Source organism: Haemaphysalis longicornis, unplaced genomic scaffold, assembly GCF_048455015.1.
Source record: "Haemaphysalis longicornis isolate Haplotype H1 unplaced genomic scaffold, Haemaphysalis longicornis Haplotype H1 scaffold_10, whole genome shotgun sequence".
Classification (NCBI taxonomy): Eukaryota; Metazoa; Arthropoda; class Arachnida; order Ixodida; family Ixodidae; genus Haemaphysalis; species Haemaphysalis longicornis.
This window is the reverse complement of record NW_027526204.1, coordinates 55,666,359-55,733,358: the sequence shown is the minus strand read 5'-3', so window position 1 is coordinate 55,733,358 and position 67,000 is coordinate 55,666,359. Positions and strand designations below refer to the sequence as shown.

Here is a 67,000-nt window from a genome sequence, read left to right as displayed (position 1 = left end):
TCGTCGTGCGCGTGCCGTGGTTGTTTATGCACCGGCGCGACACTCCGATTCATCGTCGTTTTTCGCATCTCTAGATGCATTCATGTTGGAGCCCCACACCACCTTTTTAGTGGGGGACTTTAACTGTGTTCTTGATCCCCAGCGAGATGTGTGCGGTCCTGGACAGGGTAAACCTTATGTCGGGGCGCGGCCCCTAAAGGATCTTGTAAGCCAGTTCCAACTCCGTGACGCGTGGGTGCAGCTGCATGGGGAAAGGTTTGCCGCCACGTGGTAAAGGGGACGATCGGGCACCCGGTTGGATAAGTTCTACTTCCCACCGGAGCTCAGCCATTATCTTGAGCGCTGTGAAGTTCTCTGTCTTCCTGCGGGCACTCCGCGTATCTCCGATCACAAGCCAGTCTTAGCAACTCTAAACCTCGGCGACTGTATGCCACGTCACCAGATGTGGTAGATGGACGAGAGTTTGCTGACAGATGAGGTCAGTGTAGCCGCGTTAAGGGATGCGCTTCGTCCACCGAGCCGCGACTCGATGAACCCACTACCGTGGGATGAGTTAAAGGCCGGCTGGCGCTAGGTGTTGGTCCGGGAGGGGAGAATGTGTAAAGGCCACATCACGGCCGCGCTCAACGATACATTGTGGAGGCTTCCGATCGTCAAAAGGGGTGGCGCTTTAACCTTCACCATGCGTGACTGCACCAATGTATTGAGGGCGTGATATGAACATCTGTTACGGCAGTCCTCTCGTGCTGCTAGTCGTGCCCAGTTTTTAGGCCGGCCGGTTTCAGACCCGTCCGCGTTACGGTACGTCAAATCAGGCTCGCTTGACGGGCCAGGATTGGCTAAAGTGCCAGAGGTAATGTTGCCGGACGGCTCAAAAAGCGCTAATAGTGAAGACATTTGTGAGGTGTTCACGGCACATTTGTCTCGCCTCCTCACCTCGGAGAATACGTTTCGGGATGAATTCTTTGAGAAACGCCTAGCGACTTTTTGTGGAGTGCTGCCGCAGGTACCCCATGACATGGCGAGCACGCTTTGTGCGCCGGGTTTGTCAGCGGAGCTGCATGATTGTGTCAGACGCCTAAACCACGCATCAGCGGCGGTTCCTGACGGCATCCCTGCAAGGTTATACAACACTTTTTTTTTCGTTGTTGGGGGCGCGCTTCTCGCCATGGTGAACGGCTTTCTTCTTCATGGACAGCGGCCGGAATCTTTTCGCGAGGCTCGTATCGTACTGATAGCGAATCCGGGAGGGAGCCCTTTGGAACCAGGTGCCTATTGTCCAATCACGCTTCTCAACACTGATTATAAGATTGTCGCGTCCATTTTAGCCCACCGAATGAGCCATGTACTCCCGTGCATCTTAAGCTGCGCGCAAACGTGCAGCTGGCCGGGCCGGTCAATTTTTCCTTCCTTAGCCCTGACCCGCGACCTGTTTGACTTCGCATCGTGAACTGGCATTTCCGGTTGTTTCATATCGGTCGATCAGGCGAAAGCTTTGGACAGAGTGGAGCACCGGTACATTCTCGGTGTCTTAGGTCTCCACGGTTTCCCGTCAGAGTATATATCTTGCCTTCGGCCCCGCACGGGGCACCTTCAGCAATCTCGGTGACGGTACTGGCGATACCGTGGACCCCGAGCCCCCAAACATAAGCTGGATCCAACCGTGGCGATGTGTTTATAGGAGGAGGGTTAGAAACCACGAACGGTGGCCGTCGGAGCCCAGGTCAAGCTCCGGCGGATGGGCTCCCTGTCTGTTCACCAGGCAGGGAGCTCCGGGACCTCTTTGGCTACCAGGGTAAGGTCAAAGAAGAAAGTACCCCCGTCTCCCTGCTTTTATAATATGCTATATGGCATTTTCAAACCCCCCCCCCCCCAAACGTGATCGGTCCCAGAAAAGGGGCCGCACCGAAGTATGTTTTCCTTCATTGCCATCTTTGACATTTCCTGAACCAGATCATTACTCTCGATTTTTTGTCATGGAGTCCCCCAATCCAACCCACCCTCTTGCATCTCAGTCAGTCTTCTTGATCGCAAAATATCTTGAAGCCATAATAGGAAAATCATATAAGTGCAAAAAACAAAGGTCTGGTGAACTACTAATCGAGGTAAATGACAAGCAGCAGTCCACGAAGCTTCTAGCTCAGACTAGACTGGCTGATCTAGACATCAGGGTCACACCCCATCGGAGCCTGAACAGCTCGCAAGGTGTGATATCCGAGACGGATCTCTTGAACGAAACGGATGCGGATCTCCTTGCCGGCTTGAAGGATCAGGGCGTCACTGCCGTGAGACGCATCACCATCCGCAGAGACGACAAGGAGATTCCCACCAAACACATTATCTTAACTTTCGACCGGGCAATTCTTCCACAATACATAAATGCAGGTTTTATCCGTTGCTCCATCCGTCCGTACATCCCGAACCCGCGGCGCTGTTTTAAGTGCCAGCGGTTCGGGCATGGTACGAACTCTTGCCGTGGCCGAACGACGTGTGCAAAGTGCGCGGCGCACGATCATCCGAGCGAGAACTGCTCAGCCGAAACTCTCACTTGTGTAAACTGCGGGGGGCCGCATGCGGCATACTCCCGCAAGTGCGAAAAATTTCAACTAGAAAAGAAAATCATCAACATCAAAGTCACTGAAAACATCACCTTCCCAGAGGCGCGAAAGAGGTTCGCCTCTTTCCACCTGGGGAGGTACGCCAACGCGGCTCGCCGGGGGGCGGAGCGGCGTCTCGTTTCCACAGGGACCCAGTTCAGCGAGTCTGACCTGGTCCCTCGCCCGCCCCCCCCTGGGTTGCCTCTAGCAGCCCAACCCGCCGCCACGCCGCTTGCTGAGGCAGCAGCGGTTGTGGTGGCAAGCTCTTCCGTCGGGACCGGTGCCGCTCCCGCCTCTGTCTCCCCGCCCTCCAGTGCGTTGGAGGGTACAGAGGTGATGGACACCACGGGCCCCGCACCGGTTCCCACCGCCACCGCACCGCCTGTGCCACCTCTGGCGCCCCGGACGCCCTCGGCGGTGGCGGCTCAAACGAAGGGCTCCCGAGGGGGGGCCAAGTCCAGGGGGCCCGGTCCGTCGGGCACCCCTCGGACATCCGACGACGAGATGGATGTCGGGCCGTTCCTGCCTGCAACGCAGCGCAAGGAACGCGTCCCGACGCCAAAGCCTCCCGACAAGCCAAAAAAGGCGAGAGTCACAGCCCCGAAAGGCGACACATAAACAAACACACACACTCCAGTAGCTCTCACACTAAATAATGGGAAGAGAAAACATAATTCAATGGAACTGTAGAGGCCTTCTTAAAAATCTTGACGATGTATACGAAATACTGCATGCTAATCAGCCAAGTGTGATGTGTCTTCAGGAGACGCATTTGAATTCCAAGCACACAAATTTCTTAAATAGGTACATGGTCTTCAGAAAGGACAGGGATGGCTGCACACACTCTTCAGGCGGTGTAGCCATAATAGCCCGGAAATCCCTAGCATGCCACCCTGTCGCTCTCAACACCGTCCTTGAGGCTGTAGCAATACGCACAATAATTTTTAATAGGTTGATAACGGTATGCTCCATATACATTCCTCCTGATGTCACACTTTTGAGCTCTGACTTCGAGGCGCTGGTCGACCAGCTGCCCGAACCGTACATCCTAACAGGCGACCTTAATGCACACAACTCTCTTTGGGGCTCCTCCAGAACGAATGCCCGAGGTCGCCTGACAGAGAAATTTCTTACATCTTCAGGAGCATCCCTTTTCAACCAAAAACAGCCTACATACCATAACTTAGGACATAATACGTACTCACATCTCGACTTGGCTATTGGTTCTGCAATTCTCTTTCCATGTCTTGAGTGGGGCGTGGGCACGGACCCATATGGTAGTGACCACTTCCCCACATCCCTAACATACATAGGTAAAGGCCCATGCAGTCCATCTTCCCATAACAGGTTTAATGAATCAAAAGCAAACTCGAGTACATTCACAGAAACATCTAAACTACACCACACAACCATAAAACACCTACACGTTGAGGAAGCAGCCCAACTCGTCACGGCGCACATAGTCGACGCCGCCGAAAAGTCCATGCCCCAGGCCTCCAGTGCGTCCCGCAACCCAAGGAGGCCCTGGTGGAACGAGGACTGCAGGCGGGCGCGAGAGGCCCAGAACAAGGCGTGGGGTGTCCTTCGCCGGTACCCCACGTCAGATAACCTCATTTCGTTTAAACGGGCAAAGGCTCTTGGGAAGCGAGTGCGTCGTGAGGCGAAAAGGGAGAGTTGGCGCACCTTCCTCACTTCCATCAACTCATACACCGACACACACAAAGTCTGGACACGAATACGAAAACTAAAAGGACAACAGACACACAGCCTGCCCCTTGTTAGTACAACAGGGGACACACTGGAAGACCAGGCTAACACACTTGCACAACACTTCGAACACGTGTCCAGTTCAGCACACTACACAAAAACGTTCATGAAACACAAGACATCTGTAGAAAAGAAGTCCCTGCGTGATAACAACAAGTCGCACACTTCTTACAATTCTCCTTTTTCAATTCATGAGCTGAAGGTTGCTCTGAACGCATGTAAGCCTTCAGCTCCAGGTGCAGACAAAATCACATACACCATGATACAGCACCTACACCCAGACACTCTTGAAACACTCCTACATCTATACAACAACATATGGCTTTCGGGGCACATTCCTCGCTCTTGGAGAGAGGCCATAGTAGTGGCTTTCCTGAAGGAAGGAAAGGACCCTTCCTCTCCCGCTAGCTATCGGCCCATCGCCCTCACAAGCTGCCTGTGCAAGCTCCTCGAGAAGATGATAAACAGGAGACTCACGTACTTTCTTGAGTACAATGGTCTTCTCGAGAGCTGCCAGGCAGGCTTCAGGGTGGGGCGGTCCACCAACGACCAACTCGTCGCGCTCGAGTCCTATATAAAGGACGCCTTCATTCACAAGCAGTTTTGCACAACGGTATTTTTTGACCTTGAGAAGGCCTATGACACCGCTTGGCGTTATGGGATCCTCTGTGACCTAAAGTCTTTCGGTGTTTCTGGCCATATGCTCAACACCCTTGCTAGTTATTTGTCCGAAAGAACGTTTCGCGTGAGAGTAGGTAGCACACTCTCAAGAGTTCGTGTGCAAGAAAACGGCGTTCCGCAAGGTGGAGTGCTAAGCTGCACTCTGTTCATAGTTAAGATGAACTCCCTTGGGAAGGCACTGCCACCTACAATTTCTTATTCAATGTATGTAGACCACATCCAGGTATCTTTTAAATCATGTAATATGTCCATCTGTGAGCGTCAAGTCCAGCTCGGTGTCAAAAAACTTGCCAGCTGGGCAGACAAGAACGGTTTTAAACTTAACCCAGAAAAAAGCACCTGTGTTGTCGTCTCCAGGAGGCGTGGGATCCATCCGGACCCAGACATTATCCTTAATGGCGTATCGATTCCTGTGAGGAAGGAACACAAGTTTTTAGGTGTGGTGTTGGATGAAAGGCTTACGTTCATCCCTCACATTAAGCAATTGAAACAAAAATGTCTAAAGGCTCTCAACATTCTTAAAATCTTGTCCCACCAGTCGTATGGAACGGATAAGCAACTCCTGTTACGTATTTTCAGAAGCCTAGTGGGGTCTAGATTGGACTATGGGAGTGTTGTGTATGGGTCAGCCACTAAAACAGCACTTAAAATGCTCGACCCAGTGCTTCACTTGGGGCTTCGCCTCTCTTGTGGCGCATTCCGTACGAGCCCTGTACAGAGTCTTTACGCAGAGTGCGACAAATGGTGCTTATCACACCAGCGAACCTATGTTGACTTGTTATATGCCTCTAAAATTTCATCAATGGACAACCATCCTTTTAAACCGGTTTTTAATGATACATCCACATCAAAGCTCTTTTTAAATCGCCCATTCATTCCTGTTCCCTTCTCGCTCAGAGTAAGGGACGAGGTCACTATTCATGAGGTCTCCTTTGTAGACACATTCAAGTCATCTATCACCGATCTTGTAGCACCATGGCATCTTCGTCCTGTTGCATGTGACTTGTCTTTCTTAAAATACAATAAGAACAGGACACCAAAAAGTGGGATTTTGCAGCATTTCATGTATATACAGGATAAATACAAGGCTGCAGAGTTTTTCAGCGAAGCATCTAAAACGTTCACTGCGGTGTCTTGTGCTGCGCATGGGCCCAATTTTGAAGCATGTAGAACAATGAATGTTAATACAAGTATTTTTACGGCAGAAGGATATGGCATATTTCTGGTTGTAAGTCACATAGTTGAACATCGAATTCCTACATCCGTCATTTATACAGATTCGTTGAGCGTCGTCCGTGCATTATCATCCGGAAAGTCATCAAAAAACCATGTCATTAATCTTGTCTTCAAAACAATTATGGTAGCTTATTCCTCAAACCTTGGGGTGACTGTGTGTTGGGTGCCAGGCCATTCTGGCATTGGCGGTAATGAAGTGGCGGATGAAATGGCCGCCAATGCTGCACTCCGAAACACAGTAGACATGGCAACACTACCGTACACAGACCTCAAGCCACACATTAGACAACAACTCCGTAAAACTTGGCAAGCAGACTGGAGCGAACAGACAGACAACAAACTACACGTAATAAAACCACACTTGGGACAATACACAACTGACTCACACAACAGGCACATTGAAGTTACCTTAGCTAGATTACGGATAGGCCATACACATGTGACGCACTCGCACCTGCTCACGGGATCTCCAAGACCCCTGTGTAGCAGGTGTGGGGAGGGCCTATCCGTAGTCCACATACTCATACAATGCAAGGCACTTGACACAACACGACACAAACACTTCAGACAACTGTACAGACAACATATTCCCCTACACCCATCCCTGTTTCTAGGTGACGATGCCATGGTTTCTGTGAAACGCGTTTTTAAATATTTGTCAGACGTCAAGTTTTTAAACCTCATTTCCTATCACGCATCATGAAATCTGGCCCTATACACCAGCCATCACCATCATCTTTATTGATCTTACTATGTCCAGTTTACACGTTTTATACCAACGTTTTGTGGTAATCACTTCTTTTCATTAAATAACTTCTCTGGCGCTCTTTGCCCTCGTCGGCCTTGCGCCATTAAACAAAAAACCATCATCATATCTTGCCTTCGGCTAGCTTACTCGAACGTGACCGCCCGGTTGCTTGTAATGGCTTCCTCAGTGAGCGCTTCACAGTTACGCGCGGGATCAGACAGGGTTGTCCCTGGTCCCCCTCGCTCTTTGCCCTATGTCTGGACCCTCTCTGCGTCGCGTGGCAGCGTGTCCTTCCATCCGCGGCTTCCCGCTGCCCGGTCAAGTTCAGAGTAAGGTCTCTGCATATACGGACGATATGTCCCTTTTTCTCCGGGATGAGGACAGCTACGAAGCGTTTATACGGCTTTTTTGGACTATGGTGAGCTGTCTTGATCCCGGCTGAATAAGGGGAAAAGCAGAGCGCTATGATCGAGTGACCTACGAGTGACCTACGAGTGACCTTGCTGGCGTCGTATTCGTCAATGGCACGTGGTCGGAATGACATATTGAATGCGTTAGATGAACGAATCAGTCTTCGGGTGCTCTTCAAATTGAACGGACGGCATTAGTAATCGTATTATGTGAGCAGGACAAACGTTTAGAGCTGATGGAAGTGATATTACAGTTTGTGGAAGTGGCATATCTTTCCAATTTCACGTCTAGTTTCCAGGTGGGGGTGGCAGAGGGACGCTTTTATGCCGGTGACGATGATATTCTAATCATATTTAGAAGTGATAAAGCGGTGATGAGAACCGGAGAATACGAGCGTTGCGAAATCTGCGTTAATATAGCTGTTAAATTGAAATGAAATTAAATAAAATCTATGTACTGAACAGTGTTCAACGGACACTTTAGAGAAAAATTACACTTTCTGAATGACACCATTGGTTCACGTTTCAAAATTATTTTTGTAGCCACTCTTCGAAGTCAACTGCTTTCCTTATTGAGCAAACCGTGACTTTTTCTTTCAGAACTGTTAGAGGCAGGAGCACCGGCCTTCTAGGAGATAGAAAACACTCGTAACATTTTATTTTTAAGATAGACTATATGTTGCTTTCTGGTTAATTTGTTTCGGTAGTTTGGTTCGAAAAAAAGTAGCGTAAGGCTTTGTCGGCGTCTTTACTTCTTTCTGCCAAATAACAAATAAGTTAGAAGGGGGCAGATCATATAGTCATCGTGAATTGCTTTGTAATTCACTGGACGCAGAAGGTCCGGTCATTCATGGCGTTGTCAAGTATTTGGTACTAGGATTTTTGTTACGTTAGAGGTGCTAAAGCTTGAATATTTCGGTGAAAGCTCTAGATGAAATACATGGTCTCGGATCGATTCTCTTCCCAGCATCACAGCTCGCATCAGAACAATATTTCATTATTGGCCGTTTTATTATTTTGGCAATAGTACCCACTATCTGTATCGCTACTGTTTGTTTGCGGCTGAAACAATTTTTGGATAGGTCCGTGTTCCTGAGAAAGTTTCTAACTTCCCGTTGCGATGACTTTTATTGCGATGAATGCAATAGTGCATTAATCGAGCTCAAAACAAGGCACTCAATGCCCCTCTAAAAGTGAGCTTTATAGTCACCACTAGAGCTACTGAAATTCAAAAATAATCCTTGGAGTTGCTTTACTTAAAAAAAGGGGAACGTTTTTAGGCAGCGTACTCTTCTAATCCCCTCCGTTCGCATGATGAACAATGTTAGCCACGCAATAAATGAGAACAGTCTGACTTCAAAGGAAAAAACGTTTATGTTCGCAGTAATGGTGAATGCGATTGTTTCTGTTTTATCAACGCTGCTATGATTTCGTTCACTTTTTTGGTTGTAGGAATCTCACGACGTTCCGACAAAATATTCCGCGTAAGTGCTGAACCACCGTGTATGAAATCTTAACTCTGTCTACAGCTGAAGGCTTGCAGACTCTCCGATAAGCCCTTAGCTGATGAAGGATGAACTCTTAATTATAGAAGTTCTTGACCTATTTATGCAGCCTAGAGACTTCTTTTCAGTTGATATTTGTGCTGTATACGTTTTCCCGTAATGTCAAGAACTAGAAATGTCCTGTTCGAAGGGCTGTGCAAGCGCGTAGCCTGGTCTTCAAAGTGGGCTAAGAATGGGCAGGCTATAAGTCTGTGGAACTTCCAGTCTTCTTAGTCGTTTCTGCAAATTGTGTGTGTCTCTGTTGGGATCTTAACTCCTCAAGAAGCGTGCAAAACCTTTCTCTTTCTATTCACGATGAACACGCTCTCTGGGAGCTTTTGTCCTTTTCAAAGCGATGAGGTTATCTTATGTTAAGTATCGGCGAAAGATTCTCCGAGTAATGTTCGGGCCTTGCCGTATTCGCATACAGTTCTCATCCCAGCAGGGCCGCCGTGGGAAGCGCGTTGTAGTGGAGGCCTGGAAAATAAATTATTTTTCGTCGAGGATGTGCTCTGTGACGAGTCGGAAGCATCTTCCACGCATAGGTGCGGCACTAAAACACGTGTCCGGGGCGGTAGAAGGTTTCCCTCCTTCGCCAGCATTTTCTGCCGCGCGGATCAGATGCACGGCTGTTTCTTTGGTGAATAGCCATGTTCGTCATGATGTTTGGAAATATTTGAAGTAGAGACCTAGGAGATCTGTGCGGGAATTTCATAGTGCATTGTGTGCATTAAGACTACAACAATGTGTGGTTCGGGAAACTGTTTTATCAAAGTCCAACTTTACAGCAAAGTACGTGATACTCAGCCTGTTACAGATTACTCTACCGGAGCAACCGGTTTAAGTGCGATGTTTCAATGGATGGTGTGACACGTTACTGATTTTTTGGCAGCCATGGCCTAACCACCCGAATTTTATCGGCGTCAATTCCCCACAAATAATAATAATTTATCTATTTGCATGGAGACACTCGCAGGGAAACGTAAAAGAGAATATTTAGAGCCTTTGATGTACTACTCAGCATGGTCTTTGTTGTTAAGCATACCCTGACGTGGGTTTTCTTTCTACTCACTAAATTCACAAAATGTTATGCTGCCGACTCCCAATCACGTTTTACTGTTATAGGAAGGTAAAGTGACTCAACCGCAAATTCAGCTTGAAAGCAGCAGAAGTGGCCCGAATATGTCTGATTGAATTATTACTGCGTCAAAACGTCTAAGAAGGGGTCGGCAACTTTTCGCAGTGCACGTCCGCGTCGCATAAAGCCGGCACGGCGGGCGCCAGACGGCAGTGAGCGTGGGAATAGAAAGGGGGGGGGGGCGGCTTTGGAGGCGAAGAGAAAATTTTTAGAAAGTTAAAAATAACGTACAAAACTAGAAAAGAAATTATAATCATGTTTATTTTCAGCATGCACGTCACACCTTTTGACCCTGTCCGAGGCCAAAACTGCACTGTGGCCTTCAGATAGGAACTGACAATTGCAGGGGTGTTCTGACATCGTGCCGCGGCCGCACAATAATTCCCTGCGAGCCGTAGGTTGCCGAACTCTGGTCTCAAATAAAGAATAAATTGCGCCGGCCAAACCTTTGCCCTCGGAGCAATAAAATGAACACATGCGTTGATCGTACAAATCGTTTGTTAGTATATTTTTCTGATCTATATTTTTCTGATCTAAGTTGTACTACCCCCCCCCCACTGTAATGCCTCAGGCGCTGTGGGTACTGTGTAAATAAATAAATAGATAATAAACATTGTGACACACCAAATGAAATCGTGCCAGCATGAAATTCCTTTGTGGAGCACAGCGCACTTCTGAAATGAACCCCTGATAAACTGTGGCTGGCCAAAAACAAGTGCAAAAGTCACAAATCACCGCAACTGCTATGCAGAGATTTCATAGTATATATGTATTCACATTTACCAAGCAGCAGCACAAAAATTGCGCTTACAATACAAATAAAAATGCATTTATATATCCAAGTGGTGCGAAGTTTCTGAATGGATTTTAGAAGTATTTTCACCACACAAGATAACCATGAAACTACCAAGTCACATTTCTCGTACGTAGCTCCGCTGTTGGTAAAACATGCAAGTATAATTTGAGCTGTTTCATATTCTTCTGGACCAATTCCATCTCTCGAACGTATTTTCGTAGTGTTCTCTGATTTCATGTTTCCAAATTACCTTTTCGAGGTTAACCTGTTACTATTTACTGTTACCTGTTACCTGTTACTAAAAACAGTACGACGGACGATTTGGGAAAAAGTTGCTCGCAGGCAACTTGACGAGCCCGAAAGCCCGGTAGACACACAGGGCAGCAAGATAGCGGGGCAAGAAAAAAAAAGAAAAAAAGTCAGAAAAGAAAAAGAGAAGAGAAGAAAAAATAATAATTCAAACAGGAAATCACCAGTACAATGTAATCAAAACAAATTTACATCTTTGTCACCACAGAAATAAAATACAAACAAGAATAACCAGTATATTATAGTTTAAAAATTTAAAACCTTTGTCACCCCATAGCAACAGGAAAAACGTGGGAGAAATAAGATTTCGAAAAAATACCTAGGAAGAAACACAATCACAGACGAAGTATACATCACTGCTGAAGGTAAAATACCAGTAGGTTTGATTGGGATCCAGGATTTACGTTTTGATCAATATGATAATTTAACAAGGTTGGTAATGTGTGGCGTAGCATTTGTACTCCATAGTTAGTTCTTGATTGGTGTATTTGCCAGAAATCAGGAGGGCGTGTGTTGTAGCAAATATTATGACGCCCCAGAGAAGCTATATTACAGATATAGTTTAGATTATTCTTTTGTTTCCTATTGTACAGTAATGCCAAACGATAAAAAAATAAGTGTACAAGTTTTATAACCTGAGCTCACTGAAAAGCTGTACTGTAGGAAAATCGTACGGCTTATTGCAAATTATTCGAATTGCTTTTTTCTGCAGTAGGAAGAGAAATTTTAAGTTTGTTGCTGATGTTTTACCCCACACAAGGTTGCAGTAACTTAGTTAACTAAAAATAAGGCATTGTAAATCAGTAATTTGATTTTGCGAGGGAGGCACCTAAGGCGAAAAAGTGTACCTACGATTTGGGAAAGTTTGCCAGCAAGACACAGTACGTGATGGCTCCAGGTCATCTGTTCATCAAACCAAACGGCTAATGTTTTCATTGAACTCACGATTTCAATTTTTGAGAAGGCCAAAGTTACATCTGCTTCCATTGCGATGTTTTGTTTATTGCATGAAATAGTACTGCTTTAGTTTTGCCTGTGTTTATTTTACGGCCATTTTCAACACACCATTCATGGATGCTTTTTAACACCGAGTTAGCATTTTGTATTAGGGTCCTAATTTTGTTAGATTTAAAGAGCAGAGTATTATCATCAGCATAAATTTCAGTAATATCAATCAGCAAAATCAGCATATTGTCATAATCTACATTTACTATGTCATTGATGTATATGTTATAAAGAAGAGGGCCTAATATACTTCCTTGAGGAACGCCCATTCTCACCGATTTAATTTTGTAGGGGGTGTCTAACTGTACATACTGGGTTCTATTTGCTAAATATGAAGTGATAAGTTTTAAGGCAACACCGCGAACACCATAACAAGATAACTTTTTAAGCAGCAGTGAATGACTAATAGAATCAAATGCCTTGATAAGGTCTAGGAAAATACCAAGCGTTAATAAGCGTTCATCTAGGTTTTTAAGATAGATTCTTTTAAATCAAGGAGGCAGACTGATTTGACAGGTGCTTACGGAAAGCAAACTGGTTATGTGTGATTATATTTTTACTTTCAAAGAAATCTGAGAGGCGAGAAAAAATAATTTTTTCAAGACCTTTGGAGAATACCGGTAAGATAGATATCGATCCGTAGTTCGACAACTTTGTTCTGTCGCCCTTTTTGAACACTGCCAGTACTTTTGCTTTTTGCATTTTGAGTGGTAAAACACCTGTGGAGAGAGAAAGGTTATATATATGCGTTAATATAGGTGCAATTATGTCAAACACATATTTACTGGGCTTAATTTGCAGGTTATCAGCATCACAGGCTGAGCTGTTGCTTAATTGAAAAAAGAGAGCTGTCAATTCTTTAACATCTGTCGGACGTAAAAATATGGTTTCAGGGCATTCGGCAGTGATATAGCGACAGGCATCCATGCTAGTAACAGAATCGTTGTTTTCGGTAAAGTGATCATTAAACGTGTCAGGTAGTAACTGACCAGAAATTTCGAAGCCATTTTTGTTGATAAATGTGATCGGTTGGCTATTTGGCGTTCGATTTAGTAAGGAATTTACTTTTTCTCACAGATGCTTGCTATCATTTGCACAGAAGGCGAAGTAGTCCTCGTTATACCGACTTTTGCCATGACGTAGTTCGTTGTTTAACTGGTTACGAAAACGCTTGAGTATAGTAAAATCTGCCTTGTCTCGTGTTTTGAAAAATTTTTTATAGAGTGCTTGTTTATGTTTTATCTTTAAATACAGTTGCTGTGTAATCTATGGTCTTCTAATTTTTGAAGAGGAGTTTCGGATAGGACGTGGCGGAAAATGCTTCTCATAGAGTGCCCAAAATTTGTCCAAGAAGATTTCATACGCAGTGTCGGGTTCATGGGATTCATAAATACTTTGCCAGTCGGTAAAAGAGAGATAAACTTTTCAAGACTATTGGGTGTTATCGATTGCATCATAGGCCTGTTTCTTTCGTTTGAGGTGGTCGGCGTTTCACACTAAGAAAAATTGGCATATGGTCACTCACAGTATAAGCAAGGACACCTGCTTTTATGATGCTTGGACAAAAATTAGTTATAAACAGGTCGATGCTTGTTTCCGTATTGCATGTTACTCTTGTGGGTGCTGATATTACGTTTCTGCAGCTAAACGTTTGGAGTAGTATTTCTAGATGACGCCTTGTTGAAGTTTCGGCTAGCATATTAATAAAAAAGCCTTCACCCCATACCACATGGTAATTTAGGTCAGAAATATGAGACAAGAACTGCTCAAGGAACAACAACAAAGGTTCACTCCTTCCCTTAGGCGGACGATAAACGACAGAGTACACAGTGCGTGCATGGAAAAGAGACAAAACTTCGTAATCATCCGTAACACGGCAAAACTCATCAACACGACTTACGTTAAAGACTTCACGGACCAGTAGGCTGATAACTCCTCCCTTTTACGCCGTCCTATGTTGATTGAACCATCAGTAAGTAGGTAATTGCCAGGGTGACGTGTTTTCACTATACCACGTTTCTGATAACATAAAAAAAATCAAACTGGAAGCTCAGACTACTAACGAAGAGATCTAGGTCATCGTATTTATTTTTTGCCGATCGACAATTTAGGTGAAAGCATCGGGTGGCTCGCTTGTGTTCTGGGCCAACAAAATTAAAGAAACACCCAGTCTAGGCGAGACATCGTAAACGTGTACAATTACTGACTGCTCACGTGATCATCATTTCAGTCGGTCCAAGTCGGAAACACGTTTGACCAGTTGGCGTCGCGCGCCTTCGCATTTCTTTACAAACACTTTTCCATTTCTGTACCATGCGCAGGAGAACTGATTGTCGAGAGCCCAACCCTTTGCTTTCTTTAGCAAGGTCCGGTTGTACGCTGTTAGATTTTATATAATGAAAAGGCCGGGCTGCGCTGTCGGTAAATCCTTTCGTTTGGCAAACCACCGCTCCTTTGCTGACAGGCAAAAAAAGGAATGACAACACCGGGCCCCTCATCAGGTTTTGACGGTAGCCTGTAAAGCTCGGTAACAGATTGTTCAGTGAGCAGCGGAAGGTTCAGTTGATTGCTTCAGTTACTCTTTTGAAGTTCCACAACTGCTTTTGTTTCCTCAAGCTTCGAGAGTCTCGTTTTGATGTTTTTGATTTCATTGCTGTTCTTAGTAACATCTGCGACGACCTTGTCATACTGTTCGGACATATGCTTGATAGACGCTTCTATGTCGTGTACAGTTTCCTTCAGGGGAAGTTATTCATCGAGTTTTCTGTTTATTTCCAAGAGCAAGACAGCAATTGAGAGGCCTTCAGTTTCATTACTACCAGCCGCACTTGATTTAGGCTTTCGATAGTCAGGACATCTCCAGGACCTTCTGTATTCTTCTCCTTTCGACTTGTAAGTCGCCTCGGAAAGCCCACAACAGGCCCCTAGGTGGTATGCACACGAGCATTCGCTACACTGTATGAAACAGTTGTTTACATCAATATCATCCGAACACTTGTGACATATGGTGTCCGGTTCCCCCATGACTATTGCTTAGCTAGGGTGTAGGGACCGAGCTACAAACAAAACAGCACGCGGACAGCCAGTGGCAGCAGCAGCAGCGAGCGAAAAAAATTAACATGCTTTGAGTACAGGATAAAGGTATACACCAACCTGCGAAAATTTGAAGGAAAATTTCAGCGACGTGTCTTCCACGCTGCCGCTGCTGCCAGTGGTGGGTAGGAGTTGTTCTTCGCTGACTTTATAGCTGCCGGGAGCGCAAGGCCCCACGTAGGCGTGGCGCAGGTCAAGTAGAATCTGCCGAGGTCGATATACTGGCCTTGCACGAAGAATATGCTCCTATTTTTTCACCCTAGATGGCAGGTGACGTAGTGATGATCCGGCAGTCGCCAGGCAGCTGCGAAAATTTGAAGGAAAATTTCAGCCACGTGTATTCCACGCTGCCGCTGCTGCCAGTGGGATGTCGCCAAAACTCCAGCGCCGGAGGCCTATGCGGTGTTTCTTACTTGGGCCTCACGATTTATGTTAACGCGAAGCTTTCAATGCATGACCGATGGTGATGTTGCCCCAAGCGCACTGCAGAAAAACCAACTTTTCTGGCAATGACGATGATCATGGGTGAACTGAACGATGGTTGAAACGTGATGCTTTTTCTGGTCGACAGCTAATGTCTTCAAAAATCATAGTTACATTACACATCAAATCAGACGCACATCAGAGGCACATGAAATGCCTAAATACAAAAAGGCTTCCCCCAGTCGGAATCGAATCTAGGAAAGCCAATTTTCGCTGACGATGGCGGTAATCCTGAGCGAAATTAAAAATGGTGTACAGGCTAAGAGCAAGTAGGTGAACCCATTCAATCCCTGGATTTCGTACGTCCGCGAATCCAACATGGACTTTAAGTTGATCTTTGACCACTACGCGAGGGCGATGTGCGTTGTTGATTACATGAATAATGAGAACCGCGGTGCGACACTTCATGCACAGAGCATTGGCAACGGTCGTCGCCGAAAACCCGGGCATGAACTACGAGCAGGTGCTGCGGGTCCTCCACGCGAACATGCTCAGTGCAGTCGAGATGTCCTCCGATTAGGCGGCCTTCTTCATAGTCAAGCAGCCCATGTCGAACAGGTGCGACGTTGGGTACCCACCGGTTTACCCGAAGAGGCAACTATGCTACGCAAACGAGGGATCACATTATGGCCGAAAACTTCTACGCGTCGTCGGCGGAAGTCTGGAAGCGGTGCAGTGCCACAAAAACGTCGCGTTTCAAGCAGATATCATTTTACAGAGGAGTTTAATTTTCTGGTAAATAAGGCCGATATTATCCAAACGGAAGGAAAAACCTTTAGGCGCCTGTCGCAGCCTGAAAGTACTATTAGGTCTATGGATGTAAAATAATTTTCAGGGGTACTCGGTCTGGTTCTAGGCGATCGACGTATTGAATATCAGTGCGCTATCGATAATTGTAGGCCGACCTTCAACAAAAATGTGTTGAAATGACTCTACAGAAGAACTTTTATTTTTTATTTAAGGAATACTGCGGACGGTTTTTCAGCATCCTAGAAGGAGAGGGTTACAGAAGGTTCTTAACACAGAGGTCAAAACTAGAAGAAGGTCGGAGCGTACACGTAATCGGAAGGCAGTGAATTCCAATCTTCAATGGTTCGTACAAAAAAGGAGTACTTGAACGTGTTATTTTTAGCAGCATATGGTCTAACAGTTTTGGAATGATTTTTTTAGCAGCATATGGTCTAACAGTTTTGGAATGATTTAACATTTCTGAGCGCTGGGGAGGTGGCAGTATATAACATTCTTTATTTAAACCGGATTCGTGGTTGTATAGTTTATAAAAGAAGGTTAACCTTGCAATTCTTCTCCTACATTCGAGTGGTTCCAGCCCACATTTTTTTAACATTTCAGAAACGGAGGAGAGGCGCCTAAAATCTGAAATAATAAACAGTGCGCTTACCCGCTGAATCCTTTCCACTTTATCTATGTCTTTCCTTAGGTATGGGTCCCACGCAAGGGATGCGTATTCCAGCACTGGTCGAACTAGGGTTTTATAGGCTGCAAGTTTCACTTTCCAATCGCATGATCCCAAATCCCTCTATAGGAAGCATAGCTTCTTGTATGACTTGGCGCAAACGATGTCGATGTGAGCGTCCCAGCTGAGTTTTGTGTTAATAGTCAATCCCAAATATTTTACGCTATTCACAAATTCAATACTCTGGTCGCGGACATGGTATTTATATTCAAGAGGGGTTTTCTTGTGTGTTACTGTAAGAGCGCAAGTTTTTGAGTAGTTGATAACCATCTGCCACCTCTCACACCAGTCAGCAATTTTACACATGTTTTCGTTAAGCAATGATTGATGCAAGGGGCTACTGACAGTTGTATAAATGATACAGTCATCTGCAAACATTTTCAAAGTCACTCCCGCGTCAATATCGTCACAAATATCATTTACATAGATCAAGAACAAGAGTGGTCCTAAGACCGACCCTTGGGGCACTCCTGACAATACATCAAGGTTTTGTGATTGGCAGCCGCTAATTTCTACAAACAGCGTTCTGTTTTTCAGATATGCAGAAATCCAGTCCACAATGCCGGGAGCAATTCCTACACGCTGCATTTTTCTTATAAGTAAAGAGTGCGGTACCCTATCAAAGGCTTTTGATAGGTCCAGAAATAATGCGTCTATTTGTTTTCTGTCATTGATAGCTTTAGCGAAGTCGTGTATGACTGATACGAGCTGAGTCGTCGTTGATAGCTTTTTTCTGAACCCATGCTGGAAGCTGCGTAATATGTTTTTTTGATTCCAAGAACGAAGTTATCTGGCTGGAGAGGATGTGCTCAAGTAGTTTACAGCAACTACTGATTAATGATATTGGCCTCAAGTTCGAAGCGAACAGTTTGCTTCCATCCTTGTGTACTGGGACAATTTTCCCACACAACCAATCAGGAGGTAGGCGTCCACCATCCAAAGATTTATTGAACAAAATATATATTTAATGCAAAATCATGTCCGCATAACGCTTCAAAAAGGCATTGGGGATACCGTCAGGGCCAGAGGACTTCTTTGTATCAAGTTTTAGAAGAAGAAGGCGAATACCATTTACGTTTAAATCTATATCCGGCATTACGTTAGGCGAGAGAGGAGATGGTTCTATCGGATTATTGGTTACACACGGTTGATTGATTTGATTTGATTGTAAGGTTTAACGCGCCGACGCAACGCAGGCGATGAGGTGCGCCGTAGTGGAGGGCTCCGGATTAATTTTGACCACCCGGGGATCTTTAACGTGCGCCGAAATCTCGTGCACACGGGCGTTTTTCTTTTCGCCTCCATCAGAAAAGCGGCCGCCGCGGCCGGGAATCGAACCCGCGACCTCGTGCTCAGCAGCGCAACGCCTTAGCCACTGAGCCACCGCGGCGGATGTTACACACGGTTGACTGACCACACTGTGAAATGTTCTGTTTAGCTCATTAGCAATTGCGAAAGGATCAGTAACCGCGCATCCGTCAACGTGAAGCTGTTCAACAGACTTTTTGTTTCCGGACAAGTATCCCCAAAACTTTTGCGGTGCGTTTTTCATGAAGTTAACAAGTGTCGTTCCAAAAAAATAATCTCGAGCGGTACGTATTTTGTGCTTCAGTGTTACTTAGAGGGAAGATATGGCATGGTTATATTTACGCGCTGCTTTACGTTTTCTTGATATTGTTATTTTCAACTGTATTATATCGCGTGTTATCCAGGGGTTGCACCGTTTCTTTTTCTGACATTTTGGCACGAATTTATCAAGACATGATGCAGTAATGTTTTTAAACGTATTCCACAAATTTGATACGTCTCCTCTTGCCTCAAAGTCACCGAAGCACAAATCAAGTGTATCTATAATAGTTTCGTCATCCGCAGCAGAAAAGTTAGACACTCTTGCCCGCACTATTCTTTTTGTCAGGGCAGAAATTCGCGGTAAGTAAAACCAGCTTGTGATCAGAAATTCCATCATAAAGACTGACTTTAGTGTCATCTGGAAAGTTTCCAACAAATAGAAGATCTAGTAAACTTTCGGTGCTTTGAGCCACTCTGGTAGTCTCTTTAAAAAGTTGAACGAGATTAAAGTTCAGCATCAATTCAAGCAACAAGTTACAGTTCGTTACGTCTGTTGAACCTGGGTGAAGAGTGTGCCAATTATTCGGTGGTAGGTTGAAGTCCCCCGCTAATATGACTTTTTGATTAGGTTTGTACTTCTGCTGCATGTAAGTCTGAATGTTTTCCAAAAATGACTCAGGCGAAGAAGGGGGCCGGTAGACTACACCTACGAGAGCCGAGAGCCCACGAAAATCAATTTGACACCATACACTTTCATTGTCGATTATGTCGTCCATAGTTACGCAAGTGATTTCCTGTTTGACTACCAAAGCAACGCCTCCTCCTCTGCAGCCTCGATCATGTCTAACCATTTTATGAGTTGGAGGAACTATTTCAGAATCTAGAATGTCTGGAGTTAGCCAGGTCTCTGCAATTGCTATGATTTGGGGATCATAAGTAAATGATTTCTTCAAGCTTGTGAACTTTATTCACAATGCTCCTAGAATTAAGGAGAACAACTCGCAATTGTTTATGATAGAGTCATTCATCGCGGTTACGTTGCTGGCGGATGCATTTCAGACAATCCGTCTGCTCATCCCATTCGTATATATCGTCGTCCACTCTCAGCTTATCGTAATCAAGCGATACTTTGTGACCTTGCGCCTTAAAATCACTGGAATGAGACCAGAGTTTGCTGCGCTTTGCTAGAGTGGCCTTGCAGAAGTCATGGTTTACCGAGATTGTTGTTCCTTTCAGTTTTTGACAGTTATTTAAGACTTTAAGCTTCTCGTTGTAGCCAAAAAAATTCATTATTACCGGTCGTTCTTTATCGCGGCATTTGTTCCCAACCCTATGTACTCTTTCCAGAGAGTTAACAACAACTCCGAGTTTATGCCCTATCAGTTCCTCGATTATCTTCTTTCTTTGTTCTGCAGCATTTTCACGATCCGGTTCGGGAAAACCAAAAATAACAAGATTGCGGCGTCTAACTGCTACAGTAGGGGTTTGGTCAGTCCAAGAAGAATGCGGAAGGTGTTTGTGTAAGCATTATTCAGCCTTGGGCTAGTTTATAGAGTTCTAAAATTACGAGGGAGTTGTCTGAGTACCCCTCATTTTGTTTGTGTGTCTTTCTCGTACAAAAGGACGTCGTTATGGTGGTTCTGCATCCCATTACTCTATAACCACTTTTCTTGCAGTCACCACAAAGCTGTGCCATAGCAGAAGCTTCTGTTAAAGTAAGAACAACTTGCAATTCTCTTGTAAAGAACCTACTTAGGCTTCGTTTCGGTTGATTTTTGATTACATGTGAAGTTGCTGTCCCCGACTATCAATTCGAATCTATTCCGTGTCCAGCAATAGAGCCGGAACGTTAAGACACGTCGCGATCTTCGATTCAGCGATGCAAATTTACTTCTCGACAGCTCTAGTTAGTTCGGCTGGGTCAGCAGCACGACCAGAAATCTGCGAACGCTTTTCTACCTCAAGAATGCAGTGACTAGAGATGAGATAGTTGTGTAAATTTGGGGGACGCTTCCTGCAAGAGCGCAATTCTATAAATAGTCATCAAATCTGCTTGGAATGCTAAAACTAAATAATAATGTAAACAGGCTATACATTAGATACTTTCTATTTCCGCCCATGGCAGCGCTTCCTTATGGCCGAGTGGCCTTCAGCAGTAGTTATATTTTTTTCCAATACTCAAGTTGGAATGCCCGATAGCGGATGTTTTTTTTTTTTTCTGAAGTTGGTTTATTTGTTTTGGGCTATTCGTTCTACACTGAATTCACTATTTTGCGCTGTAACGTTCATTGCTTCACAAGAGAGTTCGCAGGACGCAGGCGCACTGGCGCTGACGCGCTGGAGACTTCATGTTGGCATTGCTGGCGGGCACCCTGAATCAGCCCACCGTTGGCCTGGTGCGAATATGCTTCTAAGAATACAAGCACAAGCCCGGCAAGCTCTAAAGATGGTGGAAAATCGCATGGCATATCAGCATCTCCGGTGACGCGGAGACGCTGACATGCCTCGGCTAGTGATTGTCACGATTCCTAGTTGTGCTGGTAGGCTTATCGGACGCATTTTACAGGCAAAAAAAAGTGGCGCAATAATGGTATGCTGCTTCAAGAGATATCGAGAGTGTCCAGCCAATGATAATGTCGGATTCGGTGCATGTTGTTTTACAGAACAGAAAGAGAAACTGGTTTGAAATATTCACATTAACATTGACATTGTTTTATTAAGTAGTTAAGTACAGTTTCTATAAAAGCCAGGTTTTACAGAAGGGGGTCCCATGGAAAAAATCCAACAAGTAGACAATCCTTCCATAACGCAAAGAAAAATATCATTCAGGAGGTCGTATACACAATGATAAAAATAGAACACAAAAGAACAAATTCATCTAAGCAGTTTTTCATTTTTAGTAAATACTAGTACTTCAACTTCAGTACTGCATTGTAAGTTTGGACATAGTTAAATCAGAGAAGCAGCTCGTATTGCCACCTCTGCTTGTGTTCGCGTGGCCGCCACAGACCATACGTGATAGTTTTTCTTCTTCTTAGGGCTTTATAAAAAGAATACCACCTCATCGCTCGGGTAAACAACAAAAATGTGTTTATTTGAGTCAGACGCAGTGCAGGCAAAAGCAGGATCTCGACAAATTCAATTCAGTGTCCCTATATACGGGCTTTAGTATATCTTCGTATTAAACATCTGCCCGACCTATTCTTATTGCCTGACAGACACATAAAATAGGGAGCGAACGGAGCAAAATACATGGTTTAGGTGGGTGACTGTAGCATAGTGCATTTCTCATAGTATTATTGATACGGCCTTTTTCACGTAACCACGTAAATGTACTACATTCCTTGGAAGCAACATTATGTGCCCTTTGGTCAGGCCCTGTGACTGTCAAGCATTATGTTCTCCATTTTTTACAATAATAATGTCACGTGGCAAAGTGGATAAACTTCATGCATTGTTATGTACAGAGTTCATGGGTTAGCTGCTAGGGCATGCAAAATCAGCGTCACGGGCTAGCACATCCCGAATCAGATCACCGTCGCTGTTTTCTTCCTTTACCCTGGTTCTCCTTTCCAGAGCAGCCTCAAGGCAGATATTTCAACAGAGAGGCTTGCCTCAGGGCACATTGCCCAAAACCTCATTAAACTAGAAATCATGAAGGAAATTTTGTTCTGCCAGCTTGCTCCGCTGCCTATCATACGTGATTATGGTTACCCGTTGGAAGCATCACGACGTCCGAATAAACCCGCAGTTATATCTGCTGGATCACTTGCGCGAAGAAATTGGATGCTTTGGCGAGTCACATAATCCGATTTGCAAAACTCACACATTATACAAGGCTTCTGGTATGGCTGCCCAGAAGCTATTACTGAATGTTTTTTTCTCTATCAACTGCCGGAATGTCAGAAGTGCTCTCCAAGCGTTTACATTGAGCAAATAACTGTGCTAAATAGAAGCAAGTTAGCTCCAAAAGGTATTAGTTACATAGAATCACCGCGCTTTATGAAAATTCGTTCGATAAATGAAGTTGAATAAGAAGATTGTAAAAACGCGCCAACAAGTAGAGCATATATTACTTGTAGATGAGCGGGGTGCGAGCAGTATAACCACTTAGTTTCATGGTTGTCTTGCGTGGTGCCGATACATTAAAACGCCAGCAGCAACCTTCGCACTTCTCCGCGTTCTGGGCTGCTGCTCACTAAATGTGAATGCCTTTGTACTATAAAGACTCTGAATTGCAGGTTCTGCATTTTCTCACTGTCGCACTTTTTTTGGCTTTCCCTCAATTGTTCAGGTGTTCATTTTTGGAGGCAGCTGTGCTTCCCGAAGGAATTTGATATCGGCACGCTTTCCATTGGCTTGTCAGAATGCTGGAACGACTGTAATTAGATTCACAATCAACGCACGGGTCAATATTTATTGCTCCTATCACAAAGAATCCGGCGCACTTTATTCTTCATCGCCAACGGTTTGACACCGTAATAATTAAATCAACTATATGTGGACCATTTCTGCTGTTTTCGAACTTAACTTGCACTTCAGGTACCTAAACATTTGCATAACTATAAGATTCTGGTGATTCGGCAGCATTATATTTTGTGTATTTAGTGAATTTAAAGAAAACACGCGTGACAGTATGCGCTTTAACGAAAAGTAGGCGTAGTACGTTAAAACCTGTGGATGTTCGCATTTGTTTTCCTGCTACTGCCCCGTTGCGGGTGATTAAATTATGTTTCGTGCGAGGTGGACGCAGATACCCTTCTGGGGCTGCGGTCGCAGCTGTTTAAAACCTCTGCCATGTACCACCATATATGTAAACGCTGCCCTTCAAAGAGTTGCATGCGTATAGTAATTTTTAGCAGGCTAATAATGATATGCCCTCTTGCAATTCCCCCTGAGTATCACCTACTTCACTCCGAGGTTGAGGCCCAGATAAAGCCTTTACCTGAGCCATACATTGTGGTAACAGACTGTGACATTTTTGCTGCGCAAACCACAGGAGCATCTTCGAATAGTGTTCAAAATTATGACAAACATGGCTATTCATAGCAAAATTCACCGCGCATCTGCTCGCGGGGCTGCACATGCTGTCAAAAAAAGGTAATTTTCTGTCATGCCTGCCACGGGTTTTCTTCCCGAATTAGGCATTCAGGGCGCTGCACAACTTGTAACAGCGTGCATCCTTGATGTGCGACTTTAATTTGCAGGCCTACGGTGTGACCCGCTACTCCAAGAGGCGCTGGTTGGATGAGGACTGGATGCGGACGTGACCAGACCCGAACAAGGATCGTGGCATTTTTTGCTGGTACCCAACACCAGAGAACGTCATAGCTTCTAAACGGGCAAAACTCCTTAGAGAGCACGCTTACCATGAATCAAAACCAGAGAACTTTCACGTTTTTTTTAACAAAAAATTCACGCAGAGACACACACTTCTACACACGAATAAGGAGATTGGAAGGGAACAGACAAGTAGCCTGCATCTGCTCAGCACGCATGAACATTACACTACGCACTTGCAAGGCACTTCAAGCAATACATGTCTATTTCTTGACAGAACGCGACCACTTATACAGAACAAATATCTGCCAAAAGGAATTTTCTAGGCTACGTCAATGTGTCATGCACTTATAATTTCGAGGTATTGATTGAATAGGTACGGCTAATCTGAGGGTGTGTAAGGCTTCAGCTTCAGGCGCAGTCAACATTCCGGCGCAGTCAAGGGCCTAAAGTAATATGTTCTCGAACTCAATCAAACGTGCTCTGGGGTTCAACGTACGTGATAAAAATGGCGGTTTAAAATGAATGACGCGTGAGACCACTGGACAGGCGCTTGCTCAAGCGGGAAGCCATGGGTACTTTTTTTTCTTCGCTACCCTATGTGGATTGATAAACAGTTAATTGAGTGCAGATCAAAACAAACCGTAAAAAGAAAATTAAATGTAGCAAACTATATGAACGACGGAGGGACCTAAACAAAACTTTTAATTAACGTCCCTTTGGGTCATTATTCAGACCATTGGAACTGTTCTACCAAGGAAACGTCCAGTCTGATCACGTGCAAGGGCTAAGGGCACTATGATTGGCTCAATCGGCAGTATGCTGGGTTTAATCGCAGGTGTCGCACGAATGAGCGAATCATGCGAAGGCTACCACACACTACACAACGTAGGGACCATCGCAGGGTAAACAAAACCAGCCATTAAAAGCACGGCGCATGACCGTCGCTCACAAGTGGAAGGATGCCTCGTTTATCTGTGCTAGTTTCGGGAACTATATGTATCTCATTTCTCGCTTTGTGGGCCGCAGAGGCCAAAACAAAGCCCAAGCTAGACCACGACATTACGGAAGTAAGAAAAGTAAGTTGACGTTTTTTTTCTATTTATTGATTAACAAAAATGTAAAGCACACGTTTGAAGACGTAGATAGGAACATTCCAAAAGAAATCTTCTTTCCTCAGGCTTTCAACGTGGATGAGCATTCCTGAGACTCTTCATCAGAAACTTAGCCTGAATTTTCAGACAAGTTAGAAAGTAAAGAAATATTGCAGCGAGAAAAAAACGCGGATACATTTCCGCCCAGAAAATGGCAGAACGAGGATTGTGGACAGTTGATATTCGTAATTGTGCGCTAGTTTACGAGGTTGCTATGAATGGTAAAAAGCACGTGGATGGGCATAAGACTGCCAAACAGCAGATATTTGTCGCCTACAACCACACTACTGCACAAATGACTGCAAGAAAGTACGTTGAACAGTTTACCACTCTGATTTCAGTAAAAACCCACCTGAACTTGTGCCAGCATGTGCCCCTTGAAACAAAACGCCTATTTCGAATCAAGCGCCTTCTATGTTCCAGTGGTTCACGGTGTAAAGTGTGGTAAGTGTGATAAGTGCCACAAAATCACTGGCTCCTCAATATTTGACGTTTTTCTTGCGGCAATCTTAAATCGGTATTATGGCCCTTGGTTTAAACAGCTTGTGGCAAAATTAAGCTTGGCGTCCTTACTGCGCCTACCGTCCTGCTCAGAAGTGCCTGTGCTTGCAATAAAATAGTATATTTAAAAGCACATGAGGCTACTGGGCTACCGGTTTGGCTAGTAAATTAAAACCATGCGGCGTCTCTCCCAGAACAACAGCAAGGCCAAGGCCTCTAGCAGTTGGCAGTCAAAAATGATCAGTCAGCAACGTGTAGTCACTGCCCAAACAGAAGAGAGCACGTCATTACCAACAAAATTATGTACGGCGATGCTGTTCACGTGTGCAGGAAAACGATGCTTCATCGCAATCATGATGTCCAGGCTTGAAACATAAGAATGTCCCTCAAGCCTTCTCTTTGTTGTTAAAGCGCATATTTCTTAGCTTCGGCTGTTATCCCGAAGAGGACTGTTTGGGAGCAGCAACCCAGTGCTTTATATATCAAAGTCACGGTCGTGATGGAAATCGCTGCAATGGGCCAGAGCGATGCAAAAAAGGCGCAGGCCCGCACCCTGCAAAGACTGAGCCGCGCGCGCAGCCCTTCATATGGAAACTGTGGCGGAACACATTCTGTGACTTTGGGCGTCTGCCTAAACAAGCCGAAATCCTTGCCCGTGCACTTTAGCGAGTTCAAGGAGGAGGGTGAAAACAATGCGATCGTTCCTGTTCTCCTAGAGTAGTTTGTGCAACTCTTAGCTCTTCTCAAGCATCGCGTTCATATCGCACACCAAAGCTACTACGAAAAACCTTATCTATGTACACTGTCAGGAAGCCCGCCAAAAAATCTGATCGAGGACCAGCAGCCCACAATACAACCTTCAATTATCACTTTACTGTCCAACGCAGCTCAGCGCGCAGCAGAACCGCAAGGGGCGACCCGCGCTACGAGAGTGCAAATAGCCTTGATTAAAGTGTCAATGTCCATGTTATTGGCAGCCCCCGGGGCTGTGATCTCCGCCATACCATTTTCAAGAGGATTACTCAAGGTTGTTACAGTCCTGGCCATATCATTTCATATAAGCACATCCTGCTCCGTACCTGGTGCGCCATCCGCAATTGGGTCACAATGACCGAAGCATCGCTGCCAACAGCGTCCTTGAATAATCGCGTAAAAGCATTTGAAATTCCAGTTGAATGCTCTTGGTCTCCAGTATAAGGCGGGTCACCTGTGTCATCTTCTACAAACTTAAGAATTCCCTGTCATTGTCATGTACTAGTCAGGAGTGAAAAAAACATTTTTGCTTGAGCGGGTATTATTTCCACCGTACCACAGAGTACACAGTAGTACAGGCTGGCTTGTTATCGTATCTTGTACAAACGTGGCGTTTGTCCAAATTCTGGTCTCGCCGAGTTCAACTACAATTTTTGGGATCAAACCTTCACATACACCCCAGCTTATTTACAAACCGAACTCAAGTTCGACGAGCCGATGCTGTAAAACCATTGCACTATGAATTCAAGCCACACATCTCTTGTTGAGACTTCGATGCTGATAATATAATTGGGGGCCGTTCCAAAACCAGTGCGCGTGGAGCAGAACTCTCAGATATTCTGATTAAATATGCCATTAAGGTGCTAAATGATCCAGCATTACCTTATTGGTGTCCCTCAGGACAACCAGCAGTATCAATGTAGCGTTCGTTCCAACTGCGCTGTTATGAATAATTCAATTCTTACTCAGATTTGGAGACAAGAGCAAGTTACTACTAGCGGACATCCCTCACAGCATTGCAAAAAAGGCCCCGTGCACAAACTGTAATGCATTCACAGAAACTACGCGCACTTGCATTATGCCCGCAACTCGAGATGACAAAATCTATCTAAAAATATTTCACCCTTTTCGGCAATGCACAAGCTTTAGAACAAAGCGTCGCAATCAATACAATAATGACCCCTAGCGAGTACGAAAGATTGCGCGCTATTCGCAGGTGTGTCGCGAGACACGAACTCCACACGAAATATATAAAATAGTGACGAGCTTCTCGGTGGTCCCTGAGTCATGCTATTCTTATAAACAAGCTTTAGTAGCAACGATGCAGGAACTTTTTTTGATCGGTAAATACTCACACACCATTTATGCGCGCTCTGCATGATGTCAAAGGGTTAAACACGCAAACTGTGCAGCTAAACCCTTTAACAATCCTCTCCTTGCATGACCACTCCCCCTTGAAAGTGGTTTGAGGACAATATGGTAAGTTTCTGTCCGTATCAGTGCTCTCTACACGTCACCACTTATGTCTTCCCAATCAGCCGTTCCCGCCCTTGACTTGCCTTTCACCTTACAAGAACTTACAACAGCAATCCCCGAGGTGAATACTAAGTCGGGTCTATGTTCGGATGAGGTTAGCAGCGCACCTTTCTCGCACTTATGCCACACGCTGTAATTCTACAATTCCCCAGAATGGTAAGCTGCCTGAAAACGCGAAAATTAACGCGATTCTAAAGCCTAGCGGGCCCCCATCATGGTGACCTCTCATTGGTCTACAGCTTTGTTGAACAATATTTGGTAATCGCGGGAAAATATGGTAGAGAAAAAGATTCTCAAGAAGTATCCATATACCGCCAAAAAAGCTGTCCCTCACTAGAGAAGGATCTGGTCGTCCTGGGGTAGTAGATGGCCTAATACTCTTATGATTGACCAAGCGACATTTCGGCCCTTTTTCCTCGGCAGCTGTAAAACACCTGACCACGGCGATGGTCAGGTAAGTGATACAGCAGACGGTGCTAATAATCTCTGGGTCCGGAAATGCCGCGCCTGGAACATGAACTTGGAAACACTCAACGCACGAAATCTTTCTAGCGAGAGAAGCTTAGCTGCACTATTACACGAGCTCTCGGATATTAAATGGGATATTCTTGAGCTAAGCGAAGTTAGAAGAACAGAAGAAGGCTTCATAAAACTGACTAGCGAGCATAATTTATGCAACAGAGGACCACAAGAGAAGAAATAACACGGGGTGGGATTTTTTATCCATACAGAAATAGCGCAGAACGTGAAAAAATTATTCGGTATTAGCCAAAGGGTCAGAGTCGGTGTGATCAAGCTCAACAAGCGATACAGGTTAAAGATTTTAAATGCAGAGCATTTCAGTAACTCACGATGTCACCCGCGTTGACGTCTGTAGTCCGCACCGTCGTTGTCCCTACTATATAAAAAAAACACTATCCGGCGCCTGGTTTCGATCCCTCGACCCTGCGAGCGGAACGCAACGTACACGGTGCTCTACCCACTGCGCCACAAAGCCGACACAGAATGGGACGCGATGAACGCGCCTTATATCGTTGACTCATTCAAATTACTGCTGACGAACACTCTCTCGTCAGCAGTTGCCACAAGTGCAACAAAAAACATTAACGTAACGCAAACTACTTAAGGTCGTGCGCCCCCGGAAATGCTCTGCATTTGATCGTGCCCCTCGTGAGGGGGATGTTTCACTGCGTCTTCTCTCGGTCGCGGGACCCGTGGCGCCATCTGGCGGAGGCGCGGCACAACTCGTAGCACTTTGAAAAGATGCGGCGCCAGCCAGCTGTGTGTGTGCGTGCCACACTTGTACAAATGGCGAGTGCATTGGCTGTCCACAGAGCAAAGCATTCGTGCAAGTAAGCCGTTGCAGTCAGTCAGTCAGTCAGTTAGTTAGTTTTCTCTCGCTTGGCTTGGAAACTCTTTTTCTTAATGTAGTTGCTGACGTGGTATAATTTTTCTAAATAACAATAAAGAAGCCGATAAACTTTGGAAGAGCCAAGCCAAGGCTGCCTTTCTCGGCACTGCATAGAAGCAGCCCCGCGCTTCGGTCGACGCTTTTTGCTTCCGTTCTACAGATCTTTGAGGTGTGTGGCACCGTTCCCCTTTTCAAGGCTATGCGCCAACAGCTAGCTATAAGGAGGAGGCCGCATAGTTTTTCTACGAAGACGTCGATTCAGCAGTGCATAAGGGTACAGCACAGTTAACAATTATAATCTGAAACTTTAAGGCGAACGTAAGCGCAAACAGAATAGGAGGAAAATCAATGGGAAATTTTGAAATAGAGAGAGAGAGAGAAATGGTCATTAATGATACTGGTGAGTCTTTAGACTTTATGATTCTCAATAGTCTTTCATGATACTGGCCTGGCCAAGCCGCCTAGCTTGCTACACGAGATGTATGCAAAAAAACTGAAATTGATGAAGTGATGATAATGATGACTACGAGTTATCACGCTGCAGACAGTTATGCAAGGAACTTAATCCAGTCGCCCCTTGCGAGGTTCCGGCCGGCTCGCCCAATGGATCGCCCATCAGAGTCACCCTTGTGGCCCACGGGACCCTGCCGGGAGCAAGTCGCCCCCGAGCACTTAGGAGTCTATACGGAGGCCGCGGGACCGCCACCTGGCAGCACGACTCTCAGCTGGGCTAGCAGCACCATACTTATAATTTTTTAATAGGTACTCGCAACAGTCGAGGAGATACACGCTCTATTTGCAGAAAGAAATAACCTGCTATTAAGGAACAGATTCTTCCACAAACACAACAGCAGAAAATTGACATGAAAAGTCCTGACAGGACGCACAAAAAATGAAGTTGACTCTATTTTGAGTGACTACCCAGTTATTATGCAGGACGTGGAGGTCCTCAGCAAGATTGAGTTCAGTGATCATTAGATGGTTACGTGCAAAACAAGGCTGAATCTCAAATATGACAGAAGGAAACTCGTAAAAAGCAAGAAACGCAGCATCAAGTCATTCGGAAACAAGACACAGGAGTTTAAAATAACCCCTTTAGAACAAACAAAACTGCCCTTTTAGATGGTACGAACAAGGGCAGTGTTGACACCCTTAATTACAACCTAACAACAGTATTAAAAGTCAGCAGAGGCTCTTGGACGAGCCGCATGTAGGAAACATACAAGAAAACTAGCTCAGCAAATAGAGCAGCTTATTCTGAAGCCTCAGAACATGAAATTGTCGAGTACAGTGGATTAGCTGACCTGTCACAATTGATAAACTCAAGTAAAACAAACGACATTCGTGCGTCCAGCAGAGCGATCATCGAGGAGACGTTGAAAAAAAGAGGGAGCTTGAAACTGGCAAGACACGAATGTACCCACTTCGACATGAACACGGTGACAGTACGTGCAATATGAATGAAATAACAAAAATACGGGAATGATTGTACACTCGGATTTACGCCAGTGACTCTGGAACAGGGAGAACTGCTGCGCCTACAGGCTTAGCTTGCGATCTTGTGCCAGCAACCAAATAGAAAGTAGTAAAGGCGCTTAACGGCATGAAAAGAAGGAAAGCTGCAGGCGGCGGCAGAATAACAATAACAATCTAATGGAGGGTGGAGATGTAACAGTAGAAAAGCTTGCTACACTATTCTCCGAGTGTTTAAGGACTTTAAATTCACCCCAAAGCGTGAAACAAAATGCCAACACAATTTTAATTCAGAAAAAGGGAGATAACAAATATCGTAAGATCCACAGACCCATCATCTCACTATCGGGTGTATACAAGCTATTTAAATGGGCCGGCGTCTAACTGGCGTCGTTAAATCACCCTCTATTTAGAGCACCAGTGTTGCCATCACGTATGTAATAACGTATTAACTCTGTGCTGTCATCGTGCACACATATTTTCGTGAATCTCTGAAGTGTCGGTGCGTTCGTTGACGTGCTGCGCGCCAGGCTGCAGTTCGGGGTTTATTCGGCAGAGGCAAAGTCCATGCCGTGGCATTTGTTCAAGGCGCCGTAGAATCCTGACGGATTGATGGCGTGGGAAAGCGCGATTCCTGCGGAAAAACTTCAAGGTTACGTCACAAACATACAGCTGTGACATTCATTCTGAGCCTTCAGACATCGTCAACCGTTACGAACACACCATGAACGGTCAAACTAAGGTATTATTTTGGGTTGGGCGAGTTGGTTCATGATCGCTGTCCGTGTTTCTCTTGGCCATCCTTCGTTTCCGTACGTTCCAGCTGAAGGTTTAGCAGCGGTCATACTAAGGGTACCGCGAGGCAGGTGGACCCTGGGGGAGAGCGCGGTGCCCCGTATTTGCCCTAACATACCTGAGCACCTGTCGAAACAAACACGCGAAAGTCACGCAGAAAACCATGCAAAAAAAATGATGGTCCTTTGTGCGACAAAACCACTGCAAGTCACGGTATGGGTGATGCACAAAGCGCTGAGAGTAGCAAGGAAGGAGCAGAAGACGACGTGCTGAGACCGATCTCAAGGCTACCACAGCGCCCCCGACTAGTCGGCGGCAGTACCGGCCCGCGCCCCTCTACTGCAAGGCCGCGCTCTTTGTCCACTGACTTAATCTGGAAACGCTGCACGGCACCATTACAACAGTGCGGCGGCGCTAACATCACGCTTGCGGCGTTCAGAAGTGAAACTGCTGTAGTAAGCACAGTGATGATGGTGATAGCACTTTCAATGGATGACCATCTAGTGACGGCCTGTTCAACTCACTTGCGGCTTCTTGTAGCCAGTTCAGTACAAAGCCTGGCAAAGACTCATCAAAAGGCAAAATGGCCGTACCCAACTGGCCGTACCCAACCCATACTGGACTGAGCCCACAGTTGCGACGTTACAGCGGGGTTCGCAATACATTATATCCTATGGGAGCTATGCCGTGACCGATGACAAACAACGTAACAGCTTGGAAACGCAACAGTGAGGAGCGTAACAGCGGGGTTCTACTGTAGTTAAACCACCTAAACTACAGCCTAGCATACTTTACCGTGGATGACATCCATGTCATCAACAAATATGCGCACAGTATAATAGGCCGGTTTACATGACGTTTAAAGACTATAAAAAAGCATTTGATTCAGTTAGCACAGCCGCAGTGATGGACGCCTTGAAGAACAAAGGAATACGAGGGACCCACCTAAGACTCCCTTATACGACATATGTAACGATTTCGTGGGCAGGATTCTCCTTTACAGGCAAAGCGACGATTCCCGATCCGAAAGGCAGCAGTACAAAGTGATCCCGTCTCACTACAATTGTTCACGGCATTTCTGGAGAGTGTATTCAGGAAGCTGGAGTTGTAAAATTTAAGCTTACGGATGAACGGGGAATACTTGATCTATTTGATGTTTGCAGACGACATAGCCTTGTTCACAAAATATACAGAACAACTCTAAAAATTCATTGCAGAGCTAAAGTCAGACAGCTTCGCTGTGGGGCTACAGATAAATATGAATAAAACATAAGTAATTACAAATTTACACGCCGAACGCGTCTTTTTCAGCATAGGCGACGAAATACTGGAACAAGTAGAAGAATATCACTATCTTGGCTAGGTGGTCAGTGCTTATCCCGACCACGAGAAAGAAATCCGTCGTAGAATAGAAATGCAGTACGGTGCATTCGCCAAACACTCCCAACTAATGAAAAGTAAGGTACCTTTTCCGCTTAAAAGACAAGTATTCAACCTATGCCCCCTTCCTGTGGTGACATACCGAGCGGAAATTTGGCGCCTTACTGAACAACTAGAAAGCATACTTACATCCGCCTAACGTGTCATGGAGCGAATAATGTTAGCAGAACCGCGTAGAGGGAGAAAACTAGCAACCCTGATTAGGGAGAAAACTCGAATAGAATATGTTATAGGTAAAGTGAAGAAAAACTAATGGAGTTTGGGTAGCCATGTAATAGGATAAACTAACAACAGGTGGACTACAGGCGCAACAGAATGGACGCCGAAGAATGGGACTAGAAGAAGGGGAAGCCATTAACTCTATGGAAAGACGACATAACAAACTTTGGAGGCAAAGAATAGACTCGCGCAGAGCGCGACAGTAAATGAGGTTGCCCTTCGTTCTACAGTGGACATAAAGAGGGCGACGACGACGACGATGATGATGATGATGATGATGATGATGATCGCAAAATATGAGTGCCTTCCGTAGGTACATATTGTCCATTGACAATATGTTCACCCTCATACCAATCGCAGTTTTAGTAGTCGCAAAAGCAGCCTTGGACTCTGTCACCCACACAGCCATTTTGACCGCTTCTGCGGTGCATGGATTCGGATGATGACTTTATGCCTAGGTACAAGATTAGCTCGCTTAACGCCAGTTTTTATGCGCACGTCGCACGGTGAACATCAAGTTACGCCGCAGAAAAAGGCGTTCTAGAAGGACCCGCTCTCTTCTCTACGTTCCCTGCTATTTTTCGGCGAAATAAAATTCCACCTCGTACTCTTTCTTTTCTTGAGGTACTCGGTAGCATAAAATATGCCCGTAGTCAGCTCCATTGAGCGTTCTTCCGTTCTTTGAACGTAATTTAACCCTATAATACCACACCAAGTGCCCGAGCTCCCCTAATAGTACCGCTAAGCTCCCTTAGATAGACAGGGTTCATGTTTTTGACGTTGCCAGGTTTATGACGTTGCCAGGTTTAGGTGGCCTCTCTGGACCGAAAGATTCTTAGTACCCTTACATTATCTCTGCATGACTGTCATGGTCAGGTGCCCAGCACCTGTTCGGAACTCAAGGTCAAAAGTTGAATTGGTCAGTCAGAGGAAGTGGGGGCCAATAACTAAACTCACTAGGGTGGCCGGATTTTTCTCTAGTGAGGGAGTGCTGTATGTGTACCAAAGCGCCTTCCAAGCGTAGTTGAACCTATCTAGTTTAGCCTGTTAGATGCCCGAGATGATACCAAAGTACTCTTTACTCGTAAATTCGACAATTCCGATTGGAACACTCGCCATTGGAATACGCGCTAGTAACGTGCTCATTTCGTGGAAGTTAACTAACCGAAGTGCAGCAACAATACAGTAGTAATTGTTTACTTGTAGATGATTGCAACCACAGTGCATCTGAGGAGCGAGAAAATTTTAAGGGAATGCGAGAAAAGTAGAAATAAGTGTGAATGAAATGCATTAGATTAACAATCACCATGAAGGTGACACAATTTTATCCTGTTCCAAAGAAAACAGTCGAAAAAGTTATGTAGTCAAAACATCATAAACGTCCAGAGAAAGAAAGGGGACAACTGAGACTGCTTAAACGGTCCTAAAAACGAATCCTTTTTATTTAGGTGGACAGCAATGTTACCTGTTATACTCAAACCGCTTTCTACAGATATATCAAGCATTCCCTTCTCTGCTCGCAATATTCGATCAAGACGAAGATGGAGATCTTGATTGCGTGACTGCTGAGCGCCTGGAATACGACTTCGAAGCCTCCACAGCCACATATGCCTGGCTACTGGCAGGAGGCAATGGCCACGAAAAGTAAGTGATGTTCGACGCCTGCTCTCTTGAAAGGTTCAACTTCATGGTTTGAGCACTGCGCTTTTTTGTTTGAAAAAACCCAATGTTCGTCTCCACGTACGATGAAGTGTGGAGATATTTTTGACCCTACCACGTTTCACAGAAGATCGGGCGTGAAGCGCAGAGAACTAGATGAGTGATCTTACGTCAGAAAGGGTTCGGAGTTGCAACCTCCTCGCATAACAAAACTGAGGACTAAAAAACACTACCAACGCTAGAGAGGCTTAAGGCTTCTTCGTCTCATTATTCCTGTCATGTAAATTATTCAAGTCTCTGCTCCTTTTTGTCTTGATTCACCAATTGGTATCATTTTGGTGTCGGTCTCAAAGTGGCCACATCGGAGATTTCCAAAATGTGTAAGGATTCATCTGGTTTACAGACATCAAGCGAAGATGAAATTCTAATGCTGTAAAGAAAGAAGTGAAAGTTGGAATGCGAATAAGTATTAGGAACGGTTGTGAATTGTGAGTGTGAGCTGAGATGTAAACGGTGAATGCCAGTGCGAGTGCATGTGAGTGGACGATGCCAGTAGTGCGCGAGAGTGCGAGGGTGTTTAAGTGACCAATGTGAGTTGTGAGTACGAATGAGTGTGAGAGGCACCTGCGAGTGGTGAGCGTAAGCGCAAGTGAGCGCGAGTGGTGAGCGTGAGTGCGAGGGGCGGAGGCGAGTGGCGAGCTTGAGTGCGAGTGAGTGCGCATGGAGACAGCATATGGATAGCGTGAGCGTTAGTGCGTGCGTGTGTGAGGGAGCTGTGAGCGCTAGTGCGAGTGAGGGCGAGTGGTGGACGTGAACGCGAGTGAGTGCGAGTGGTGACAGCGAGCGGTAAGTGCGAGCTCGAGTGAGGGTGAATGGTCACGGCAAGTGGTGAACGTGAGCGCGAGTGAGTGCGAGTGGCAAGGGCAAGTGGTGAACGTCACAGATAGTGAGTGCGGGAGGAAAATGTATTTTTTGCGTGAGCGGGAGTGAGTGGCGTCCAGTTTTGCGAGGTATGCTTGCTCGTTAGTGTAATTTTTCTAGTTTCAACTCATGCCACAGAATAAGTGGTACCAGAATAACTGAAAAAACTACCTTCTGCACAGGAGAAACATAACCTTCCAGCTGAAGCCAGGTCCGACGCTGGATACGGCCATTTATACCCTTGACGATGGTAAGCATTTCAGTCCACCAATGATGCTCGATTGAAGAAGACGCCGTCTGAAGATAAAGAAATCACCCGGTTGATTTACGTGTAACAGCCAAGTACTGCCGAAAGTTGTCGAAATGTAAACTTGTAGAGCTCTTTACAACGAAAAAATTTCTTGTGTGCCAGAAAGAGTGTCAAAAGCTACGTACTGCATGGCGGGTCATTGATCAACGGTCGATTTAATGCTCCTGATGATGATGATGTTCCTTTGTGAAAAGCTCATAACTAAACAGGTGATTAAAAACTTCCTCTTTAGGCTTTGAAGAGCACTGCCGTTGTAACAACGACGATGCCGTTGGTGCTGATGATAAAAAAAGAGCTATCAAACTGCCGGTCCACCTACTACGTAGTAGAGCGATGAATGCTTAATTTATACAAGTTTCAGTTGAATTGAGGTGAATAACTATGAAGTAATCAGTGCAAATTTTAGAAATTTCAAATGGTTCATCATTATATTGACCACCTTATTTACTGCGAATGTATTTATCATCCTAGGAACGTTCTTACGAAAGTTATTGTTTAGAGAGGAATGAGGAATGAAAAGGGCTAGTTTTCAGTTGACAGGGACCATGTGGGTGAAGGATCACAAGTCCATACCTAACTGGGTGGCCACCGCCAGCTCAGCCCCCTTGAATAGTTGAAGCTTATCGAGGGAATCTGAGCAGGCCAGCATGTCTCATCCAGCAGGCCGTTATGTCACTACAAACACTGCTGCAGCATGTCTCATCCTCGCAGTGTAGTTGGGTGAGAGCCAATGGATAAGACAGCATACACCAATTACGTAGTTTAAAATAAAAAGGTGGGACCAGAATTTGTAAGTGGATTGATAACAAATGCGGTGGATATCATGGCGGAAGGTGTCGAGGGGGATGTGCGCGTTAACGTTAATGTGGTGATACGTCGTAGAGTCTTTTTTGGTCAGAGTGTCCCAATACGAGGTTAACGTTTTCTCTGTGCGGCGGTAGTGCTGTAAATCTTTTTGCATGTCCCGGGTACAGATTCGTTGTCTTCCGTTAGATGTGGTTAGGCTTAGACAAAGAATACATTGTAGTTATGACCAGTGGTAGTTCAAAGGTTCATCTTATTCCTATCTCCATACCCTTGCCCGGGCTCCAGGTTATCTGGAGGTGAGATGGCGTATAAAACACTCTAGAAGGTGGACGACAGGGAATACGATGTGGCTGATGGCGTTAAAGCGGCGGGCAGACAGTGAGTTGGCAACTACGATGATGGTTTCTTGAGCAGTGGTGGTGGTGAGCGCAAAGGCGATTTTGTATGCTTTATAAATTTTGTTTGTCCCCTAAAATACTGTGCACGTTTACGCTTTCTTGTTTGCAGACGAAAGCAAACATTATATTGTAAAATATCCGTACGCGGATTATGAGAATTGCCTCATCGCCGAACTTCAATACCGAGGTTTACCTGGTACGTATGAGTTTTTTATATAAGAACAGCTGTTTTTCGCTCCAATTCTGCACAGTTACGAGAATCAGCACTGTATCCCCAAAGTTCACAGTTGAAGTATTTTCCAACATATCTGCCTCGATAATCACCTTAATGCCTTCGCTTTTTCGAACGGCGCACTAAAAAGTTACATATTAAGAGAAATGGTTTTTTGGTTTGAGATACAAGGATGTTTACATATGAAACCTATCTTTTTGAAGTCGTACGAGTGGTATTGATTTTAACTGGACAGTAACCAAAAATATAAGAATTGTTTTTAAAGAATATAATATAACTCGACGCCGTTTCGGTGCAAGAAAAGACTTTTCCCACTCGTAAAGAGGTGCTTGCAGCGGTGAATACGAAAAGCGCAATTGCCGCCTCTTTCGACCATGGCTTGTGGTGAGTATGTTGTCGAATATTGTTAATCACGGGGCGCACCCGTGGTGGTAGCAAGGAGGCTTGATTTGCATACGTATCGCGCTCCGCTTCTTCAACGTCATGCGGAAATATCGCTGTTTCGGCCTGTTGAAGAAGTTAGGCGATTTGTCAATGCCAATGATTGACCCCGGAATTACTGCTTTGCAGTGACCACCGAAGGCAAACTATAATACGCTTGAAGTTGGTACTGGCCTGCTCACGGCGCCGTCAGAAGCGGCAGTTGCGATAAGAGCGAACGTCCGAAAGTTATGGGGGTGCCTGGGAGCGCATGCGCCGATGAGGGTAGTGGAAAAGGTCCATTCCAGAATGTAACTGCTACATTTTTGTGGCAGCAATACATTTGGGGACCTTTACCCAGCTTATCATCCCAGTTGTAGAGTGCAAAGAAGGTAGGGATCCTAATGACGTTGAAGACGGTACTAAGAGGTGGCATAAGGTGTTGGAGTCCGATTCAGTTTTTTCGACAAGCCGCCAGTGCAGAGGACGCGAGATCTCCGTTTCGCTTAAACAAACCTGCTAAAAAGACAGGCAACTGATGCACCCCTGCTTCAAACCGTGGACATGTGGTAATGTGAAGGCCATCAGGTTTGCCGAATCAAAGCCAAAACGTTTTGTCCACGCACAGCTGCAAGAAGAAAACCAGGGAGGCCCTGGGTGGTGCTTTAATTGGTCATTTTCAGTCCGACTGGTACACTTTAGTCCTACATTTCACGCTTGATTCTTGCAAGTTGCCTTGGATCTACGTAATTGGATGAGTCCATTGTGTCCCCAGTTATAATTCCAGATTCGCTTGCAGTGTTCTTAGATCTTTTTGCCGATAAAGACGCGCCCCTCTCGAACGCGCATCATAATCGTTCCTTCCACCTTATCTTTGTTTTGGCAGCTGAGCATGCTTGGATCTCTTTTCTTATCACTGCTGCTAACATTTCTTATCACTGCTGCTAGATATCGCAGGATGCTAAATCTACAAGGGCAGCAGGAATCAGTTTTAGTGCCCATGAGAGATTTTTTCCCCCGTTAAGTTCTCCTGGAAATCCAACTGACGTTCTTCGCGCAACCTCGAGGTCATACTAACGGCTTTTCGCTGTCGGCTTCCCCAGCTACACAGGTACCTTCATAGATCTCATCTGGCTCCAACACCTTAGTGTAGTTACTGCCATGAAGTGCAGCTGTCGATTATACTCCATAGGAAATTGTTCGTCGACCATTTCCTAGTATCGTGTTCACGTTTTAACAGACTCAGGTACCAGCTACTTGAAGTACCGCTGCGCAGCCTTCGGTTTGTCATTTCAGTGTCGGCACTACTTTCATTCGGGGCTTCTGAGACGGGGTACAGCTGCCTAGATGTTTGCTTTGCCCTCCTCAGCTTTATTAAAAAATACTAATCGATTCTCTATAAAATTTTCAATATTTCCACTCACTTTGAATTTTCCAGTTATTTTTTTCCTAATTTATCAGTCCAAAATGTTTTCCAACCTCAAAAAGTTACCTTTGTACCGTAAGACAATTTTTTTCTCCAACCGCTGATGTCTCGCCGATCCGCTGATTGGGTCTAAGCCGCACCTTGACAACAACAGCCAGAAGAGCAGAGGGCGACACGGTTTGGGCGGCAGTTGATCGCAGAACCAGAGGACCTCGGTAGCTTGCGAGCAGACGAGCTGACAAGGAGGGAAGGCTGACCCAAATTTAGTGTCTACCACTGGCTACAGACACGTGAGTTGGGGCTCGACGACGCCTTCGCATCCAGCCTACATCCGGGGATGGGTTCTGCACCTGGCCGCGATTCGTGATCACGGGACCGGCTAGCAGCATTACTGCGTCGCCACGAAGGCGTGCTGTGGCTTCAGTGGCATTGTCAGAGCAGTACTTGCGATCGGGCGACAACGCTCTGATGCATCCTAGACTAAGGACCACCCAGCACAGACAAAGCTGACCAATGGCCGTCGATCCAGTGATAACGTTTCCGTGTCTCCCTCAGTTGAACTCGCGCTGGAGAACATTTGAGTCGTCTGTGTTGTTTTTCAGCTGTGTTTCCTTTTCTCGTTTTTGGGAGCGCTGTAAATATCACCCGTTTAATCGCTTTCTCTTCACTTTCCTTCCTAAGCATCAAACGCCTGCAAGGTCAAACGAATCTTCACAGCCTGGCATCCGCGACAGAATCTCGCGTTGTTACATGGTGTTTGATGGAAAGAAAGGAAGCTGGAGAATTTGGTCAATCTGGGGGATGTATTTGGACTCTCGTGTCGGTGTCCGTAGGCCAAATGACAGAGACTTGTGTGTGCAGCCTATTTTAGGCGATTTCCCGAAACTTCAGTGGCGCTCGAGGCGCCACAGTATGGTATGCCAACTAGAGGGGACAGCAGCAGCGCACTGCCACCTCTACCAAGGGGCATCCTTCTACAAGCGAAAGTAGTAGTCAAGGAAGCGCCCTGGAAGGTCAAGTAGGCGCAGCCAAATATCCTCACCATCGCCCGTCAGAGCGGTGAAGAAGGGGAAACGTGCAAGTCCAGCGAACTAAGAGCACAGATGCCTGTAGCTACAGTACACCAACTAAATGTAAACCCTACTGAGACTGCATTCCGCTGTCCTGCTGCAAATGTTTTGGAAAAAAACTACACTACGGGTAGAAAAACGGTCCACGCGCTGGTACACGCAATTGTTTTCCTGCGGTATCGGTGGCCATCTAAGGAAGAGAGGAAACACCTTGTTCTTCCGGCTCTTTTTTGTAGCATCGTGTTCGAAGGGGCCCACGAAGACAATATATCTAGCCACCAAAGCATAAAAACGACAACAGATTATGGTGGTCAAGGAGTTTTACCGGTCAAGCAATCCGATATCGCACGCTTTGTAAAATCTTGTAACATCTCCCAGTGAACGGTGCCCCAACATCTGGTGTGACCCGTACCTTTATGATAGATTCCAGTCGCCGAGACTCACTTTCAGCGATTAGCTAACGAGATTATAAAATATATCGCCCAGCCACCCAGACGGGGAATTGGTGTGCCCTTACATTAGTAGACTTTCCTTTTCTTTATCAAGACCAAGTGGCCTTAACCAAGTATTGAGCCGGATAAGGTAGCCGAAGGATTGTTAACACGTATTCTCGCATTTATTTTCCACAAGAAATTATCAGCGGCCCTTGTAAACCTTTCACATGCGGCCCGCTAAAAGACCATAGCAGGCTACTCCTCTTTACTCAGTTGCCAACAACCCCATGTCATCCCATAGACAACAAACTTTTCAAGCGGCTCAATGCCACGGTGAAAAGGACGATTCGCCGTATGTGCGAAGAGGGCCCTAAGAATTGGAATAGGTAGCTGGCACCATTACTTTTCGCTTACTGCGAAGTTCCGCGTGCCGGTCTAGGCTTCTCGCCCTTTAACCTCAGTTATGGGAGACTTGCAAGAGAGCCTACGGCTATCCTGAAGGAGGTATGGACAGGAGAAGGTATGGACGAAGACACGAAGCCCTCGTATGGCCGTGTAGACGATCTCAGAATACGCCTTGAAGACATTTGTTCCACTTTACACGAACAGCTTAACAAGGCTCAAACAGTGCAGAAGCGATACTATGACACCATAATTATCATCATCATCATCATCATCGCCAGCCTATCTACGACCACTGCAGGGCAAAGGCCTCTCACAATATTCTCCAATTACCCCGGTCCTGTGCTTACTGCGACCAATTTATCCCCGTAAACTTCTTGATCTCATCTGCCATCTAACTTTCTGCCGCCCCCCGCAATGCTTGCCTTCTCTAGGGATCCACTCTGTTACCCTTAACGACCTACGGTTATCTTGCCTTCGCATACATGCCCTGCCCACGTCCATTTATTCTTCTTAATTTCTACTAATATGTCCTTAATGCGCGTTTGTTCCCTGACCCACTCAGCTCTCTTCTTGTCCCTTAATGTTACGCCTATCATCTTCCGCTCCATCGTCCGCTGAGCCGTTCTCAATTTAAGTTGAACCATCTTAGTGAGCCTCCAAGTTTCTGCCCCGTAGGTGAGTACCGGTAAGATGCAGCTGTGACATAACAACGCACAAAAAGTTGCTAGCTCAGCGTTGGAGATCAAGTATCTTCCCTTCCCCAAATATGAATCCAAAATTCTAGCTGCACTAACAAGCTCCCGTCGCACTCCAGTGAGAGGGCGGGCTAGAAGAACGGCCTTGTGTGCACCCGCACCAAAAAAAAAATTCGCGACATAAAACTTTCGCCGGTCTAAAAACAGAACAACAATAAACAACAGTAACAAGTTACTGTCCTCCTAGAGGCGCACAAGAGTATGTTTTCGCGTGTCTGTGGATGCACCGATAGGGTCCAGCGCAAGTTGCATCTCACGCCAGACACACCGTTCTACGTACGACAGAACCCCATGCCGTTTGCCGTTCAGGAGCCTGTGTGTTCAGAGGTGTCGCAAATGCTTCAAAAGGGAAACATTGAGCCTTCGGAGCTCTTTAATCAACTCCCAATTCCGGCCTTCAAGAAAAAGGGCGGCACGTTAAGGTTCGGTGTAGACTTTTGCCAACTTATCTCGATCCTCGCCTGCAATAAGTTATCCCTTGAGTAGGCCTGATGTTCGCAAAACTAGGCAGCAGCCAATACGTATCGAAGTTTGATTTTTTCAAGATTGATTGACAGGTTCACATGCACGAGGAACCAAACCCAATGACAGCTTTCTCTTGCACCTCTGGCCTTCAATTTTGGTTGTTGTCCTTCAGCTTAAAAACAGCACCTGCTGTGTTCACGCGTTTATTAGGAAGACTAGTCGACGGCCTCCCAAACGTTTACCAGCAGTTTGATGACGTTTTCATCGCAACAAAAACATCAGCAGATCATCGAAAATTGTTCCGTCTTTTTTTTCCGGCGGGTGGGAGAAGGTGCCCTGATTATTCGGCCGAAAAGGAGTAGGATCGGGTACTCCTCGGTCACGTCTATTGGCAGCGTTGTAGATCAAGGTCTCCTTCGTACTTCAGCTAGACTTACTTGATAAAATGGATGCTATGTGATTCCCCGAGGCGACTAAGCAGGTGCGCTCTTTGTTAGGCCTCACTGGGCAATACAGGGTTCTTTCCTCGGTATTTCCAAGTATTACATCCATTTACGGAGCTTAGGAAGAAGAAAGGACCATGGGAGCGGAGACGTCAAGCAAGAGGCATTCAACACCCTAAAGGAAATGCTTTCAAAGAAGCGTGTTCTCGAAGCTCCCAATTTTTCTGAGGCATTCATCTCTCAGACCAACACTTCCTTGGCCAGAATTCGCACCGTACTTTGCAGACGCATGTAGGAATTGTCCATTGTATCGCAAATGCCAGCCGTCGTCTCTTGCCTCGTAAAGGTGCTCACTCAGCAGTAGAGAGGGAAGGACTTGCTCTCGCATGTGAAGTTAATACATGTTATGTAGAGGTATTTTGGAAGCCATTAATTTTACAAAGTCAGAACCCGCGACTCGCTCGTAGAAACTCCAGAAATCACATCAGCACAGATGTCTGCAGTGCAGGTTGGCTCTAAAAAATATGACTTCGTGGTCGTTACATCAACGTAGTGGAACCATTGTAGCCGATTACATAGGTCGACTGTGCTCTACCGAGTTCTATTTATTCGTGTGTGTGTGCACATTGTGAAAGTTATAGAACGTTGAGCCTTATGGCGCACAGACGGTCTCCAAACAGTGAGGCTGTCTGAGCGAAGCAGCCCCTTGAAATGGGGGCTTATTGCGAACATTGACCATAGAAGAGCAAACAATGCTGACCACACAAAACAAACAGATGCTCTAGGTGCTCGGAGAGCAGATTGTAACGCGGTTCGAGTGGCAGCTGATCGCGGAACCGGACGTCATCAGGAGCTGGCGGCTAACGAGCTGACAAGGACGGCAGACACACCCGCAGTTCCTGTCTACCAGTGGCTCTAGACACGCGAAAGCTGCTGACGCGTGCGACGCCTGAAGACTCCTGGGGCTTTGTTTAACACCTGGCAGCACGGCCAGGCCAGCACCATCACTACACCTGTCATGCAGGGCATAGTGCTACCTGTGTCGCTGGCCCTAGAAGTACTTGCGGTTGGCGGCCAACACGCTGAGGCAGCCTGGACTACCAAAGACCTATTACGGACGTCACTGAGCGTCCGCCATAGAGTCTATAAAAAAGTTTACATTTCTCCCTCGCTTGAACTCCCGCTAGAAGTCTTCGAGCATAGTGTAACGTTTGCACCTTTGCTTCCTGTTCTCGCCTTTTGCAACGCTGAAAATATGACCCATTCGTATCCCGTTATCCCGAGTTTCGTTCCTACGCGTCACACGCCTGCAATGCCAAACGTTTCATCAACCTTGCACACTTAATGATATCATTGTTGTGGTATTTTGGTACTGCCTAAAAGATACCGAGAACACAAAGCCAACTGGGAAGTAAGTAGAAGCACTTAGAGCACAAATTCGACGTTGTGACTGTACAATATTCACTTTAAAAAACGTAAATTCCAGAATTCAGTTAGAAGTTTTACTGCAAATATAGAGGCGTGTTTTGTGAACCTTTGTAAAAAATACCTATTCAGGTAACTCATTATCCCTAGACTACCCTTTTGACATGGTTTGGTGTTTCTCACAGCGTTTTCTGTCAAGATGTTGCTACACCAAAGCAGTACCAATTTCGGATAATGTTAGTGGTCATCGATAGTTATTCACGTAAAAAAAAACGCAACATGCGCGTTCTCTGAAAATCATATGCGCACAGTACGGCTAGATTTGTCAGAGTGAGGTATCAGGTGTGGTGTTAATACCTGAAGCGTGTTATGAAATTGATGCATTTTGGTCAGCTCTTTACGTTCACACAATGTAATACAAACAGCGGCTTCTAAGAATACTTTGCCTGGTTAGAAGCTGATTCCCTATATCGCACTCAATGCTAATAATCGCGACTCCGAACTAACCGGCACCCAAAGCAGACCTTGCATTAAGAAAAAATTTTCTTAGCATTTGTCTCTGACTGGTCTCACACTTCAATTCTGTCTCTTTGCAGAGTGCATGTTGTGGGTTACGCGTGAAGTCAAGGACAATATCCCTCAAAAGTGCATCGATATATTTACATACTACTGTGATCAAGGGGTGTCACTTTACAGTCAAGACATGTGCCAAGAATCACAGGACCTGTGAAGACATCCTTAAAAAGTGGAAGTTAAAAATAAAAGCAATAAAAGCTTTTCAATGTGACATTTCTGCGTTTGTTTTTCATAGCAAAAGGAAAAATCTTTTGCGTTCGTCCGCACCAAGTTTCAATAGAAATATTATGATAAGTTGAGTTAGGTAAAATAGCATTAATCTACCTCGTTGCGCTAGAACACCGGTTGGTTCGAGCAGCCAGGTGATAGGGGTGTTGTGCAGGTTGTTTTAGTGATGAAGGGGGTTAAAGTAGAACTGGCGGAGAACGTGACGGGATGAAATAGGATACAGATGAACTATATTCGCATGACAAATTAGGAAACAAACGATTTAAAACACATCTAATCTAATAGTTACAGTTTTAAGAAGAAATCTTGTTCCCGATGGTTCAGGCTCACGTGTAGAGCCGATGGCTTGCGATTGTAGGGGCAGTGCGCTGGACGTTACCTCGGTCGAGGTGGAGTAAGGATGTGGCGTTCTGCCGGGAGTTTGCGGTTTACAGAAGGCCCATGGCGTCGTCAACTCTCGGAAGTTGTCGCCAGTCTAGAATGCTTGAAGGGAGGGGTGGTTCGGCATTGAGTCTCCAGGGCGTTCACGTCCAGCAAAGAACTCGCCGAGAATCGCCCACCTCCTGTCACCGACCTGCCTCCTCTTCGCGGTCCCCGTCACCCTCCCCAGCGATGCGCATCCACCACCACAAGAAGGATCGCTGCGTCCGTCTCGTCTAAAAGCGCAAACTGCCACTGGCTACCTCTGCCGCCTACCTCCGCTTCCCCGCTCAGGCGAAATCTTTATTAGCAAATACGTTGCAAATTCCGCCTACCCACCCGGAACACTTCGCAAATGCTATGCCCCTCACCTGCCCTCTCGATGTCCTTACTGCCATACCACCACTCCATCAGACCTCACACACCTAGTTTGGTGGTGCCTAGGTTTCGCCAGGCACCGCACATTCAAATTACCCCAACCACATCCCAATCCACAAAAACCTGATGCACAACTATTATCTGAAATTGCAGTTTATTCAATTAAAAGCGTTGTAGCACAAGTTGTTCGAGTGGTTCGTTCTCCTAACGAGCTGGTACACCTGCACAAACCCCTGGCTCTATTGCGATATCTATTACGATGAACACAAACTGGCCCACTAATGGCAGATTCCAAGAACTGGCCCAATTATTAACGCTACTGAGATCTCCCAGCATATCTTTATTTTCCCTTACCCCCCTCCCCACGCCTTTCGTCCATCGTGATCAGTTGTCACCCTTTTCTAATAAATGTTCTCTCTCTCTTTCCTCTCTCTCTCTTTCTCTCTCTCTCTCTCTCTTTCTTCTCCCCCTCTTGCTTTCCGCCGACCACGGCAGGCGCGCCCTTTTCCTTGTCTCTATTGCTCCTGAAAACCGCGTCGTCAAAAGCGGTAGTCCGCAAAGTAAAACACGAAATGTTAACGTGTTCAGCAAAAGTGTTGAGTAAAAAGTAGGAAGTGTTAAGTACAACACAGTAACCAAAAGGGCCATTTCCCGCAGGCAATTGTTGAATAGGGGAAACGTGAGGAAAAAAAATTTACTACGACATCACATTTCGTACGAACCATTCAAAATTTCGAGTTTTTCTAATCCGTTATTACCAGCTTCTCTAATGAAATAAATACAGTGTGCAGGGAGCCTGACCTCTGTAAGCAGAATAAACTCGGCAGGCCCGGTTTGCGAATAAGGCGCTACCCTGTAGATGGACAAATAAGCTTAAATGGATTCTGAAGCAGCCTATTTCTAGCAGGGCACAATAAACGAACGTGTTTAAAATTCCTCCCAAACACCCACCCATACTTTGGCCTTTGTATGGTATGGCTACGGTCTGACAGGACGGATTACCCACATCACTAAATAAGATTAAAATTTTGTGGAGACAAATTGTGCGTGATTGTCAATTCTTACTTCTACTGGCTGGCCATCCTTACGAAACATTGCTTAAAGAACTGTAGCACAGCACATTGCCTGCTCAGTGAGGTTGATTTTTTATGAGACAATTTGGAATAACAGGAAACCAGCCCTAGCGGGCAGCGGTAAGCAGAATTAACTAAAGTGAATCAAGCCATACTTTTCATTGTCACCTATTCCTATGGCGGTTATGCCACAGTGGCAAATAATTCAGTAGATAGGTTACTGAAAGCTAGTCTCACGTCACAAATTCTGTAATAACCGACTACGTAGCAATAGTACCATTGAATACAAGATAAAATACTCTGAAATAGGTCTATTAATTTCACTTGAACTCCCCAACCTGCGACAGTGGGTGCCCGCAGGACGATGTAATAACCATTAACCCTATTGCAAGAGAATGCTACTTTACAGTAATGACACTGATAATCGCTTGGTGGTCGATGTGGTTGGTTAATCTAGGTTTTTCACATGTTCGGTTTTATTTTAGGCTACAAGTAATATAAATATGACCTGTGTGATGAGGTTGGTTGATTTATATTTTTCTAGCACGGTTGTCTACGCTTGGCTCTAAAGGAACCCAGAAAAGCTTTGTGAAGGTGGCAATCAAATGCATTCAGGCGGTAGAACACATAACGGGGGATTTTTGAGCCGAGTGTGAGCCCCATACGTTGTATGGATAATTTTTAAACAATTTTTGAAGATAATCTTTCTCAGCCGATGAGCGCGACGCCGCGGCGAGCCGATCGCTGCTGACGCAACGGCGATCGCGGCTGACGCAACGGCGAGCCGCCCCCTGATTCGCCCAATCGCCGGTGAGGTCGGCCGCCGGCAACGTCACTGCCATTGGCTTCCGGTTGCTCTTCCTCCTTTCTGCGCGATCCCGAGGCAAAGGCGGGTCCGCCACGATTAACGCGTTCCTAGGCGCAGAAATGTAGCTAGCGCAGAACGGAAGTCGAGCGTCGCCGATGTCACATGGCTATTCCCAGTGTTTCCAGCTGCATTAAAAGGAGCGGAGAGGGAGGAGAAATCGATCGTCAAGGGGGGAGAGGTGCATTTAATTGCTTCTGGCGCAGCTAATACTGAATGTAGATCAATAATTCGAACGGCATTCTGTCGCTATATTGGTGCTACGCGACAATATAGGCCTTTTCTAACTTCTACCAAAGGCTTTTATGGGTCCCTTTAGGATCTCCAATAACCAACCATTGATACTCGGGGTTCCCTAAGTGAAGAATAAAGTACCCTATATTAACAACGGTGCGCCAACGTCTTGTCCAAACCGTGCGAAATGGTTTATCAAAAAGGGCCTCAATGTCTGTTAAGAATTTCAAGATATTTAAGACGCAATTTGGACCATCAAGATCACAAGCTGGCTTAGGGCCGCACCCACACATGTCTGCATGGAGTGGCTCAGGTCTCTGACATTGCAATTGCAACTGTAGCTGGCAAAATTTTACAACCAAACATTTCATCACATACATAATTAAAGCTCATACTGTTCCGTCCAACCGATTTGAATGCGCGATTTTTGTGCACCCTAGGACCTCGGTGGGTTCGTGTATCCAGGACATGGACAAGCGCAATCGACGTGCATCTTTGAATATCAATTCGTGTTGGACACCGAGTTGATCGAAGTTGCTGCTCTCTCCTTCGCTGCTTTGTAAAGTGTTCCTCTTGGGGAGTTCTCAAAATCCGTTTCATTTTCACAGCGGCCTCTCAAATTACCTTATACTGACTGTGTCGGTGGAGCTGTTGTGTAGTCTATAATCAATCCTTCAGGTGGGAAAGTTGCATGCGTGTTCCATACGTTGTATATCCAATAAACCTCCCAGGTAACAGCGCAATCCCTTTGTTGCGATATCACTATATTCCCAAGTTATGACCAGAAGCCGCGTAATCAACTGTTTGGTGTTGGGCGCCTATTTTGACGTAAAACGCACCTTGGAGACTTGCCCACTTTCAAGATGATCACCCCACTTCGTACACTCACAACCCTCACTGCTCCTTCATCCACACACCAGGGAGATCTCGGCGTCTCTAGCAAAGTCTACGCCTTGTCGTAAGACCTCGTCACGTCGGGGGGGGGGGGGGACGTAAACACTGTGGAGGACACTTTTTGGCTCCTCGTGACCCTCCTTCGGTAACCTGTAGCCAAGTAACTTCCCTTTCTCTTTCAGGGTACCACGCCAGATGTTCACAGTGACCATCCAATGCGACACCCTTATATATGGGTCTAGCGGTATTACCCCGCGATGCCCACGTGTGCTCCTGTAATAATTACACGAATGGGTAGAACAATTGTTAAAGGAGCCATGAAGACAAAATACAAGTTGGCTTTATTAGAAAGACTGCTTAGTCCCGATAACAATGATACCAATATCATCGCAAGCTTCGTAAAAATAATGGAGATATTAAAGAAAACGTGTGAAGCCGTGGCGACCCCCTAGGCAATTTCCCGCAACTTTTCTATGACGTCACGGAACCTTGTTTGTGCGATTGGCGGCCGCCTAACTGACCTGTCGCGACGAAACATGACTGGACGTCTGTAATGGGGCCTCTAGTTCCATTTGACCGCATCACTTGAATGCTAACGTGCAGTTAAAGCACTAAAAATTATATTTTATTGTTGGCCCGTATGACGTCATTCTTGCTCATAACATGTCACTGTGGCGCAAAATTTGAAAGTTTTTAAATACTTCTTGCTTTTTTGTCGTTAAAAAACACCTTTTGTGGCTCTAATGGAGCTGAGTGAGATACTGAGTCCTAGTGCTTTCAAATTAAACGAACTTGTATTTTCTCTTCATGGCTCCTTTAAGTTATGTCTTACTTGAAACAATAAGGTTGTTCACCGTAAAAGTTATAGAATCAGGAACTCATGCCCGCTGTCAATACCCGGGCTTCTCATGAAGTCGTGGGATTATAAGAAACGGCTGGAACATGTGCTTTACTCGAACCATTCGCAACAAAATTGTACCAAGATAGCCGGCTTAAAGGAACCCTTACTCATGGGAAGTATCATCTGGTAGCTGTAAGAGGTACCAATTCAACATGGTTTCATAATGAATACCATGGGCTCCTACGCAACTGACGCGGTTGCAGAAATTCTCAACGTAAGGCGAGTGCTATGCTACGCCCAAAAATTGAACTGAATTTCACTTCGAGAGGGGTGCAATTAAGAAATCCTGATCGCCATTTTATACACTTGTTTAAAAAATCCTCAAATTGGTTGTCGAGCAACGCTACGGGCAGTATGTGCAAAAAACAAAAGTGCATTGGATAGAGAAATGGGCTGTATATCAATGAAGAAACCGTGAAAAAAAGCTTTTTTTTACCAAAACTTTGGAACCGCTCTATTGCAAGGCCGGAAGAAAAAATCTTATACGAAAATGTTTGCGCATTTTTGTAGGTAACTTATATAAGCAAATGCTGTCCAATATCGAAACGGGCTCGCGGTAAAAAAAAATTGTGGAACACTTTTTTGCGCTTCGCGCTTTCTTAGGGCTGCAATGTTCTTAACATTCACAATATTGAGGTCCTGCAACATATTACGAATGTTTTTCTTAAATTAGAAGTTTCTGCAACCGCAAGTTTCATTTGGCATTCACATGACATGTTAACCTTTTCATCCCGCCATGGGCATAATATCCAAAAAAATGTTTAACAAGAAAGTGTTTTAATCCGGGATCAACAAAGATCTTAATGACGTCATAACCCGTCACGGAAATGACATCGCCAGAAAAAGTTCCATTGACGCGGCGGTGCTAGGATTCCAGCTGGGATCTCCGTCGCCGCAACAGGAGGTGCCGAACGCTTTACCAACTGCGCCATGAGCTGAAGCGCATACACCTGTATGAACGGGCCATATACCCTACCTATAACTTCCTCCATTTACATGGTGCTGCCGTGTAAGAGAAATGAAGCGAAGTAGTGCGTCACAATGCTAATGAGCGCCTACTGTTGGCGCTAGCTTAGCTCGTCGCAACGCAACCGTCTGCCTTACACTAAACGGAGCAGGAACGCAGCGGTTACACATTTGCCAAAGAGACCCGCTAGCAGGTCGTCCCTCGCCAAGCACACCCACAAGACAGCCCCGCGAATCACGCTTTTCCGCTGCAGCGTACAGTGAGTTCACCAAACGATTCGCTGGCAACCCGTTCGGTTTCATTCGTATGGTTTGCGAGCGCGTATAGTTTTATTCGGGTTTACGCAGTGCTCCGGCGCGTGCAATCCAGTGTGAAATTTTGATGCGTCTGTCAATGTCAGACCGACGAAATATAAATAGCGATGTGCAAGTTCACACCGACGCAGAATAAAAATTCAACTGATTCTCTGGAGGCACATTTCCCTTACGTGTTTCACCGATCCCTATAAAAGAGGAAACAACCATACCTCTTGCATTTTGAGCGGAGTCGCAGGGCGATATTGTTGAAATCAGTTTGTACAATTTTAGAAGTACCATTTATCAGGAAACACCAATAGGATGTACTAAGCAGTAAAACATTTATTGGAGATGTTTAATGCACGCAATATGCTTCGAAACGCTGGTTCGTGCCATTTGTGTTGGTTAGGGCAAAACCGCAAAACTTTTTAGAGAATCATACAAGCTACATATATCAGCAAAGATTACTTTTACATCCGAACGGGTGAGCGAGGTATTTAAGAGTTTTAGAAAACGCAATTTCCCCGTTTATGTCTGTTACGGGCATAATTTTTAAAATGTATGCCTCAGGTAATCCCCACGCCATAATAGAAAACGCTTTAAAAATTAGTCTTTAGGTCCAGCGGTTTCCGCTCGCGGTTAATGAATCCATCAGTCAGTCAGACACATCATTTTATGAGCCCTAATCATAGAAGTACAGATTTGTCGTCTTAGCTCCCTTCTTTGCACAAGGTAGCTTCACCATGAAATCTGCCGCACCCCAGTCAAACCTATCTCAGACAAAACGGAAGCGACAGCTCACCGCAGAAGGCCTTTTGTCTATTTCAGCGGCACCATACACAACATCTTACGACCAAGCGAACACTGTTTAAACTGGCACACGCAATTTGCTGGATGTTTTTTTAGTTGAGCGGTAGTGCTAACACTAGTCTATCTTGACAATACGAGAATCATGTGTGGATTTACAACTTATTTATATGACTGATCGAGATTACATTTCTTATTAGATGCATTTGGCAATGTTACAGACTGCGCGGTATCCGTTTTCTGCTTTCAGTACGTATCAAAATTGTTAAAACGGTATGTAGATAAATTAGTAATGAAATTTATATACTACAGCATAACAACACAGCTCTGAAAAATATCAGCGAACGAATACCGACGCAAAGCAAGAATCTATAAGCAATCCCCTTAAAGGTGAACAAGGCCGTAATCCCTGTAAAATATGTGTCCATCGTCGATGTTAGTCTTTATGGCTATTGCGCCTACAGTTTGCGTTGACTAGTCACGCTACTGCTCGACATAAACTATATTTTGTAAGGCTTTATAACAAAAGTTTGTCAATAAAAATGAAGGCATAGAGGAAAGACAGCTTTGTATCAAATAAAAAATACATAATTCCCCAAGTTCCACTTCTCCCCGTTGAAGCAAAATCACGTGCGCCAAGAACATTTGCTCATTTTAAAAGCCAAAGGTGATCGCATGATTTCAAAGGAGTCATATCACGACTTAAAAATACTTTCGTTTCAAGTATCTGCCACAACAGGTGTCACTGCTCACGGGCTACTATCATTTACCTAATTCATAAAACTTCTTTTAAAATTCTGCTTTATTGGCGTCGATGCAACGAAGAAAATGTTCAACTATTTTTAAGAATATAGGCTAGGAAGCGAAGCCAGAACATCCCGCGAGTACCTATATTTTTGGGATGGAGAAAGACTCCTTAAGCAACGGGTTTTCTAACATCAGCACTTAAAGCTCGAATCATTCATTGTTAGTTTTTGTATTAGTGAACGAATTCCTTGTTACGTTTCATCGTTTCATATTTTTATGTAATATTTTGTTAGGGCCAGTCAGTCGGGTATATCTTGTCTACTGCAAAAAAAACTTTAAGCCTCTAGTTTGACCCGCTTCGCTTGTCAATCCTCGTTTCAACGACCATTGAGTAATGGATATGGAACAGTGGGAATTGGGTGGAGTGGAAGGTGAAGGAGCTCTAGCTCAGGAAGCAAGGAGGTGGAAAGAAGGCAGGAGCGTTAATACCTGGCTAGAGACTGTTTTGGTATCCCCCACATGGGAAACAAAAGCTGGAAAAAAAAGAGAACGTAGGGAATAGACAAAACTTCGAGCTGACAGGTACGCTATGCGCTAAAGCACTACACGTTCAATTCGGTGATTTTATTGCAGCCTTTCAATATGTAGTGTGGTGCTTAAGTTCCTCGCCCACAGAAATCTGGCTAAGAAAAATAGGCGCGCAGACGGTGTAGCGCCACATGGCAGTCGTGGGGCCAGTTGGCGGTGTGGAGGCTATCCTGGAAGAGATGCTACGCGAATGTCTCAGAGTGCAATCAATTAGGGTGACAGCGAAAATGTTGAAAAAGGCTGAGAGTGAGGTTTGGATGAAGTGTGGATGAAGAGTAAGTAAGTGAAGCCTGGGAAAGGTCCCCCAAATAAGACGATGTCATTTGAGACCATAAACGCCATAAACAGGCAGAAGGTTGTGCGTTGCTGTAGGCTATGGTGTTGTGTTTAAAACCTTCCCGCAGGCGGAAAGGTACATCACGTATTGTCACTCCGAGTAATCGAACGGTTGCTTATGTTGACACCATTATTTAAATGTGTTTTTGCGTCGAACGTTATGTGGACCGCATGGACGCCATGATAAGCTGATGCTTCGGGTAAGCGCGCAATTTTTTTTTTGCAAGTGAGTTTCAGTGGCTTATGGAAGAGCATCACAGAGATACTAGCACTACCAAGTGACATACGCCCCATGTAATATTGTTCCCGTGCCAACTTGCCCAACTAGCCACTTTACGTTAAGTTCACTGTACAAATTACCGTATCAAATGCTGGACAAGAACGCCTGCTCAAAAACACTTCTTAAACGCATTGGGCAAATTCTTAAACAATTAAAAATTTCAATAAATTATTATGTCACTGAAATCCTGAAAACTGCAACACCAAATCTCACCTGAAAATACAGAAAAGTCCTAAATGTGTAACTTGAGACGTTTATACTTTTTATTTTGTCACACCGGCATCTATAACGAAGTTTACACTGTCCTGTTTTTCTCGCACATGACTAGTCTAAACAGGGACGCCTCTTAATCGTATGAATCCTCATACATATCTATACATATTCGCTTGTGGGATGTTCCTGACTTCAGCAAAACCCCATTTACGGGCTCTTTCGGCAAGGATCTGTGTTTCGTAACACCTGCATCACTACATATTGATTATAGTATAGGTCACTCTAAGTTCGTTAACTTCCGCAACAAAGCATCTTTTTCATGAAACCTTTTGGGCTTGGTTTCCAACATTTTGAATGAATCTACCCTGACCTCTTCTGACCTGGAACTGGATACTATAACCACTGCATTGGGCGCATTTCCGTTTATTTTTGGAAGGTAGCTTTTAAGTGCTGTAACTTTAGCCAAATAAATAGTTAGGGTTTATTAGAAGTACTAGATCATAGCAAAAAAAATTTTGAAGTAAGTGCGCTTTTTCTACTGAGATACAGATAAATACAAAATGCGAAGGATTATAAATGCGCCGAAGGAAACACCAAAGTGCCTTAGGCATCTGACTGGGTACGTTTCTTCTATATTAGTATTTTAATAAATAGGCACCTAATTCTGTGGTACAAGTAGTTAGGTAAAGCTTGAAATCGTGTCGTGGCCCCATTTATTTATTGAACTGTAGCATTGTTTCAGTGTTGACTTTATAGACTGCACGGGTGTGCGTTTAGCATAATTTATCATTTATGTGACAGTATGTTTTATGTTCTCCCACTATGAAAGAAAAGCAACATATTTCGCCATAGTCCTCATATTAGATCTGTAGGAAATATGGCCGGGTAGGTAGCAGCCGTATTCAACGTGCCCTCTAAGAACGACACCTTAGCATTGGCTTGCAACAGGGCCCCTTAGCTATAATTCAAAGAGGTGGAACATGGTGGAATTTGATGTTACCTCGTGGTAATTTATTGACCCTGAACAACACTTTACCTGCTCTCGTCGAGAGGTAAACCTAACCTTTCCCAAGCTTGCACATACGCTATGGGTCCAGTCCGTTATTCTTGCTGTAAGCACTTCTTGTTTGTAGGCGCAACCATGAAAAAAAACTTCGAACTGCTGCTTACAAAAATTATAATTTTCTGCAATCATAATTCCAAAGGTTGGAACCAAACACGACAGCAAGGAGCTATGTTTGCGGAGTAGATTTCATATTATTACTTTTCCGAATAGATAGCTGTATGCGCCGGCAAGCGACAATTGCTAGAATGGCTCTAGAAGAGAGCAGTAATTTTGTTTGCAGCAAATATCGTAGCGAGGAAGTCATCATTCACCGAAGGAACTTCAAGAAGAAGGCTCTGGGTTTTTCTTGATAGTAGTTTCCAATAACACTTATCTTTTGCCGAGCTTTCATATAACTAGAACCAATGATCATTTTATTTCTTTAGCTTTTCTATCGCAGTTATCTACAAAAATACATGCGAAGAGGCAACTTATTCTTTCCTGTTTTGCCCTACTAGAAGATACGTATGTGAGGAATGTTTTCAATTATCTTGGGCGAAACAATTAGGAGAAACAGGTTCATTGTACATGCTGCAACTGTATGACATCTCTGTTAAAAAAAACTTTTTTTTTTAATTGCAGTACCTACATTGGATGCCCAGTGTCCCTGCCAACAGAACCATGCTTAGAACGAAGAAGAAAAAGCTGAACTATTCGAATTACTAGCAGCTGCGTTGTACCGTATAAAGCGGGAATTGGATGACTCTTATGTCATGTTCTAAATAATGTCCCTTCATTCCCAAAGTGACAGAGCAGAGCGACAGAACAGACTGTCAATGTTGGCGTTTTGTGCCTTCCTGTGCCCAATTGCAACGTTGATACGAATTACTTCGTCGGTGAGGAAAGGATTTCCAGCTAGGCACTACTTCACCAGACAACCCCACACCTGTTTAAAATTGCATGAGATACAGGTAGTGCAAACGCATTTGGAAATGTTACGTCATTAGTCCCTGTTACTGCCATCTGGTCTACTTTCTCTGCCTCACCGCAAGCTTCATTGTGCCGTCTGTGGTGGACAATCCGAGATAGAAGAGAAGAAACTGAACAGTACAGTTATGTTGCGTTTATATACTGAATAGGGCTCAGTAATACCTGAGTAAATACCATCAGGTGTTTAGGAGAACACCACTACAATGCAGACCGCACTTACGATGCTGATCGCAGGTGTAGGTATAGAACACGATTTTCACAAACAGGAAACGCGACGTGCTTTGCACTGAAGCTCTCTGGGGACCTTAATTGTCTATCCCATAGAAGGCAATGGTATGACTGTTCCCAGAACACCCGAGAGGCCTCACGGGATAGCATATATTCTATTAAGAAGACCACCTTTTTTAATAGAACTACTTATTGTGCGCTACGGGGAGTACCTCTATGGAACCAAGAACCCAATTAGATATTTCATAGATAGCGATCAAAATCTCGATACCGAATTAGAGGCACGACATTGGGGTTGCCTTTCCCACTCAAGTGAAGGAGAAGGTAAGGAGGAGGCATAAATTTCTATTGCAAGCAGAAAACAAGGTTTTTTTTAAAAAAAAGCTTTAGGACATCTGTCAACACATCCAGAGAAAAGAAACAAAAGTAAGTTTGTTATGTCAGTATCGTGCTTAGGGCATTTTTGCAGGTTTTCTATTGAAGCTTTTGCAATCTCTCATCGAGCTTTTTATCAACGCCGTACCAACAATGATAGAACGATTGAATAATCGTTTTTAGTTTCTTGGAAATATTTGCAGAGCATCGAGATCCCCAAAAGCCACCATCCACCCGTCGACTGTTCCTTGTTGCGTAATAAAATATTAGAGAAATGGAAAGCTTGAAAAGCCCAATGGATTTACCGGCTTCAATTTTTTCTCCACTGTTCCAGGTGATAAATATCTCAAACCCGATGCTCCAGCCCTTGCGATGCATTTGTTCTGTGAATTTGGACACATAAGTTAGGGCCACAACTGCGTAAGAATAACATTTTTCCTACACCAAGTATTTACACACTTACGAATACTGAAGGTTCCGGGGTCCAAAATTTACATGAGACTAATTCTCACCATCTCACCATGTGTTTCTATATTTCTCTTACCGGTTTCTTTGAAGCACGATTAAATGTAACAGGGTGAATTTTACCATGCAGTGACACGGCTTTTAACCTGAAATGCACAATTCTGTGCAAAACAACAGTAATTTTAACGGTAATTTTAACAGCACCTGATGTTTAACAAACCACAACCCAAAGTCACAGTTCAAAAATACAGAAAACCTTGACGGTTAGTCCCGTCTGCTTCCTGAATTTTCAAATTTCAGTAGGGGCGAAAGCCTCTTAGTGTCCTGCTCCTCCCGTCCTGCGCGCACGACTGTTCGGGCGTCCATTTACCATCTGCGCTACTTGGTGTTTGCATTTTTACTTGCATGTAACGTCCGTTCCTCGTTCCTTCTTTGCTGCTACACGTTCTGCTACCCGTGCTTACACACTTATCACCGGCTTACAATTAACACTAATCACCGGTGTGTAAGCACGGCATCTATTAGTTTGTCAAAAAAAGGAAATGTATTATCTGAATGCAAACTTGCCACGTGCGTAACAAAATGCACCACTTGAATTTGTCGTGATTTATTTCTTGCTGCTTTGACCATGTTCACGCATGCGCCGTTCCTGTATATCTTCTTATGTGTGCAGTAAAAACTTCAGTTGATGTCTAGCGCTAGTCCTGTGTGGTCTCTACTTATTGTCCCATCTTTACCGCGGTACTTAACCATGCTTCACAGTTCGAACCGACTACCTTACATTTATGCGTTGACTGGCATCTTGCCGACCGGCAGTGTACATGTGCATGTGTTCCTGGGATCACCTTGAAACTTTCGTGTGTCCCATGTTCCCGTGGTCCTCTACCGGGAGGCATATTTGACCTTGCACGAAACATGGGAGATTGAGTCTCGTTCACTTTTCTTTTTTGGATGTTCTGCAATGAATTCGGCATGTCGCCGAAAGTTTTCGCCATTGATGCCCGGACGCAGCCCAACAGAAGAGCATTGAACGAAAGTGCTGGCGCGGACGTGAGCGACGCCAAGCCCTAGCCGCGCGAGGTTGGTTGCTTAAGAGGCCTAGTTGCTGGGGGCAGCAGCTTGAGCACGGTTTTCGAGTTTCGGCGTGTTTGGCACAGAGCGCGGAATCTACAATCCAACAGCATGCGAAAAATTACGCCCATCTTCCCGCGAGGGAACCCTGATGTGATGCAACGCATCGAGGGGGTTCAATTGGCGTTTCCATTGGGTTGATTCTCTAAATCGCTTGAAACGTGTTGTGAATGCGTATGATGCATTTCCATCACATGCGGGTGTTCTCATACGCGGGAAGATGGGCGTAATGTTACTTTCAATGCACATGCATACGCGACATGAGAGAGTACACGTGTTTTAGCCGCACTGGCCACCCATCGCTGGAATTGGATTGCGTCAGTCCACTCGCTGAAGGGACTGTCGCTTCCATCACGTCTTCATCGGAAGATCTTTTTCAAGTCAAGCACGGAGGTATCGTCAAGCAAAGTCTAGTCAAGGGCGAGAGCGAGCGATTGACTGATCCGGCGCCGTGCGCTCCCCCGTTTATATTCCCGGTTTTGAAAGGAGAGGAGCCGGGGGGACAGTCGTGCGCATGCGCACGCTTGCGCGCCGGAGCAGACGTGAACGTAGGCGAAGCGCGCGCACACCAGCTGTTATGATAATGAGACGGAGCGCGAGCACTGCGCACAGCTGTCGGAGAGAAGAACGGAGGAGTGTTGCACATGTGCAGTGAGCGTGCGGATGCCGCGACAACGGAGGGACATACCCGAGAGCGAGAGATGCGTCGCATCTAAAACCGCGGAGTTGCAGGCTTCTAAAGTGGGAGCACTCCTAGCAGAACATGTGCTCGAAAACACAAAAAAGGCGTGGATAACATAAAGAAAGCGTTTTTAGGTCGTAGGTAGGATGCAACGGTATTCTTAAGGGCATATAAATTATAAGGAAGGCATTTTTAGGCGCTAAAAAGCCCATCTACGCACAAACCTCAAAATAGGCAATAATAGTCACAATAAAGTATTGCTTAAATTGTTTCATATCCTCTAGTTCACGATCATATGATAGGAATAGCTTGATACGGACTCAAGAACAAAATTGGCATTTTGCCTCAAAATTCCCGTCTGTAGTCATAACCGTTCGAAACTCCTGAACTGTTGGAGCTTGCCATACGTCTCCCCGTTGTTTAGCGCGAAGAAAATTGCGGGTACATTTCAGGCAAAATCTGCGTATGTAACCGATAGCCCCCGTGTCCATTTAGTTAGGAACACCCGTTGCGTTTGTTTTTACGATAGTAAGCGAAAACGTGGTCGCCAAAAACGACGCGTTCCCAACACTACAGTTAGGCGCCTGCACATGCGAGATGAAAGCAAGCATATAAAGAACAGAACTGCCGCTCGCTCTGTCCCATGCAGGGGGCGCGCGAGAACTGCGAAAACGGGTAATTTGAATTGAATTACACAAACCTCCGTTCATTTCACCAAGAGAGGAGTGAGACAGGGGGGCGAAGAGCGGGATGGGTGGGAGCATTGAGCGGATAACGGCGCCACAGCCTATTTAGCCAATCACTGCCCTGCACTTGCGGCAGTTGTCGTGTTCACTGGAACGGCTTTAATTGTATATATATATATATATATATATATATATATATATATATATATATATATATATATATATATATATATATATATATATATATATATATATATATATATATATATATATATATATATATATATATATATATATATATATATATATATATAGGACAGACAATAAGGATTTTTTTCACCACTCTCTTTCTGACTCAAAAATTCTTCATCTGTTTCTATGACCCACCACAACCTCCCCTTTGCTTGCCGAGGGTTTCTTGACTGCCAACCCTTATTTTCTGTTTAATTTCACTGAGCCCCTCACTTCCCATTTCTGATTCGCTAAATATGTGCGTGCGTGCGTGCGTGTGTGTGTGTGTGTGTGTGTGTGTGTGTGTGTGTGTGTGTGTGTGTGTGTGTGTGTGTGTGTGTGTGTGTGTGTGTGTGTGTGTGTGTGTGTGTGTGTGTGTGTGTGTGTGTGTGTGTGTGTGTGTGTATAAATACCTTCGCACCTTATCTTCGCACCTACCTTCATACCTTCGCATCTTATCGGGCACGGCCATGTAGCGACCGGCGCGCCAAGTGTTCGCCGCCACGTCATAAGCGATGATGGCGGCAACGGGGATCCCCGCGTGTCGCAAGCTCATGTGGGCTCCTAATGGAGCCTTGGGGCATAAATCAGCTCACGCACAAGCGCTATCGCGCTTGGTTGTCTGCGCCTGTTGCGATGGGAACTGGTGACGTGTACCGAGAACGGCTTCCGTATCAGCCAGGAATCGTTTACTTGCAAAGTGTTGGTGACGGAGATACGACGGCTGACTTCTTGAGGGGGTTCACTTGCCGCCGCCAGCGTTCGGTCTCAAAGTGTTCCGTTCGCAGGCAAAGCTGGCTGCATTGGAGGGTGGCAGCGCTGTAGCTACGATGGTACCAATCGACACCCAGAGGAACCCCCCCCCCCGAGCCTGACGTAAGAGCTATCTTGCGAACAGCGCGCTGGGGTCAGGAGGTACCACAGGCCACGGGATGCACGTGGCCGTCGATGAGAGGGGTCTCCGAGTGCTACCATCTGATTACTCAGTGGATTTAGCGGCTCTCAGATCGATCAGCCCTCGAGGCGACAGATAACGTGGAAGCCGCACTGGTGACTGGGGCTATTTGGGGTACACCTAGTTATGTGTTATGTTGTCGGCCAGTTCCAACTTAAATATTGTTACTTATTATTACTGTCAACTTCGTCTAAAAGCCAAAAAATGTCACCGCTCCGAGTAAAAGATGCTTGAAATTCCGAAGGTATTAACAATTATGCGTTTTGTTTTAAACATCGGCTTTATTTGGTGTTTTCACAAGTCTATCCCCTCCTGGCACATGTCTGGACTGTAAGCTGCGCCCCCTTCATCGCAGAGTTCATAAAACATGTCAAGGCAAGTCTGCGGGATATTTTCTTTGGCTTCACTGGAAACCCACAGCATACACTCTGCAAAGAAAACAATTTTGTTTTTCACGAGTCACGCACAAAAGCTGTAAATTTAATCTACTCCCAGTTAGGATGTCAATTCGTTAACATTCACAATTCCTAACTTTGATTCCGTAAATCAATCACGCTGCGTTGGACTGGTAAGGTGCTTTTGTAAACCATTTAATGGCCAAAGGCGAGCACCAGGCCGGAGAGATGCGGTAGCTAGGAAAGGAGGGGATGAATAGTAGGTCTTCAGCAGGCGGCGTAAATCAAATATAGGATAACCACTCAAGAACCGCGCTATATCGTTCATGTAAGTCGCTGTCTTACCACGTTCGGTGCTTTGAATTAAACAGCGTACCACAACGCATAATTGTACGAAGATAGATCAAGGTTACGTCCACCAGATCTATACTTTCGCAACACCAACGGGGACTTTTACAACTGGAAAATAACATACCAGGCCGTACTGCAAGAATTCCTCGGTTATTGGGGGGGGGGGGTCGTGACTATTTACTGCTTTTTTTGCGCTCAATCGTCATTAATTACGTTTACAAAAACAGACTTAAGTGAAAGCTTTTTATTATGACCACCAATTTTTTTAACAGCAATAGAGGAAACTGAGAAACTGTGACTCAAGATGAACTGTGGCGAAACCGAACACTAAAGCATATATGGGATCTATTCTGGATTTGTATTTCCTTTAAAAGCTTCTTTTCAAAACAGGCATCTTATTCTGCAGTTCCAGTTGTTACTGAATGCGGGAATTCATGTTTCTTCGTCATATTTCAGCTTTGCACTGTTACAACGCCGACTTCTGCTTTTCCTGTGTGGCGTCAAATGCATCAAATTGGAATATCTCTCCCAGAAAATAAAAAGCAGCACTAATTATATAACACAAATAATGTACCGTGGGTGTGTGACAAAAGCGTATTGGGCGGATTCAGCTGTTGGTTAAGTGCATTTTGTATGAGAGGCAGGCTCCTCTAAACTGAATTCGGATCTGCAGGTTTATGTCACCTCATTTTTTCACAGGAAGCTGAACTGCGCTGCCCCACTTTATGCAACTTGTTAGTAACATTAGCAACATGATCATAATCTCTACCTTCATTGCACTCGTTCTAAATGAACTATGACGAGGGCGACGTGCTCAAAATTTTTGTTCTCAGAACAAATACATTTGAAATTTTCGGAAATCCACATTCAAAAGCGCTCTTAGTTTTGCTTTCAACTTTTGGAACGCCAATCGCATGTATGGGTGATCGGTCTTTGTACTCAATCTAACGCACGCGAATTCATAAGAGAAGTGTTCAAAGATACACATCCTTTAACATCAAAGCAAAAAACAGCGTTCTCTTCTCGAACCCTCTTTCTACAGCTTTCGTCACGGTACCTTGGTCTTAGTGGTGATTATTGAGAGAAATGTTCAATGATATACTAATCCCCTGAACTTCTAGGAATCCTGTGCACATATACACAACCACCCGTAACGTGTGCATAAAAGACGTTCTTTGCTAATAATAAAACGAATACGCACCGTCGTAGTGTTTATAAGGGATTTCCAAGATGAGGCAATTCTTGTAATCTGAATAGGGAACTCTGAGATAATATTGCGTGGTTTCATCTGAAAAGCAAAACGAACGAATGTGCGAATTTACTGACGAAAGATATTTATTCGCCGAGAAAGTAGCTTCACAACTGCGCTTCCCCCTCTATTACAAAAACTTTATTACTTTACAGCGGCTTTTCTGAAACTTGCCAAAAACAGGTGCAAGGCGAAGAAAGTTTGTAATGTCTGTCATTTGTATTTTACTTGCATTGTCTTACCCTCATAACACTGGCGTTGTCTGGACTCCAGAGTACACCGTACTGGCGCGCAAAAACTATGCCCACCGGCAAACCTGCGCCCTTGCTTCCCAGGTAACCCAGGACGTTTTGAAAAACACAGCGGTAAAACACCAACCCACGAGGCAAAAAAAATTACAACACACTCGATGCCTAGCAACTGAACCTATATTTGACGAATGATGTATCCTACAATAAACCGACCACCACGCATGCGAGAAGGTTTTAGCACAAGAACACAGGCGGGATTCAGTGCACCGCTCTAATCTATAACTATCAGCTTTGTACAATCAATCTCTCGGTCACTCAAGGCACTGCAAGTTACACTAACACAATTTCGTTCTTGCTGCTGTCTGATATAAAACGCTTCAAGTGTCTCTCTCTCTCTATTGGTTCTATCTTTGTCCAGAATAGTTGCATTTTCACAACATGGCGTAGACTTGCGCTTGCGGCAAATTTCCTTATTGTTGCTGTCTGATACAATACGCTTCAAGTATCTCTTTCCCCGTTTTGGTTCTGTCTTTGTTGAGAATAGTTGCATTTTTAATACATGCCGTGCACTTGCGTTTGCGACAGTGGAAGGCAAGGTGACCAGCTCCTTGAGAGTTGGTCCAGGCACAGTGCTCACGTAACCAGTCATTTGCACTTCGGCCCGTTTGGCTGTTATATACCTTGCACACGTCAAGGACCTTCTGCTGATCACATGTGTCATACAGTTTCTGCACATGTTCACATGTTTTGTTTTACAGGCCGTTTCTTTTTTCTCACGTTTTCTATGAGTGAGCATAGTTCAGACAGCCTACAAGGAGTGAAAAACATCACGTCTACTCTATGCCTCCCAGCAATTTTTTTGTAATATTGTGCGAAACTCTGTGAACGTATGGTATTATTTCAACGTTTTATATGGTTTTCTTTTTGTCGCATCCGAGTGATCTTCAGTTCTGCCTTTTGAACATTATATGAAGGCACTCAGTGACCGCTTTTAGCATTGGTGGGCTTGCATCATGTCTTCTTGTTTTTTCGCTGGTTTTTCCGAAACGCCACACTGCACCAACAGGCCCCGCAATATTTGGACACTCCACCTCTGTTCCCCCATACCAAGGCATCACGCAGCATTACCGCGCTCCTAGGTGATCCATTCCGCCTACTCATCCTAATCTACACTTACAGGAAGAAACTATTCTCCGTCGAATTCAGTGGAACACTTTCCCTCACCCCACCTGGCTACATCGCAGAGTGTAAACTTCGTTCTCGACCAGGCACCCTAACCCACATCATACCCCGTTGTGCTCACAATCCAGCCCTCCCACGTATTTTCTCTCCCCAACTGCTTCTCGAGCTTCGGGTGAACCTGATGGTCACCGCTGACCTTGACGCCAAGCAACTACTGGTCTCCAGGGCAGAGGTCGCCAAATAAAACATGCCATCTCCTGTATAAATCCCCCGTTCCTCATTTTGTAAAAAGACCCCCAGTTTGATAGATTTTTTTTGTCATGAACCATTGGGGCAGCGTTGCAGATTTGAAATGGACTTTCTCTTGAGATTCGTAACAATAAAATCATTAACCCACGAACATTCAGTGGCCCATTGAGAGTAAAAGCCGGTGTCCGTCTTCTGGCGTCTGTACCCGAATTAATGGCTCCTGATCCTCCTATCGGCTGCGAAGGAGGATCAGCACCAGGGGTATATTTACCACCGCTTCTCCTGAATTTTCCCCACATTCGACCTCACGTTACGCTTTCATCTTTAGTGACTCCCGTCATGTGGTATTGGCGCTTTCATGGGATTTTTGTGACATTAAGCCTACCTGTACGTTTTGAGGCCTCACCATGGAGCACGTGCCCTCAACCTGACGTAAAACCAGGCTGAGAGACCCGCCGCGGTGGCTCAGTGGCTAAGGCGTTGGGCTGCTGAGCACGAGGTCGCGGGTTCGATTCCCGGCCGCGGCGGTCGCTTTTCTGATGGAGGCGAAAAGCAAAAAATCTTATCCATTTCTGTGTCCTGCAAATTCGTTCCCAGCTACTGAGTCGTCGCAGTTAATGTTGCTACCAGGCAGGCCTCTGGGGGTAGCAGTGAAACTAATGCCTGACCACACTAAACACCACTATGACAAGACTTTCATTAAGCCTTGTGAAGTCACGAAAAACAAGTTTATTTCTTGTTATAAACAAAAAAAACATCGCCCTCGCGAGGGGCACGATCAAATGCAGAGCATTTCCGCGGGGGGCGCGCCTGCAAGTCTTATGGATTACGTATTGGTTGTTGTTGTTGTAATTGTTGTCTTCCAGCCTAGACATATGACCGCCTTATGGCCAGTGAAATCTAAAGTCAAGGGCTGTTGTAGTGGATGAACCCTAAAGTTGCTGAAGATGAGGTCGATGGACTTTCCCCGGATGGTTGTGGGCAGCTTGTAATCACGGCCCACCGAGACTCGCCGACGCACGCCGCTGCCGACGACGGGTTATTAGCAGCTGACTGTTCCTTTTGTTCGAATGCTTACATAAGAAGCTGACGCCTAGCTCTATTTTGCACAGCCATATCTTCCCGATATTCGGATATGCGTTATAGGAAAACTGCACTCAAGAGGAGGAGGAGTAAGGTGAGGATATCGTTCTCTATGCACTGAACAGCGGTCGTATGGCTTAAAATCGGGGTTTGAATGCGCGTATTCTTCGAAGTTGTAAGATCGTCAAACCTCACAGAACTTCAAGAAACTTCAAATTCTGTGCCGTGAACCCCCTGCCGCGGCTATGACGCAACGTGGAGCGGCTATGACGCAACGTGGCGCGGCTATGACGCAACACAATCCAACACAATCCACTTTAATCCATTCCAATCCAAAGCCCCTCGCGAGAGAGTGTTATAGCGCCGAAATCGCGCCACCACACGAACGTGTGATGTTGACGTCACGATCACGCCACAGATGTTAGCGACCGGAGCGCGCGCGAACGACATATGTGGTTTAAGCGCGAACCGACCGCGGCGAGAGAGGGTGTTGCGCACGTCCCCACCTGTTGTGCGCCCGAACCGAACGCGGCGAGAGATGGTGTTGCGAGCGGAGAGAAGGCGAGGAGGACGCGGGGGAGAGGCGGCGCACCTGTGGCCGACGGTTGAATGAGTCAAGGATACAAGGCGCGTTGGTAACCTTCCATTCTGTGTCGGCTTTGTGGCGCAGTGGGTAGAGCACCATGTACCTTGCGTTCCGCCCGCAGGGTCGTGGGATCGAAACCTGGCGCCGCTAAGTTATTACATTATTTTATATAATGTAGGGGGAGCGATGCGGACTACGGACGTCAACGCGGGTGACATCGTGAGTTACTGAAATGCTCTGCATTTAAAACGCCCGTGTGTACGAGATTTCGGCGCACGTTAAAGATCCCCAGGTGGTCGAAATTAATCCGGAGCCCTCCACTACGGCGCGCCTCATCGTTTGCGTTGCGTCGGCGCGTTAAACCCTACAATCAATCAAAAACCAGGCTTAGAGGGCCTTGCATGTTGTTACGCCAACTGTTAGGGCTAACTCCCAATGTGCAAACTAGGTTGATCAGATACACCTGCTGCGGTGTTCTGGC

At 45.3% G+C, this 67,000-nt stretch overlaps 2 protein-coding genes across 2 annotated transcripts in view; one reads left to right on the top strand and one right to left on the bottom strand.

The window, feature by feature from the left end:
- Nucleotides 1-25,048: 25,048 nt before the first annotated feature.
- LOC144157742 (uncharacterized) lies at nt 25,049-45,364 on the top strand. Its single transcript, XM_077688515.1, has 5 exons — nt 25,049-25,209; nt 34,905-35,056; nt 36,175-36,242; nt 37,617-37,703; nt 45,179-45,364. Exons 1-5 carry the CDS (start codon nt 25,093-25,095, stop codon nt 45,310-45,312), a joined length of 558 nt encoding a protein of 185 aa, XP_077544641.1. The 5' UTR covers nt 25,049-25,092; the 3' UTR covers nt 45,313-45,364.
- Nucleotides 45,365-61,434: 16,070 nt separating this feature from the next.
- LOC144157741 (uncharacterized) overlaps nt 61,435-67,000 on the bottom strand; it is a 13,773-nt gene continuing 8,207 nt past the window's right edge. Inside the window, exons 4-5 of the mRNA XM_077688514.1 lie at nt 63,121-63,207; nt 61,435-61,601 (exon numbers count right to left, since the gene is read on the bottom strand). Of these exons, the coding sequence (XP_077544640.1) occupies nt 61,468-61,601; nt 63,121-63,207 (221 nt within the window). The 3' untranslated portion in view covers nt 61,435-61,467. The remainder of the gene's footprint in view (nt 61,602-63,120; nt 63,208-67,000) is intronic.

What these genes read in the sequence shown, in the direction of transcription:
- LOC144157742 (XM_077688515.1), top strand. Translation starts at nt 25,093, where the DNA reads ATGCCTCGTTTATCTGTGCTAGTTTCGGGAACTATATGTATCTCATTT. An exon ending in GGAGGCAATGGCCACGAAAA is followed by an intron (nt 35,057 to 36,174) that starts GTAAGTGATGTT and finishes CCTTCTGCACAG; the next exon opens with GAGAAACATAACCTTCCAGC. An exon ending in CATTTATACCCTTGACGATG is followed by an intron (nt 36,243 to 37,616) that starts GTAAGCATTTCA and finishes TCTTGTTTGCAG; the next exon opens with ACGAAAGCAAACATTATATT.